Raw genomic sequence first — 72,089 nt, forward strand, 5'->3', positions numbered from 1 at the left:
TAAATAACCTTGAGTCATGGTTTGTACCTGAAATATCCCCAGAAGGCTCACGTATTAACGCCTCTATCCCCAGTTGGTCATGTTATTTTTGGAGTTTGTGGAAATTGTGGGATGTGGGTATAGCTGGAAGTAGGCTGTTGGAAACAGGCCCTTGGAGATGTATTATCTCTGGCAACTTCCTGTCGGTCTCTGCTTCTTAGCTTGCAGTGTAAACAAAAGTTTCTGGGAAGAACCACGCCTTACACTAAACTTTCTATACAGCTGACTGACTGATTTGAACTTTAGTGACTGTGGAGTGGTTGGGAAATTGACGGTCCAAAGGCCAATTATAATTAATCTTGACTGACCTTTAGCCTACCTCAGAGCCATGTCTTGCCTACCTCTGTGCTAAATCGAACAACCTGGTGATTGATTAACAGGTGAACACTTCTAGAAGGTAGTAACAAACCCCTAGTTTCTGCCAACTGAAGGGGTAATAATGTCATCAGATAGCATTTAAGACCAAGAGCAGAGACTCCTCTGCCTTGCTGAAACCTCCTACTCTATGTTTCCACCAAGGTACTGGGAGACTGCTTTAATTTATAACTTCTTCTGTTGTTATAAAAATTTCTCAAAACTGCCACCTTTGGAATGTAGAATTTGGGATGAACTGAGTCTCTATTCCCTGGGCCACGTCACTCAACTCGACTCCAGACAAAGCTCTTACTCCCTTTGGATTGCAAGCTATGCTTTTGCACCAACAACCACTTTGTGACCTCCCCGTTGTCCCACCTTTCCACTGCCATGGGATTCTTCTGACAATGTATGAGGCCAAATAACAAGAGGCTGAACCCTCTGAAACCATCAGCCAAATAGATCTTTCTTCCCTTAAGTTGTTGTTGTATTTGGTCACAGGCATGCAATCACCGATGCCGCTACATGAGATTTTGCGATTAGGATAGGATAGGGGCCAGGGAGATGCTCTGTCAGTGACTCCCTCACTCACTGTGCAAGTACAAGAACCAGAGGTTGGGTCTACAGCCCCCATATAAGTGTCAGTCAGGTATGATGTCTAGCTTGTAATCCCCATGCAAGGTATCCCTGGAGCGAGCTGGGGAAGTGTGCTGAGCAGGTCCACATAGCATAGCCTTCCCCAGTGGTCTCTTCTGCAACCATTTTTATGATGGTCACTCTGGGCTTTTCTTTTCCTGCAGTAGAGAAAAGCTCACCCCAACAGTGGTCCCTTTGGCTGGCTTTGCACAAGGGGCATCGTCAGGAATGGGTGGGCTACAGTATTTTGAGATCATGCTTTCTAACTTGGGAGCTATGATTAACATCCCCCCACCCCCACACACACCAGTAAAAGCCTGTCTGTAATCCCAGTGGAATCCACAGCAACACCACAGGCTCTCTGGCTGCTCTGGGTTGCCCTGGCCTTGCCTTGGGAAAATTGCCACAAGACTGGTTAGGATTCCAAAAGCACTCTATAAGGAGTGGATTCTGCTCTCAGAGTTACCCCCAACACTGTGGCTAAGAACCTTTTTTTGGACTTGCACACCTTCTAAATTAAGTGTATTAATTTTTAGGTTTTGCGCAGATAATACTGATACTGAGCCATGATATTAAACTATGAAAGGCAAAAAATTTAATAACTATAAAGAGACCTATAAATGGACATTATCGTATTTTCTCCCAGCCTTCCAATTTCTTCTTTTAACTCCCAGGGATACGCTCCCACTTTGGAGGTCATGCCCACAGAGACTGGGACAGGAGCTTTAGCCAATGAGGATATGAAGTCGTTGCCCTAAGTTTGTCTCTTCTTCTCCTCATTCTGGTCAGCAATCCCCATTCTCAGAGATACCCCGGCTCTTAGGACCAGAGTATGACCTTGGGGCATCCCCCTTCTTCCCCATAATGCTTGAAGTCATGTTTTATAGGCTAGGGGAACTAGGGTGGGCACAGCTGGCTGCCTCTTGCCTCTCAGGAATGTTCTGTGGGGCAGCCACAGGCACCAGGCTGTATGGGTTGCCTCTTGGCAGGAAAGGGCTTGACTGCTTTTCTTGAAAGTTCTCAGCCCGAGCTAAGGAGCTGTGAATCAACCCATGTTGATTTAATGGTATGAAGTATTGCTGGAGACGGCTTCCTCACCTGTAAAATAAGGTTGGACTGAGCAATTGCTGGGGCCCTTCCTGCTCTGAGAAGCGAGGTTTCCAGAACCCCTGGCCACATGGTACTGTGGGCACAGATGACTGAGCTGGGAAGGAACCAGGGAGAGGAAAAACCCCATCAGAAAGTTAATCTCTCACTGGGTATTTTTACTTGGAAAAGAGCCCTAGGATTGCCCAACACCCCCTAGTCCTTGAATGTCTAACAACTCTGATTCTTCAGTAAGCTTACCAATACTCTTAAGGGGCTAGCCCATTGCCTCTTTTCCTAACCCCAGCTTCTTTTCTCTTTTCAAAAGACAGGGTTGGTCTGCAGAGTTTCTGTGGCGTTCTCTAAGAATAGTCTGAAACATTTTTCTTTTATTCAAAGAACAGGCAGTGTGTAAATTTTGCTTATTCAGTAAGTGGAGACACGCAGGGCTTGGAAGATGGTAACTTTCCTCTAATTTCTCTCTCTAGGGGTGGGTGGGGAAGGAAAGAGTGAAAGAGCAAAAGAAATAGCTTACTTGAAGGTGAATCAAGTAAGAATTGAAAAAAAAAAAAAAAAAAAAAAAAAAGAAACAGAAGTAGGAACAGGGAAGCCATGGGGACTGGCAGTCAGAGAAGGATCCCAGGGAAGGAGGTCAGGCAAGCAGAGAGGTGGCCTCTGGGTAGGAGGCAGGTGGAGAAGGAGGTGAGGGAGATGTCCCTGGGCTCCCTTTCCCTCCTCTCTGCCATAGCATCTTCCTCCAAGCCTTCCAGGATGCACAACAGACCCATGGATGACAAGCTGCAACAGCCTCCCAGGGGAGAAGGCACTGCCCTGGCCCCAGAGTACAGAAGGCTACTCAAGAAGACGCAAAACTCATCAACCAGAGTAGACTATGGTCACAAACACTTAACAGCCATTGTCCATAAGGGACCTTGGTGGCATTTGGAGTCAAAGCAGGCTCAGAATCAGTCACACAGGGATGTGTCCTGGCTCTGCCACGGGCAAACTATGTGACATTAGACTGACTGCTTAACCCATCTGCCCCTTAGCTTAAGATATGAACATAGGTAGATATTCTAATACAAACTGTGTGGGCCTATCCTGGAGATTAATGGTAATAAATGAAAAATGGCTGCCAAGCTGGGGTGCCACTAAAGCTGGGTTTTTAAGTGTTGCTCAGGAATTATTTGCGCAAGATAGGTGGTACTCTGGGGCTGAGGAAAGGCTAAGTCAGTCAGTTTGTGGCCCCCTCACCACCCCATGGTATATGGTAATGGCCCTTTCTTCTTCTCCATCCTTCCCACCCAGCCTTAAGGAGGAGTTACTTTACTCTTCCCATAGGCAATTATTGACGGCATGACTCCCTGAGGAAGCACAGGTCGTCGGTGGAATGTACTAAGACATGAAGTGGCCAGATGAGAGGCCAAGAAAGGGAGCAGAAGCTTGATGAGCCCAGGTCAGGTGGGTGCCTCGTGTGTGTGCGTGTGTGTGTGCGTGTGCGTGCATGCGTGTGCGTGTGGTGTGTGTATGCGTGCGTGCGTGCGTGCGTGCGTGCGTGCGTGTGTGTGTGTGTGTGTGTGTGTGTGTGTGTGTGTTCCCGCATGTGTATGTGCAGTGCTAAGGCTATGGGTGAGTAAGGCCACATCTGACATTTTACATGAGGACTGGAACTTAAACTCATGTCCTCAAGCTTGCTCTTTTCCTCGTCTTTCTATCCTGCCTCAAGTTTGTTTGCATTTATTGATCTTATTATGTAAAATAAGGGTGGTAAGACCATGGCATTGAGACATTATGACATCAGTACCAATACCAAGAGAACCTTAAGTGACTGGCAGGCATGGGGAGTGTATATGTCAGGGACATGCCTGGCAAAGGAATGATCTGAGTCCTGGGTTAGATGAAGCAGACAGCAAATTTCTTGCTACTCAGAACGACATGTGATTTAAAAGCTATGAGATGTTTACATCTGGAACGTTCCATTTCCTTTGTTGAGCACATGATTGATAATCTGAACTGTAGAAGCCAAACGGTTGCAACGGGGCTCCTGGACTTCTCCTAAGCAAACAATAGGGTTCCCTCCATCCTGATAAGTTGAGCCAGACTGCTCAGGTCCTCCCTGATGGGTGAACCATCTCTTACCAGGACTCTCATTGTTTGCACCCAGAGGACAGTTTGAACTAGCTGCTGCTTCCCCAGATGCTGTGTATACCTGAGCTGCTTACAGAGTAGAGAGGCATCTAGCATGCCCTTGCCTTGGGTGTGCATGCAGGCTCTCCCAGTGCCCCTGTGGTGCCACCTCTGTAGAGTCTTATGGTAGGACCACTTGAAGCCTTGGATGTCACTGAAGGCTACCCTGGGCTCTGTTGAAAGACACTAGTGATTCTGCTGCTGCTGGGGTGGGAGAGCCTGCAGAGCTGGAGCCTTCAGCCCTGAGTTCATTTGCATGAAAATCAGGGTTTCTGTCTCTGCAGCCTCACACTCAGGCATGCTGGGAGGAGACTTGTCACTGCCTGTTTTGGTAACACATCAACTGGATCAGGGCAGCAAGCCAGGAGCTCTGCCTTGAAAGGGTCGACAATGAGGGACTCAAGGGTCATTCTCTATGAAGCACAGGGATGGACCCAATGTCAGCAGGGAGAGTTTTCTAGAACTAGCTCTGGCTGGGCTCTTTGCAACTGGGTGGCCTCCAGCTAGCCATTTAGATTTTCTGAGCCTTGGTGTGTTTCATTTAAAATGGACATGGTGGGGCTGGAGAGATGGCTCTGTGGTTAAAAGCACCTGCAGCTTTTCCAGGGGACTGGGCGAGGCACCACTGCCTATAGCTTCAGCTCCAGGAAATCTGATGTTCTTTTCTGGCAACTGCAAACACCAATACACATGTGACCTACTGTGACAGACACATGCATAAAACCTTAAGAGCATCTTCTTCTTCCTCCTCCTCTTCTTCCTCCTCCTCCTCCTCCTTGTCGTCTCCTTCTCCTTCTCCTTCTCCTTCTCCTTCTCCTTCTCCTTCTCCTTCTCCTTCTCCTTCTCCTTCTCCTTCTCCTTCTCCTTCTCCTTCTCCTTCTCCTTCTCCTTTTCTTCTTCTATGAGCAAAGCAGCTGTTGGGATGAAGCTGCCAGCTGTGTGGGCTGCCCCACCTTCTCCCTCTGCACCATGGGCTTCACCTTCAGCCTCATCTTCATGGTCAGCTTGTCATCTCTCATCTTTACTCATTGTCTCTAGGAAACAGTAGTGAGAGGAGCCATACATCTTTTGAACCAAACATGCTGGCACATACTGCAATTCCCACACTTCCGATGATGAGAAAGGAGAATAAGACTTTGAGGATAATCTGGGAAGATAATCTCTCTTTGTGTGTGTGTGTGTGTGTGTGTGTGTGTGTGTGTGTGTGTGTGTTTGTGTTGGTACCTGTAGAGGCCAAAAGAGAGCACTGGATTTCCTGGAGCTGAAGTTATAGTCAGTGTTGCCCCACCCAGTCCTTTGGAGTCATCTCTCTAGCCCCACCATGTCCAATTTTAATGGAACACACCAAGGCACAGAAAATCTAAATGTCTAGCTGGAGGCCACCCAGTTGCAAAGTGCCAAAGCTTGGATGGGAGCCACACTTGAGAGCCAATAACTAACATCCATCAGTTAGCATTACTCCCCCCCCCTTGAATGTATTATTCTGAATGGAATTTTTAATTTATTTGTATTTATTGTACGTGTGTATGTGTGAGGGGATTGTGTATGTGTGAAGGGTTTGTGTATGTGTGTGTATGTGTGAAGGGGTTGTGTATGTGTGAGTGTGGTGTTCTCTGTGACCAGAAGAGATAGTCAGAGCTGGGTACACCTGGAGCGGGAGTTACAGGTAGTGTGAGCCACCCTGCGTGAGTGTAAGTGCTCTTAACCTCTGAGCTGTCTCTCTAGCTCCTCCAAATGGGGTTCAAGGACAGTTATAAACATCTTACACTTCACCAAAATAAATAAAATTGAGTCCATGAGAAATTGAGGGGAAACTATAAATAAGTTGATGTCCAGAATGCCTTCCTCAGAGTTCCACAAAGCTTCTAGAAGCGAATATTATTCTGTGCCAGATGTCTTTGAACACAGAATGGGTTCCAAGATTCACAGGTAATGTAAGTCAGTCACAAACCAATTGAAATGAACCTCACAAATGGAAGGCTGAATGCCAGAAGGAAACAAGAGTGTGTGTGCTTCACCATAGACTTATTTTTATTCACTGGGATGGGTGTTTTGAACGCATATCTGTGTACCATGTGCATGCAGTGCCCTTGGGAGCCAGAAGAGGGCGTTGTATCCCCTAGCACCAGTGTTTCATATGGTTGTGAGCTACCATATGTGTGCTGGGAATAGAATCTGGGTGTTCTGGAAGTGCAACAAGTGCTCTTAACCACCGAGTCTTTTTTCCCCACATCTGCTACACTTTTATTGAGACAATGTTTCATATAGTCCAGGCTAAGCTATATAACCTTATATAGCTATGTAGCTAAATATATAAATATATAGCTATATAGCCCCGATTATCTTCATCATCGTGAGTATGGGGATTGCAGCATGCGCCAGCATGCTTGGCTCAAACAATATTTCATGATAAATATGTGTATGTGTGTATGGAGAGATAGTTTTGGGGGGTTCAAAACAAAGCCAGTTGCTTGGTGGGAGCCCTGGTTTGCAGCACACAGAAGTCTGAGAGTCCTGCTGCTCAGAGCAGCAATGGGTAGTTAATCTTGCTGAGCTCTTTGCATCAGGCACTTGCTGACCAGGGTGTGTTCCCTCCCAGCCATCCAGTCAGGTGGTCAGGTATCCCACTTTGCAGCTGAGCCTCTAGATAGCTTCCTGTCTCCCTAGAGACCCCTAGTGATCTGTGTCAGTCCCCCCTTCAGCCCCTTGCCCATATAGCACAAGATCTGGCTCACAACAGATGCTTGATAGCTGCCTGAGGAAGAGAAGGGTGAGAGGAAGAGCATGCCACTGAACCACTCAGCTTCCCCTGATGCTCTGAAATCATTTGTCTGCTCCTTAATTCCCGGCACACTCAGAGGCAGAGCCAAACAGCACTTAATTGCTTTCCGTTGCTAGGTCTCAAACGTTCTGTCAGTTGGCACGCGCGCCTCTGAGCCCCACAGTTGTTTGGTGCTGTTGAGAAGTAAAGCGAACGAATGCAGAGGGAGAATGGAATTATGGGAGCCTGTGAATGCCTGGCCGCCTGCACTTCACCTGCCTCGACCTCCTTTATTTATTATTTGCACGGGTAATATTTGAATTATTTTATTTCTGAGGTGTGGGGACAACCCCAGCACCTGGGAGATGGAAACAGGAGAATCAGAAGTTCAAGGTCACACTTGGCTACATTTTAGGTTCAAGGCTGTATGAGACCCTGTCAGAAAGGAGGGTGTGGTTAGCATTGATTACTGGGCAAAATGGCGGGTTCCACCAAGACATTTTCATATGTGTCTATAATGAAGTTTGACCATATTCCCCCATATCCTCCTGATTCCCCTTTCCTTAATGGCTCCCTTTTACGTATATGTCACTGTTGTTGTCGTTGTTGTGTCTAGGCTTTATGCAAAATAGATAGCACAATGTATTTGTTTATCTGAGTCTCGTTTCTTTACCTTACATGGTGATCTCCAGATCCATCCTTTCTTTCCAAAACAAAAACAAAAAACAAACAAACAAACGCCCCTTGGCTTCACTCATTTTTCATGGCTGAGTAATACTTCACTGTATACACATACCGCATTCTCTTTGCCCACTTATCCATTGATGGGCACCCAGGCTGAGTTCATGACTGTTGGCCATTGTGATTACTGCCATAATGAATGTGACTGAGTCACTGTCTTTTGAATGAAGGTAAAAGTGAAGGAATTGTTTGGAGTGCACATGCCTGCTTACCCCCCCCCCCCAACACTAGGACCTTGTTTCTGTCCTTGCCCTTGTACTACAGCCCTTCCCCCTTCCTTGGATTCTTCCGGTCAACCAGGCTCCAATTTTACAGCCACTTACCACTAAGTCTAAATTACACTGTCCTTGCCCCAAAGCCAGTTGCTTTTGAAAAGCCTTAGCCAAAGACCTGGAATTCCAAAGCTTCCCACCTTGTCCTGGGTGGTCCCTCCTCTTCTGAATCACACCTCGTCTCCTTGGAATTGCTGCAGATGTGTCTCTCCTGTCCCTTGGGAAGATTGTGTCTCTCTCCACTGCTTGTGTTACACAAAGTCAACATTCAATGAATAATGAATTATGGAAATAATAACCAGGGAGAATTTATGCCCCGGCATTGGCTGAGTCCAAAACAGAGAGTGAGAACTCGTAAATTACACCCTGGGACGTGCAAGTGAATAACACTGGCGCCTTCCCCAGAGACCTCCACACCAGCTCGTTTAAATTAATAAATCCCACTTTCCCCAGTACCCGAGTAACAGTCTTATTTATGTGTCTCAGAATAGGCTGGAATCTCCGAGCAAGGGAGAACATTTAGCCAGCCTGTCTTCCACAGAGAGATTTCCCAGGCGCCTCGAAGCCTATGGACTCTGATTTTGGCTGAATGTAGGAAAAGAAAAATTGAATTCCACCTGACAAATTGATTGCTTCAAAGTCTACAGGCTGCCAAATATCCAAATTGGCTACATTTTTCCCTTCTCTCCTATCGGTCTTACCTTTTCTGGGTACAAGCCTAACACCTTGACACAGGCTAGTCTTTGTAGAAAAATAACTAGCATAGCGTAAACAGAAAGGATGGGGTTCTTCTGATGGAGACCCATCTGGGGTGCTCCAGGCTGACATTTGTGTGTGTGTTTGTGTGTGTGTGTATATGTGTGTGTATGTGTATATGTGTCTGTGTGTCTGTGTGTGTCTGTGTGTGCGTGCGTGTGTGTGCATGTCCATGTGTGTGTGTGCATGTGTGTATTTGTGTGTGTATTTGTGTGTGCATGTGTGTTTGCATATATTTGTGTGTGTATTTGTGTGTGTGTGTGTATGTGTACTGAGAAAAGCCTGGGATGCCACGCCTCAGGAGCAGGTCCACCTTACTTTATTTCCACTATTTTTAATTATGTGTCTGTATCTCAGGGGAGGGGTACATGCATTAGAGTCACACCACCTGGAGCTGGAGTTACAGGAATTTGTAAGCCACCCAACATAGAGGCTGGAAAGCAAACTCAGCTGGGCAGAAGCAGCCTGTGCCCTTCACCACGTGGCATCTCTCCAGCCTCTCCCTTGACTTCTGAAGCAGCCTTTCATCAGTCATAAGCTAGCCAATTCAGCTAGACTGGCTGGCCAGTGAATCCCAGGTATCCTCCTGTCTCAGCTTCCTCAGAGCTGGGGTTATAGGTATTCACCACCGTGCCTGGCAAGCACTTTTAGAGACTGAGCCATCTTGCCACCTCCTGGCATTTTAAATATGTAACAATGTACAAGGATGAATCCAACGTCCCTTGGTCTTAGAGAGGTCAGTGTGGGGCTCAGGAAAAGAACAATACAGGCTGCTGGAATCTCTGTGCAGTGTGTTTTCCAGTGGGGATGACCACAGCAGGCCAGCACACAGACCACTACACAAATCACTCAACAATGGCTCTGTCCATGATGCTCTGAGCAGGTGATGTAGGGACCGGTTCCAATCTGCCTGCCTCTTTGGAAGAGGAGGTGGATGTGGTAGTTTGAATATGCTTGGACCATAGGAAGCAGCACTGTTAGGAGGTGTGGCCTTGTGAGAGGAGGTGTGTCACTTTTGGGGTAGTCTTTGAGGTCCTAAGCTCAAGCTCTGCCCAGTGTGAAAGGGACCCTTTTCCTGGCTGTCTGTGGAAGAGAGTCTTCCTCTGCCTGCCTTCAGATGGAGAGGTAGAATTCTCAGCTCTTTTTCCAGCCAGCACCCTGTCTGCCTAGACGCTGCCATGCTTCCGGTCATGATGATAATGGACTGAACCTCTGAACCTGTAAGCCAGCCCCAATTAAATGTCCTTTCTAGGAGTTGCTGTGGTCATGGTGTCTCTTCACAGCAATGAAAATCCTATGACAGTGAAGGAGTCATTTATAATCCCATCTCTCCAGCCTCATCCTCAGATGATCGCTGATCTGTCAGCCATGCGCATCCCAGATCATCTGGTTTTAGGATGTCTTGTGAGCCAAGTCTTTTCTCCTTTAATCGACACAAACCTCACACTGCCCTCATGTCAGATAGCAGTTCCAAGCTCTGTGGTTCCCCAGGTCACCTCAACTTCTGACCTATTGGCTACAAAGCTGTGGCTTCCTGAGGCCCTAGTTCAAAAAAAAAAAAAAAAAAAAAAAAAAAAAAAAAAAAAAAAAAGACCACGGGGCAGTGAGCATACCACTGCATGGATGATGTGATTGTGTCCTTAGAATGTGTCACCTTCTTGGGTCACCGTGCCTATCTTTAGCCATGACCAAGTATCACAACCTTGGCAGCTAGAGTCTCATTGCAATTCTTTCCCTGGGCATGATGAATGGAAACCCCAACCACATGGTCACTCTCCATCACGTGCTAGGAGGACATCATCACATTGAAGAAGTGCTGCCCTGGAGCGTGGAGATTGCTTACTCAGGGCCTACAGAGAGAATGGATGACCCTGGCGGGATGAGGCTTCTCCATCCAATCTAGGAAACGGACTCCGGGGTGCTGTCTTACATAGGACTTATCTCTGTTCTAGACATCTGTCACTTCTTGCCAGGCCAGGATTTCTCTTCCTGCCTTCCAGTGTGAGAACCCCAGCTGGAGGTAATTAACCCACAGGTAGCAGAAGGTAGCCTTGTGTTTGCTGGCCTCACGTACAAGAGGAGTTCGAGGCATAGAACCTATGTCCAGGAGATGGCTTAGTATGTCAGGACCTGAGTTGAAATCCACAGCAGCCATGCTGGCACATGTCCCTCTGATCCTAGTACTGGCTGCCACTTAATAGCAGGTTCAGCATGAGACCCCATCTCAAAAGAATAATGCCAGCAAAGGCATGGCCTAGACTCAATGGGGACTTAGAAGGCCAGCCCCAGGGATGTGATCACTCCTCTCTCAGGGCTTCTCAGACTAGGCACTGACACTGTGAACTGGGTAATTCTTAATTCTTTGGGGATTTTTGTTGATGTTGATGGTAGATGCTATCTGTCATCTATCTATCTATCATCTCTCTCTCTCTCTCTCTCTCTCTCTCTCTCTCTCTCTCTCTCTCTCTCTCTGTGTGTGTGTGTGTGTGTGTGTGTGTGTGTGACATTTAAATTGAGTTACTTTGATATTGTGGTATCTTCTTCAATCATATACAGCCTCTCACCAAGTCTACAGCTTACCATTTTGGCTAGGCTAGCTGACCAACATATTCTCAGAATCTGTCTCTACCTTCTCCCAGACATGCACTGCAGCATCCATTTTTTTCTTTTATATGAGTCCTGGCCATTGGACTCAGCTTTTGATACTTATACAGGAAACACTTTTCTGACTGAGCCACCTTCCCCAAAACCCCTGTTCTGTTTTTGTTTGTTTGTTTTTATTGTTGTTTTGAGGTGGGATCTCACTAGTTCTGGCTGTCCTGCAACTCCCTATGTAGCCCAACCTGGCTTCAAACTTGCAACAACCCTTCCTCTGCCTCCTGAGGTAGGCATGTACCACCACATCAGGTCTTGACAGAGAATTCTTAGAGATAAAAGCTGTTCTGGGAACCACAGGATGCTCAGCAACATTCTAGCAGAATTGTTGCTTCTCAGATCAGGAAGAAAATCCAGGCTGAGTGTGGTGGCCCACACCTTTAGTCCCAGCATTTAAGAGACAGGGACAGGGCCAGTTCTGTGATTTAAGTTCAAGGCCAGACTGGTCTGCCTAGTGAGACCTGGCCTCAGAAAACCTCAATCACTACCAACAACACCAACAAGAAAAATGGAAAGTGATCAAGGTGATTGATTTCAACCTCTGGCTTACACACACCCAAGCACGCACGCATGCACGCACACATGGTGCAGTGGGGTCAAACAAAATGGCGTAGAACAAGTTTAAGAAGCTGTTTGCAAGGTAGAACTTGATGCATTCTTTAGCACAAGGTTTCAGAGGCCTCATCCAGGGTGGGGTATGGGATGGGAACGAATTCCAAGCAGGGCTCTGCAGTAGGCTTCCTCTTTCCTTCTCTCCTCTCTCCTGAGAAGCAGAAACCAAACCTGAAGCTCTATCCTTCCTACAGTCTGCTGATGTCCCTGGTCCTAAAAGATAATCCCCATGGTTCTACTCCAACACCTGGAGTCCCTGCCCCCCCCACCTTCACCCTCCACCCCTTATCCCTCTTTTCTCTTCCTCTAGGGTAAATGAGAGGAGACCCGCATGGGGCCCAGTGCTTTCTACAGCAGTTCTCACCCCAGATGTCTTCTTTGAGAAGCTCATGTTTTCAATTACCTCCTAACACACCTCCAGGGAGCCCAGCCAAGCGCGAGGATTAGTAGAATAATGAGTTTAAATTATTGAGGGTTTTTCCCCCCTCTGTCTTTATTCTGTGGCAATATTGAATCTAATCCAGGTCCAGATGTACTGGGCGATACATGACAGGTTATGGCTAATAAGCCATCTCACTTTCAAATTAATATGCAAATTCCCCTGGAGCTGGGGAGTGAGAGACTGGAGCTGGGGACCGCAGGGACTGTGCAGGGAAAGCAAGCAAAGGGAACAGGCATCCAACTCCCACTCCCCTGGAGTCTGATCGGAATGTTCCAGGGAGACAGGGAGGAGATGGAGACTAGGGAAAGTCCTCTTTGATGAGCGGAGCCCCCTAGCAGGCGAATGTCTCCCTCTGCAGGGATGTTTCAGGCTCTGGGTGCTGGAGAAGAAGTCAATCCCACCATGGCTCCACAGCATACTAGGAGCAAGATTATGGCTGCAAAACAGAAAGCTAGCAAGACTTGGGAAGATGAGGCTGCTGTCTTCCTGGCAAGTGGAGGGGAAACGAGTCTGTCCATAACATCATTTGTTTATTTGTTATATGTGTGTGTGTGCGTGTGTGTTCAGCTGCATTTGTGAAGGGCAGGGTTCATACACACATGTGCATGTATCACTGTTTGCATGGACGGCACCTTGCGTGTCATCTCTCGGGTCCTATTTGCCTTGTGTTTCATTTGTCTTGGGACGGTGTCTCTCACTGGGACTTGGAACTTGCCAAGTCCCAGGGATCTGCCTGTCTGTTTCTCCCCAGTGCTGCAATTACATTTATTACATTTAAGTGTGTGTGTGTGTGTGTGTGTGTGTGTGCGCGCGCGCGCGCGCGTGCCCACGCGTGCACATGCAAGTGTTTGTGTCTGGGAACAGTTTGCAGGAGGCTGTGCTCTTCCACAACATTGGCCCACAGCGAGTCAACTCAGGTACACAGGCTTAGTAGCAAGTAGCTTCTACCTGCTGAGCCACTGTGAAACCTATAAAGATTTTGTTTGTTTTTGTTTTGTTGTGCGACAAGGTCTCCTGTTGCCTAGGTTGGCCTTGAACTAGTTGCCTCTGTTGCATTGGATTCCTCAATAGTCTATGGCTCAGTACGGACTGAGTATGGACTGAGAGTGCTCATTACCAGTAGCTTTGGGTCTCACAGTTGAATTTATCAGTGAATGACAGGTTCATGACTATGTGGTTCAGGGTGAGCACATGTAATGTGCCACCCTTTGCAATATGCAATCAAATGGGCTGCATCAAGAAGTCCACATGGCTAAAGGGGAAACTGAGTCAATTTCAGGGTGGTGTTGTCATGGAAATTTCATAGGGAGGTGAGTCTTGGGTGCTTCTGTCTCTCTGGTGCTTCTCTCTTCCAGCCCTGTTCAACTGCTTTCAGCAGGGAGGCGGGCTGAATCCCCTGAGCCTTGTTTGAAGAAACTCATGATTGAGTGGCCCTCTGGCAGACTAGCCATAGGGACAGAAGGGGAGGCTAGCAGCAGATGGCCCCAAACTGGTGAGGAAGGGATCCATGAGTCTCCGGCTGGGGGATGGGCCCATGCGCACACCTTGTGGGTCAGACTGATATCCGCTATGGTTCATTAGGCAGGGCTGGCTCAACAGGATTCCTGTTCTGTAGTCACTTAATCTTCACGTTAGGCTTTTTAATGCTATTTACCTTCCTGTCTTTCCCCTTCTCAGAGCTGAAGTCACGGCTGTCTTTATAGCTCTCTCCGATTGTGGGAGGGCAAGCTTGACAGGGGATGGGAGAGAGCTGTGTCTCAGGGGGACAGATGCCCAGAGCAAAGGCAGGGAGGAGGGGTGAATAGATTCTCACCTCTGCAGTGCAATGCAGAAGTGTTCCTGGAATTTCCAACCCTAATAAGCCGGTATAAAAGTCGCACGATCCAGATATTTTAATTGTACGCCATATGCCTAGATCGGGCAGATCTAGAGCTGTACTAACTTCTACCCCAACTACAAGACCCCTTCCTACTTGGAATTTCTCCCAGCCATGTGGTTTTAGTTCATCCTGGCTTCTTCCTCCTCTCCCTCTATCCTCTCTCCTTCCCTCTCTCCCTGCCCCCACTCTCAAGCCTCCAGTCCCACCTTTCCCCTCCACTGCCCAATCACAGGCTCTTGCCTTTTACTGACCGGTTAAAACTGGGGAGAAGGTTCATGTGGCATCACCTGAGTACATGATGGTCTCCTCAATGAGGACAACCCCGGTGGAGGGTGGAGGATTAGCATCTGTATCAGCATCAGAACACAAACATCATCAGGCCAACCCACTACAGGGTAGCAGCAGCAAAGTGTGAGCACTTCAATCCACATTTAGAGTTATTAAGTTGAACGCAATTAAAACCTCAGGTCTTGGTGCTAGAAAGATGCAGTCTGTAATGTACTTACTAAGTAAGCACATGGACCTGAATTTGGATATTTAGCACCCATGTTAAAGCAAGTCATCAAGTGCCAAGAAAACAGAGAAGATTCCCAGGATTACTCTAGTCATCCAGTCTAGCCAGATGTTGAGCTATAGACTCAGTGGGAGAACTTGTCTCAGAAAATTAAGGTGGAAGGCAACCAAGGAGGATAGCAGATGCCCTCTGGCTCCATGCTCATGGACATACATGTGCACACATGCACACACACGTGCACACATACACATGTAACTTCAGTTGCCAGTCACAATAACCTCCATACTAACGAGGAAGCACATGTGGCCTCTTGCTGTGGCTTTAGCAAAGTGAGGTGGCTCCGTTCTCACTGAATGCTATTGGACAGAACCCTTTCTGGGGCTTATGCCTGGTTTAGTCCTGGTCCTCAGCCTCCCAAATCCACCTGAAGCACTCCCCAAAGCTTAGCAAATGGAAGGCCCTTATCTACTAACCTCCTAGCCTATTCTAGCACCTCTTGAGACGATGCACTTGGGGCAGGATTATGGACAACTGTTGGGGACAGAAGGGAGGGAGTTAATGCCATCTCAGATGGCTCTAATGACCCTTCCCATCCCCTTCTGTGAGAAAATGTTAACAGGCACCACCTTGGGAGGGTCTAATGCAGATATTCACAACTTCTCTAATTTCATAATGGCAACTGTCACATCGGGTAAGGAGGACAGGATCCCACAACACCCCAGATGAACTACTTCATAACATGGCCACTACATTTACCCAACTAGAGACCAAACGCTCTATACATGAACCTGTGTGAGGAGACCAGTCCACATCCAAGCTATAACAGGAATCAATGGGATGCACCATGCCCTGACACAGGTGTGTGGAAACCCACATAGAGGTAGAAACCTGCTGACAAACTCTAAGGCTGGGACATGGACAATCTCTTCCCTTCTCTGGACCTCATTCCTCACACCTGGAAAATGCAACAGTTCAGAGACACACCTTCAGCGGTACAATACATCTCTGTCCTTCCCCATGAGCCACACCAACTACCTTGGGGTTGTTCATTCAGGTCACAAGCTCTGAGGATGAGTCCCTCCCTTTGCTGAAGTTTCAGGGACATGAGTTTTTGTCCCTGTCACCCCCCCTCGATTAGTATTGACTAAGTGCCCACAAAAAATTTGCAGAGAGCCCCCTCTGTCAGGTCCTGTCACCAAGAGGAGAGGCAAATTTATGTGGAGCCAAGATTAATCTTTCTTGTCCTTTTCCATCCTGCCCATGTCAGTTCAAGGGATGTGTGAGCTGAATGCAGGCAGGAGGGCGTTGTAGAAAAGACTAGCAACTAGATGGTCAAAGCTTTGTCAGTGATCCAGTGGAAAGCAGAATAGAAAACCCTAAAGGGGGAAAAGTGGGATTTTTAGTTACAATGAAGTAAGTTTAAATCCTGACTGTGTTGCTTCTAAACCTGATCTCCTTGAGCAAACCCTCAGTTTGCTCATGTGATCAATGGGAGCCCAGCATGGGAAGCTGGTTTTTGAGGGTGAGTAAAAGCAGAAGGCAGATGTCTGGTGACTGAACTCGGGACTGCAGACTACAAGAGTCAGAGTGAGTCCTCTCAATTTGAAATCACAAAAATAAAGAATTTTGAAGAATCGCAATCAAAACAAAGTCAAAGGAAATGCTAAACAGCTATGTACAGAAGGGGGAGCAGGAGCTGGGGGGGGGAGCAGGGAGCAAGAGCTGGGGGGGGAGCTGGGAGCAGGATCTGGGGGGAGCGGGGAGCTTGGAGGGGGAGTAGGGAGCAGGGAGCAAGACCACTCAGGGTGGACAAGCAGCAGGAGCACATTGTTTTCAAGTTACTCTTAGAAACACTGCAGCTCCAGAGGCTGGGGAGATGCCTCAACCAGCCAAGTCCTTGCTGTCCATGTATGAGAACCTGAGTTCAACCCCCTAAAAGCCACACAATAAAGAGATGGCACAGATTTGTAATCTCAGCCCTGGGGAGCCAGTAGCAAAAGAATCCCTGGTACTCACTGGACAGGCAGCCTAGCCAAATAGGTGAGCTCCAGGAAAAGTGAGAGACAGTGACCCAGAAAGGAGTGCAAGGTTGAGAGCCAGAGAGGAAGACTGGGCTCCACATACAGAGAGACAGAGAGAAAAAGACAGAGACAGACAGACAGACAGACAGACAGACAGACAGACAGAGACAGACAGGCAGGCAGAGAGACAGAGGAATGAGAGAGGGAGGGAAGGAGGGACAGGAGAAGGAAGACAGCTCCAAAGAGTTCTAGAATCAGCTATGGTCCCAGGAGCCTTGTCCCCTTCTGGGTATCAGAATCTTTACTAACAACCAAGAAGTAGAACGGCGACCTTGGCCCCTGAGCACTACAGGGATGTTCTTGGTGATGGCCAATGGCCAGGTCTCGTCTCTGTATTCACTTATGAAAGGACCCTGAACCCTTAGAGGTGTGGACAATGAAGTTTTCAGCTGCTGTGAGTGAGGATTGGACTGGCTAGAGCAACCTTCTCCTCCCAGCATGCATAGCTTTAACCAGCTAATGGATGATTAATGGGTCTCCCACCCCTACCCCCTATTTATCACCAGCAACGAGAGTCACGGGTTAGACACATACTTGAGATAAACTCGCAATCCATACTCAGTGTTCATTGATTCTTGTGAGCTTCCCTTATATCGACTGCTCATCAAAATACACAATTTGCATCATAGATGCGCCTGCAGGTGCTTTCTATTAGAATAGGAAGAAAGCCGACTCCCACTGATACAGTACCTAACCCTTAAACAGCGCACCATGCTCTACCTACATCAGGTGGTTCCCAACTGCCACTCACACCTTCCAGGAACCCAGTGCCCTCTCCTGGCTTATGTGGGCAACTGCATTCCCGTTCACACACCCACACAAAGATGTCTACAGATACCCATAATCTTAAGATAAAAATAATAATTAAAAAAGAGCGGGAAGGTTTCCAGAAGGAGACGTTTGATTCGATATGTAGCAGGAAGGGAGACTTGGGAACTAAGTGTGTACCTCAGTGGCTTCTGAAGAACAGGAGGGAGACCCTGTCATATGGTAAGATACAAGCTGTCACACGTAACATCTGTGGCAGCTTTGGGTGTGGCATGATCGTAAGTGTGTATACAGACTTAGTCTTGAGATGTCAAGACTGCAATTATGTAAAAAAAACAAACAAACAAAAGGCTGTCACTTAATATCTGAAGCGTAAAGGTATGCCCAGGAGACTCTGTTTAATTCAACTTCTCAAAGACTTTTGTATGGCCTGTCCTTAGACAGCTAAGCTTATGACCATGGATGCATATATAGGCATTAAAAGGCTAAAGTAAAATAATTCAAATCACATTAATATCAAAAAGCGTGATCATGGTAGTGAGTAGTAGTTCATAATTTATAGACCACAATTCTCACTACAGCAAATTGGTGGCTGACAGACCAACCCTCAAAGGCTACCGCTGACTGGTTACTTTTTTAGCAGTGTGTTCAATGAGGTACAGTATCATTGATGGCTTAGACCAAGATGTGTTGTCACTGATGGATCAAACAAGTTTAAAACTGGCTCTGTAAGAAAATCCATCTTCATCTAGAAGTGTGGGGGCTTCATTCTCAGATTTAGTAGGTGGTTCAGAATGGTTTGTGTGTCCATATGGAAAGAGGCAACCAGTGCCTGTTGTGATGGACCAACCAGTGCCTGTTGTGATGGACCAACCGGTACCTGTTGTGATGGACCAGCCAGTGCCTGTTGTGATGCACTTAAATAAGTGGGAGGTAGGATGTATGGCTGTGAACTTTTGTAACTCTATGGACAAGTAGAAATTTTTCAAAAGCTTGCAAAGAGATTATCAGTCATTTAGAAAGTGTCGAGAATAAAATACCTATTGACTCCTCAACAGCAAGTGGAAGCTATAAAGAAACAATCAAAAACTTCTGAAGGAAAATTATTGTCGGAGTAGAATTCTACACCCACCTACCAATCACCTGCCCTGGCGCCCATTACCTATCGGTAAGGGCCAAATATGACCTCTTCGGGTGTGCAGTATCAATCTTATTTTCCTTGAATTGCTTTTCAGTGATGTGCTAGAGGAAATAGTCCACCAGAATAAGAGAATAAGCCAGAAAGAAAATGAAACAAACAGGAAGAATCCCATTGTTGGAGAAGAGAAAGAGAAAATCAAGGAATGTCCCAGGACAGCATCTGCTTAACTGCACCCACAGAGCAGCGCGTCCAGGTGTAGCTCACAGATGAGGTACCCAAGCTGCTCACCTTCTTTTCTGTCCACAGTTGGGAATTCCTGGTCAACCAACTACGGAGAGTCTGTGTCACCTCTGTGCCCTGTTTTCCAAAGCCTTGCTAGCTCGGTCACACATCCAAGAGTGTCCACCTTGCTTTTCCTCCAGCAATGTAGCAACTGCTTTGAAGGATACTACTCAGTGCAGGAATGCTTGCAAAGGCAAGAGAAAGATAAAACTGACGATTAAACAAAATGATAAAGGGCCAGGAGGATGGATGGGTCAGTGGGCAAGGCACTTGCTCCATACATGTGAGGACTGGAGCCAAGACCGCTAGGTCTCATGTAGTTTGTTCACTTGCAATCCTAGTGCCAGGGAGGTACAGGCAGACACAGAGCAAGCTGGCTCGCTAATCTAGTCAAATTGATGAGCACTGGGTTCATCTGCCTTAATGAATAGGGTAGAGAGTGATTGAGGAGGACATCTGATGCTTCCACATGCATGTGCACACATGAACATACATGCACACATGGATGAACTCCGTGCACACATGAAAACAAACTGAAATGATACAGTGATGACCTCTGGGGATGAGGGATGCACACTCCTAGTGACTTGTCCTTCAGTGTCTTTAGGACATTGGTCCCAGGATCCCCTTTGGACCTTGAAATCAACAGATGCTCAAATCCCTTATATACAGGGTATAGAATTTGCAGATAACTCACACCTATCCTCCACTTTAAAATCACCTCTGGATTTATTACAATAACCAGCACAATAATAATGTATTAAATAGCTATAATGCTTATGGTTTGGCTGGGACATGACTCAGTGATTAAAAACACTGGCTGCTCTTGCAAAGGAACTAGGTTTGATTCCCAGCATGCCTATGATGGCTCACGACCACCTGCAACTCCAATGTCAGAGGATCCAGCGCCCTCTTCTGGCCCCCATGGGCACTGCATATACATGCTACAAAGATATACATGCAGGCAAAACATAAAATAACGGACAAAAAATTCTTAAAAGAACAAAGTAAAAAATCTGCACATTTTCAGTACACACACAAGTTTTTTTAAAATTCCTTCCATCTGCCCTTGGTTGACTCTACAGGGGCAAACCCCACAGATACAGAGGCAGGCTGTCTTGGTATTTCTTAATATCAATAAACTCAAAACAATTCTACACAAACTGTGACCATCCCTGTGTCTCATTCTCCTCTGTTGAGATGATCCATGTCCCAATTTAAAGAATTCATATTATCTGGCATAAGTAAACCCACAACGATGCTTGCCATATTTTTAATACCAAAAGGATAGCTCAGAGAAAATTCCACACGTGAAGATGGACAGTCCTCCTGTTATCTCCCTCAGCAGCAGATGGGATTGCTTATTAAAATAGAAAACTGATGTATGAGTGTTCTGAAGCCTGAGCCTGAGACATCCTTCTGAATTCTGTTGATTATCTTCCACATTTATTAATGCTCGGACTAGTGTCCACTCATGCCAGGCTCCCTCCTCTCCTCCCTCCTCCCCTCCCCCCTCCCTCCTCCCTCTACTTCTTCCCTTTCTTCTTTCTCCCTTTCCTTCTCTTCTTTCCCCCTCTTCCTTTATTCTTTCTCCACCTCCTCTTACTCTTTTTCATCTTTTCACTTTAAGCTAAAACTGTCAATAACTGATTGTCTCATATGCAATAAGCCATGCCATTTACTTTTATAAGTCTATTAGAGAAATATTAACTTTACTCTTTTCATGCAGGGAAACTGGAGGCAGTTGGCATGTGTGTCTTTAATCGCTATGTAATTCACAGACAATAGAGAAGTCTATGTCTAGGAATCAACTTTTATACTCCATAGCCTCTGTGCCTGTCCCCTTCAGTCACTATAACATGAAGTGCCTGCGCTTTTCATATGACAGATGCATCACCTGCTCCCAAACACAAAGAACAATGTTTCCTTTTATCCAATTCAAGGGTCTGTTTACTTTTCCTCACAGTTGTGCCCATTTCCCCTTATCTATTTTAGAGTTTTCATGCTGAGAAACAAATTATTACAAATACAACTTATCTTAGATGGCAGGAGGATTCAGAGGAATCAAAGTGGTCAAACGTATACTGAACACATTCATACTGGACTGGAAGAGATGGCGCAGTGAATGACGGCTAAGTTCAACTCTTAGCACCCAAGTTGGGTGGCTTACACTGCTTGTAATTCTGGCTCCAGTGTGTCTATCCAATGCTCTCTCCGGGCCTCCATGGGCACTGCCTTTGTGTGCACATAGCCACATGCATACACATAGTTAAACAATAATAAAAATCTAAAAAATGTATAACCATATCAAAATTTTTTAAAAAAGTCCTCATCATTCCTCAGTATCTGGCTTGTGTGGTTGTGCTGGGCTTTCTGACATCTCTTGTCTCTACCCAGGCTGTATCCCTTTGCCCGAAACAACCATCTCTGGCTCTCGTGATCCAAACCTTCAACATCCAGATTCTGAGTTGTTTATGGTTTTGGTGTTCCATGTATATGGTCATGTAATGGGAGGTGCAGGGGGTGACCCTGGAGATTACCTGAATCCCACATATGCCTACTTGAGTGTTCAATTGGCTTAGTCAGGGTCCTGCACCTTAGCTAACCTTATTCTTTGCTTGTTGATTCACTGGCATGATGATAACTTCATTCTTTGCTTGTTCATCCATTGGCATGAGGAGGTCAGGATGTGACCAGGTCTTGGCTTCCATTTTCTTTTTCCCTTTTTAAAGTCCTGTGTGTGTGTGCTGCACCCACACACACAGACACACACATGTGTGTTGCAGTGGCACCTGAAGAGGCCAGAAGAGGGTGTGGTGCCCTGAAGTTGGAATTAAAGGCTGTTGTGACCCATCTGTGGCAGCAGAAAATGAGAGGGGATTCCAGTGACACTCCTGTAGCTACAGTAGGGTCATTCCTCAATGGTCTGGAGAAAGAGATTGAACTTGGGACCTCTAGATCAGGAAGCATTCATAACAACTTAGCCATTTCTGCAGTCCCCCACCTTGTTTTGAGACAAGGTCTCTCTTCTTGTTTCTGCCTCTTCACTTTGCAGGTTAGCTGGCCCACAAGCTTCTGGGAGATTCTCCTGTGACTACCTCCTACCCCACCCTGTGGAGTGCTGGGATAACAGATGCACACAACTATATGCAACTTTTTACGTGGGTCCCAGGGAGCCAAACTCAAGTCATCAGGATTGCATGACAAGTGCTTCTACCCACAGAGTCATCTCCCCAGACTCTGGTTTCTAACTTCATAGAATCATCAACATAAGTCTCCTGTGGCAGAGGAGACAATTTGGACAATTGAGCCTCAAGGCATGGAGGTGGGAAGCAAAACTTTAACTCATGGCGTTTTTAAGGCTAATAATTTGGGAATACACTATTTCCCCTCTATCTCAGGATCTAAAAGAGTAAAAGTGTATTTGTTATTGACTTAAATAATAACCCTGGAGGGCATGGCCTGAGCTCCCATAGAAGCTGCCAGTAGACAATGGCAGTACTGGATCTTCAAATGACTGTCCTACATGGCTTTTCCTACATGGCTTTCCCAGCATGCTATCCTCATGCCAGATCAGAAGCCAGCGGAAGGAAGATGGAGAGGGGGGGAATTACAGTGTCATAATCACTCCTGAGATTATGATAGGGCCCTTCTTCAATGGCATCTGACCTCTCCTCTCTAAACAGTCAATTTTGTCTATACCAATAGTGATTCAAGAGACAGACACCTATAGAGGCTGGAGAGATGGTTCACTGGTCAGGATCACTTACAGTTCCTCCAGAGGACCGAGTCTCAGTTCCTACATCCATGACAGCACCATACCTGCTCTTTCAGCCTCCGTGAGTACTATACGTACATGGTGCACATAAAAACATGCAAGAGCACAGATAAGACAAATCTTTAAAGAAAAAAGAAATATCTACACAGTAGGGTGGGATTCACAGGACACACGGGAGTCACCTTACCTCCCTGTACACCTGCTATGATATGTGAGTCATAGTGATCATTTGTCTCTCCCGGAGTCAATCTCAGCATAGATTCTGCATTTATGAAGCCCTGAATAGTCTGGTTACTTTCCCACCCATAACATAGCCACATTTGAGGGAGAGATTCCAGTCACACTTCTGTGGTTACAGTAGGATCATTCCTCAATGGCCTGTAGAAAGGGATTATACAAGGGAATCAGGAACACTGATGGCCCAGTGCTGACCACACCAGCAAAGGAAGCTAGCAGATTTGAAAGATAAGAAAGCTCAATGAGCCACAACACGGCTAACTTTTACCCTTCTTGGGGGTAAGTAAGCTTTGCAACTGCCTACTTCTTTTTTACCTCTCAAGTCTTCCACACAGAGAAGGGAATCCTGGGAAATGTAGTCCTACTTAGCTCAATCCATTCATTGTGCACCTACCACAATGTCCCAGTAGAGAGAAATACATATGCGGCATGAGATGAGGGAGGGAGGGAGAGAGGGAGGGAGGGAGGACTTACTGTTTCAGTTATGCTGACTGGGATCCTGTCTCTTGCTCACTAGTGCTGGAGTCACACACACACACACACACACACACACACACACACACACACACAAATTCTTCCTATTGCCACTGAACTGTGTGCTGCATCTAAGCTGTGCAGGTTCCCAGGAAGAACCCCCCAGTGTGAATTATGGGTAAGAAGAAAACCTGTACCAGTTGGAGACCTGATGGGAAAATAGCCCACCCCACCCCCTCAGACAGTTTGTTTGGCTCTGCTCATTAAATGAGTATAATTACACCTTCAGTTGGTTTTTGTGCGCGCCGTCTTTAATTGTCAGTGTGAAGGCCTCTTCTCTGGGTTGATTTATCACCTCAATTTCCATTAGCACCCTCTGAGTATCTCTTTTGATCTCTTAATTTGGAGAATCTGGGCATCTATCTTATATATTTTATCAAGTCTTCATATATTTGGGACAGCAAATATTTCTGATTGTATTTATCAGCTATATTTCCCCTTATCTGTTGCTTTCCTTCTGATGTTTATTTTATTGCTTTTTATTGTGCAGGAGTCCTTGGTTTTATGGATTTCTTCACATCCATCTTGTTTCTGTTGATAGCCTCCATTTTTAATATTCATAAATTTATTTCCTCCCAAGAACTGAGATAAATATTCTGTTCTATTTTCCTGTAGATAATTTTTTATGGATTCGATTTTTATATTTATCTTTGACCCACTGGAGTCTGTAGAGAGCAATATTAAAGAGTCAGCCTCGGGTGTCAAGAAGATATGAGTTCAGGGTGGAGAGATGGCTCACTGTGCAACGCGCTTGTAGCACGAGCGTGAGGGCTCGAGTTTGGTCTCTCAGAACCTCTGTAAAGAGAGGGGGGTCTGTAGTCCCAGTGTGGGGAGGAGGAGATGGGAGAATTCCCAGGGCTTGCTGGCTTAGCTGAATTACTGAGTATCATATTCCATGGGTCGCCCTAGTCCCTGGTGTGTGAGTGTGTGTGTGTGTGTGTGTGTGTGTGTGTGTGTGTGAGAGAGAGAGAGAGAGAGAGAGAGAGAGAGAGAGAGAGAGAAGAGAGAGGGGAGGGGAGGGAGGAGGAAGGAAGCAAAGAAGGAAGGTCAGACAAACAGAAGGAAGAAAGGACAGACAGAAAGAAAGACAGACAAAGGAAGGAAGGAAAGAAAGAAAGAAAGAAAGAAAGAAAGAGAAAGAAAGAAAGAAAGAAAGAAAGAAAGAAAGAAAGAAAGAAAGAAAGAAAAGAAGGAAGGGAAGGTTCCCATGTAGAAGGCTCTGCCTGGCATAGATAGCGGAGACAGGACTTTGGTACGTGAATGGATCATGAGGGTATGAGTCTCCATGGTGGATTCATAATTCGATGGCATGATGGTCAGGTTTTGTAAATGCCAGACAGCAGGACCTAATTTAAGGAACCAGACCACTAGGAGGGATGTCCTTGAGGGATGTCCTTTGTACTGCTTGTAAAGGGAGAGCCCACGATGCAGTGGCTCTGTCTCATGGTCCCTGCCATGATGAAATAACTCACCTTATGTGTCCAGAAGAAACACAGCCAAGCGCACAAGGACTGAAGCCTCTGAACACAGGAGCCAGTGGGCCGGGTATGTGCCGCAGCCGGCTCAGTGCTTGCCAAGAACACACGGAGCATGGTGTTCTCTCTCTAGTACCACATAAACTGGGCATGGTGGCACCTATAGTTCTAGCTTTTGGGAGGTGGAGGCAGAAGGTTCAGGAGCTTAAGACATGGAAAGATAGTTCAATAGTTAAGAGCACATGGTCATAGTCTTCTCGCAAGGACCCAAGTTCTGTGTCTCACACATCAGGTGGGTGATTCACAGTCATTTGTAACCCAAGCCCCAAGGGCCCCAACCATACTTCCCGCACCCAGGCACTGTGCTTATCAGTACATACCTCCTCCCCCACACATATACATACTTAAAAATAAAATTATGGTTTTTATAAAAATAAGTTCAAGGTTGTCCTCAGTTACATAGTGAGCGTGAAGCCAGATTGGGCTATGTGAGAGCCTGACTCAAATAAATAAATAAACAAATACTCCAGACAAAACAAAACAAATAAACAACAAAGGCCCCAGATATTTCCTTACCTGAGCTTGTTGTGAGAGCCACTAGCTGACGTCCACAATTACAGGTATTAAGGAGATGCTACTTCTGTGCCAGGGATGACTCAGAGGACCACGGTGTGCTTGCCCAGAGTCCACAATGCTCCAGCCACCCTTACAAATCAGCCCTCCTTTTACAAAAACCATAGAGCCAGCATCAGTGGGGCTGAAGAAGGGTGAGGACACATGGGTGTTTTCTTAATCCATGGCATTTGCTGTCCCAAGGCATGTGTCTGTGATTAAATATTTATATCGTGATTTGAATACATCTCTGATGGAGTATGTTGCTACTCAAGTGTTCAGTACCGTCAACGCGCCCTTTGTTTTTGTCCTATGTCCAGTGTGCCTCTGGTCTAATAGCACATTGATTTTTAAAACTACGTCTGATATTCTGTAACTCCAGAGAATTTATTTATTACCTCTAACAATATTTTGGTTGGTTTCTTTTGATTATTTGAGGTGACCTAGTAAAAAGGAGTATTTGTATTCTTTTCTTTCATGCATTTATTCTTTTTACAGTCTTTCTCTCCCTAGCAGTGGTCAGGACCTGAGCTGCTGATGTAGTAAGTATGGATCATAAAAAAGGCGTTCAGACGCATTTCTGTTTGCATGCCGCCTTTAAGTAAAAGGCTTTAACATTACTTCAAGTCATAATGGGTCTTGCACTGGACACTCGATCAATGTAAGCTGAAATGTGATGAATAATCTACTTAAAACAATTCACTTAAGGGCTAGAGAAATGGCTCAGTGGTTAAGACAACTTTCCACTCCTTAATTCCCAGAACCTGTAAAGCATCTTACACTCATCTGCACCCCAGTTCTAAGGAATCTGACGCCCTCTTCTGGTCTCCATGGGCAACTGAACATGCATGATACACATATATCCACCCAGGTGTGTGTGTGCACACAGATACACACACACATAATACACCTTAAACCCAGTGAGGTGGCACATCCCTTTAATTTCAGCACTCCAGAGGAGAAGGCAGGAGGATCTCTGAGATTAAGGCCAGCCTTGTCTACAGAGTGAGTTCAAGGACACCCAGGGCTATACAGAGAAACCTTGTCTTAAAACAAAATGAAATAACAATAAAACCTTTAAAAATAAAAAAAGTAAAATAATTTACAAATAAATAAAACAATTTACCTATCTAATTATAAACAATTGTATGCAAAATATAGTTTTGAACATGAAGACATCTTTTATTATTTAATATTAACGTAGTGCCACTATTTTCTAGTGATATGTTCATTTATGTTAGAATTTAGTTGTAGGTCAATTGTAGACTCTGTGATCAAGCTTTAAATGCGTTGATTTGAGTTTAGTGGATGATACTAGTCAGATGAATATTGTTGTTTCCTAAGTTTTACTTGGGTCTTGTAAAACATGTTCTATTTATGTGTGAGTATGTCTATGTCTGTGTCTGAGGTTATGGTCATGTATGTGCATGTGGAGGCCAGCAGAGGGCAGCAGATCCCTTGGAGCTGTTTGATGTGCATTCTGGAATTCAAACTCCAGCCTCGTGGTTGAGCAGCAGGCACTCTCAGTCTCTGAGCCATCTCTGTAGACCCTCAGTTGGAATTTTTGCATCCGTTTTTCCAAAGTGAACTGTTCCACTTCCCTTCACAGCTGGGATCTGTCAGATCTGAGAATCAGCTTGCATTTGTCTTATATATTGCCTAGCATTCAATTTTTGCTCAACTATCCTTAAAAAGCTACATGAAACTTACTATCCTTGTTTTTTTTTAGACTTCTCTTTATTGTTACTTTATGTGTATGTATGTGTGCTTGCCTACATGTATGTCTGTTCTTTGTGTGTGTGTAGTACCCATGGAGGCCAGAAGAGGGCATAGATTCCTGGGACTGGAAACACGCTAACATATGAGTACTGGGATCTGAACTCTGTCCTTCTTTCTGGAAGAACATACAGTGCTCTTTTAGCTAGGGAAAAAACAGGAAGGGAAAGCACATAGAATAGATTCATTGTGTGCGATACATTTTCGATAAAAGCACTTAGTGTTTCCCACTAAGTTACATAGCTTCCCATGTGACTACGTGAGAAACTAGTCCAGCTGTATAGTTGTATTCATTCTCTGAACATCAGTTCTTGGAATTTAAAGTCATGCCTGAGGGAATTTGTATTTCTAGTTAAAGATCAATGTTATTACAGCTTGTTTTAGAGTTTTACTGCTGTGAAGAGACACCATGACCAAGGCAACTCTTTTAAGAACAACCTTTAATTGGGGATGACTGACAGGTTCAGAGGTTCAGTCTATTATCATCAAGGCAGGAGCATGGCAGCATCCAGGCAGACATGGGCCTGGGAGAGATGAGAGTTCTACATCTTCATCTGAACAGGAGAAGACTGTTCCAGACAGCTATGAAGTGGGTCTGAAAGCCCAGCCTGACATGACACACTTCTGCCAACAAGACCACACCTTCTCCAAAAAGGCCACACATCTGATTAGTGCCACTCCCCGGGCCAAGCATATTCAAACCACCACAGTTTCTAATACTGAAAGAATCTCCCCTTTTATTTGTTCAGTTTTTATTGGGATTTGAGAATTTTCATTGTCTACCTCCTTCCCCTAGCTAAATCAGTCAACAACATAACCTAGGCAGGCTTCTTTATTTTTTTTTTTAAAATGATTATTCTGTCTCACACTGTAGATGAAGTCTCCACCCTTACTACCTCACAATGTGAATGATCATGTGACTATGATCATGAAAATTGGGCTGGGATGGCTAAGAAGGACTAGGAGAAGAAAATGTTAAGTGATATGCACATTTGTATTCTGATGTGTGTGTGTGTGTGTGTGTGTGTGTGTGTGCGCGCGCGCGCGCGCGCGCTTTCTTGTCTTAACTAACTCAAATAAATGCATGGTACTTTAAAAAAAACTTAGGTGCAGAAGGAAGCAGGGCAAATAGGAAAAGAAAGAAAGAACATGAAGAATGATGAGATAAAGCCACTGGATCCCTTACATCTGCCAGCCATCAGCTGTGAACGTGGCTGTTCACTTTCTAAGGGTCAATACCAAAGAGATGCCCAGCCTTCAATGGAGTCGCAGAACCTGTAAGATGAAAGGGCTCCAGCTGCTGCCTGCAACTCAGCAAGAATCTTTCCAGATAGAGAAATGTTTCCTGTGGAGCCTCAGAAACGGTCTATGTGCCAAACAAAAGCCTTGACCTCTCACGGGAGAAGGAGGGAGGGCTTTTGTTTCTCCGTGAAATGAGTCCTCTGAGTCGGGGCAGGGGGCGGTGATGATGGAAGTCAGACATAAATCGAAGACTTGGTCTTCTTCCTTTGATGAGGAGCCTCACAGACCAACCTCTGGCCAGGCTGTTTCATAAACAGCTATCTTGTCAAAGAAGAAGTAGATACAGTCCTAGGGAAAATAAAAACACCCCCTCTCCCATTCCCATCCCCACTCTCCCCAAAAACATACCAAAAAACTATCAGGAGGCTTAGCATAGAGAGAGGCAAGCAGTAGCGACCAGGCAAGGTCAGTACTCTGCCTCCTTAGGCAGACTCAGAGTCCAAGTCTCTCAGAATACAGGCCTAGGCAATTCAGTGTCTAGCAGGAAAGAGGACTGGTAGGAAGTTTCAGTAATGTAGAAATCTTTCTGGGGTGTCTGTTACAGGGTTATTAGAAGGACTGGGGGAGTTGATGAAGTAGAGAAAGCTGTTTGGGGGCAAACAAACATAGCAGGCGATTTAGCTTGTGGTCCCCATTGGGGTTCGAGTTATGCAAGCACATACCCCTTTATAATAATGCACTGGACAACATAGCTTCTTTACCCCCAGCTATTATGTATACACTTTGCAAACGGTGCACCTAGCATGCTAGAACCCCTTTGATAACAATAGTATATAAACAATTATAAATAACAGTATAAGCCTCTCCAGCCCAGGGAACAGTACAATTTAGACAGTTTCTATTCAAGTGAGTTCCCAATGGACCTGGGTATGAATAATAGAAGGGCCAATCCAGCCTGAGCTGGTTTGGATGCATGTGCAAGGAGTCAAAACTTTTGTCTTCTAGTAACTTTTTAGGGAGATTTTTCCTATTCACCACCTTATGCCTATGCCCGAGTGTAAATATGATTACAATCAAATGCATTATGGGAAGGGGTGTGCGAAGTAGAGAAAAGATTGTGTGATGACCTGATGTATATCAATCAAAATAGAGAGGCACCCAACTACCTGTTAGCAGCCAGGCATTTCCACCGGCCTGACCTTGGGGACCAGCAGCAGCTGGTGTCATCACCTGCCACCACCAGATTGCAGAGGCGAATTCTCTATCCCGTTTCCTCTCTGTCTCTCTCGTTTTGTTTTCTTTCTCCCCCTCTTCTCTCCCTCCTTTCCCCTCTCCTCTCTCCCCCTTTCTCCCCCCTCCCTACCTGCCTGTCTCTTTCTCTCCCTCATGTCCCCACTGCAAAAGGGCCTTTAGCCCTCCCCTCCTCTAATAAACTCTTACACTAGATCTGTTGCTTGGCGTGATTTCATAGCACCTTACCCTGGCACGGACCCTGCAAAGGCACCCTCCACCCTTGCCGCATTTTTCCCATCACTACCCCCTTCGTAACCAGCTCTTCTTCCTCCTGAACTCCATAAAGGGAAGCCTTGGAAAATATACAGCACCCTTGAGTACCCCGTCACGTGACTGCTATCAATTTTGACAGTGTGTCTCTCTATAACCAGCACTACCGCTTTGCTCTGAATAAAGTGTGTTTATTTGCTTCTTTTTTTTGAATCTCTGTGAACTCCGACTTTTAATTCTTTTGGCAAGAGGCCAAGAGCCTGGAAACTCTGTGACAGCTTCTGGGCTGAGTGACATATCTGAGTTCACATTGCAGCCACAATGCATGATGCTCCCAAAGGCATCTGGATAGCCTGACCATCAGTGTCCTTTTGCAGGGTTTGCATTTCAGTGTGCTGCTGGTGCCTGGCCATATCCTGCACTATGAGGCCACTGATGAACAGCTCCATTGCCACTGGCCAGCAGTAAGGAAGGGCAGGAGGAAGTAGAAGGGTCAAGTGTCCCATAATCAGTAGGTAATGAAAGGAGGGAGCTTCACTCTGTGTGACAGTTCCCAGATGTGTTCCTCACAGCATCTCAGATGCTTCCCCAAAGGGCTTAAGTGCCACTCACTATCCATTGAGGTAACCAGCTCATCACTAAGCTTCTTGTTGGCTTCTCTAGCTCCTGTGGTAGTTTGAATATGCTTAGCCCGGGGAATGGCATGATTAGGAGGTGTGGCCTTGTTGGAATAGTTGTGGTCTTGTCGAAGGAAGTGTGTCACTGTCAGATGGGCAATGAGACCCTCCTCCTAACCATGTAGGAGTCAGTCTGCTCCTAGCTGCCTTTGGAACAAGAAGTAGAACTCTCAGCTCCTCCTGCACCATGCCTGCCTGGATACTGCCATGTTTCCTGTCATGATGATAATGGTCTGAACCTCTGAACTTGTAAGCAAGCCCCAATTAAATGTTGTCCTTCATAAGAGTTGTTGTGGTTGCCGGGCAGTGGTGGCACACGCCTTTAATCCCAGCACTTGGGAGGCAGAGGCAGGTGGATTGCTGAGTTCGAGGCCAGCCTGGTCTACAGAGTTAGTTCCAGGACAGCCAGGGCTACACAGAGAAACCCTGTCTCGAAAAGCCAAAAAAAAAAAAAAAAAAAAAAAAAAAAAGAGTTGTTGTGGTCATAATGTCTCTTCACAGAAACCCTAACTAAGAGGTGCGCTCGCGCACACACACACACACACACACACACATTCTCTCATTTCCCCTCTCCTTCACACTACTGGACAACTCACCAATACTCACATCTGTCTAAGGGGTGGACATCATGTCAGTTTTAAAATTTTCATGCTCTAGTCAGTGTCCTTCAGGTCAAGTGTGAATAGCAGACCTGGCATGGGCAGCCTTGGTCTGGTGACTTATCAGGGGCAGAGCCTCAAGAGAGGAATAGGGGTGGGGGAGGGGTGCAGGAGAGCACAAAGGTCAGGACTGGCTATGGCCTACACCTCAGTCTAACCCCATGCAGTGCAAACTTCGAGGCAAAGTTGAAGCTGGAAGCTCTGTAAGGGCAGCAGGTTAGCCTCTTGCCTTTCCTGTCAGCTGGTCACTTGCTGAGATCTGAGGAAGTGGGTAAGAAAGACAGCCTCCTCCAGCCAAGGTCAACCCCCCTGTTCAGCCTCCAGGTCAACTTAGGCCTGGGAGCTATTTTCCTGAGAATGGGGCAGAGTTGCTGCAAGCCCCCAACCCCTGTAGCATCTGACAGGTAGGTAGGGAGAAGTGACTCCTCTGCGGGTCCTCTGGAGAATGACAATCTCAGAACGGTTACTTTCCTGCAGCCCCACGTTGCTTGTCCATTTAGTTCGGGGGAGAAGGAGCTATCAGGACTTGAACCCGGAACCTGAGTAGCTTACGGTCCAGGAAGGGGGGCAGACAGGAAAACCAGAAATGCACACCATACACAGACAAAAGCAAAGACAGAGAGAACCAACAAAAGCGGCAAGGAGAGGAGATCCAGTTGGGGAATTAAGCAGCTAATAAGACTTTCCAGGAAAGCAGGTTTCCGGCTGACATCTCACCTGTGTTCAAAGGTCCCTTAGACTGCTTGGTGGCACTCAGATGCTTTACCTTTGGCATCACCAGGAGCAGGTATGGTCTCAGCTTCCCTCACATGCACCAGGCTGGGAAATTAGGCATTTCACTAGAGTGCTGCTGTCTGTTTGGTCTGCTCGATTTTTTTTTCTGTTTGAAATAATGGGATAGTTTTCTGGAGCTTGGTCTTATCTTCCCATGATTTTGTTCAGCTGGCTACTCTTTAGCTGTCTCCTATCTATCTATCTATCTATCTATCTATCTATCTATCTATCTATCTACATATCTATCTATCATCTATCTACCTACATATCTATCCTACATCTATCTGTCATCTATCTATCTACATATCTATCCTATCTGTCATCTATCTACATATCTATCCTACATCTATCTACATATCTATCACCTATCTGTCATCTATCTATCTATCTTCTATCTATCATCTATCTATCTTCTATCTATCCGTCATCTGTCATCTATCTATCTATCTATCATCTATCTGTCATTTATCTATCTTCTATCTATCTATCTATCTATCTATCTATCTTCTATCTATCTTTTATTTATCTTCTATCTATCTATCTATCTATCTTCTATCTATCTATCTATCTATCTATCATCTATCTGTCATCTATCAATCATCTATCTATCTTCTTTCTATCTATCTATCTATCTTCTATCTATCTATCTATCTATCTATCTATCTATCTTCTATCTATCTATCTATCTATCTATCCCTAAACACATACTTGTTGCTCCCTTCATCTTCATAACCAGGATCAAGAATCTTCTAGGTTATGGGCAGGAAGAGATGTAGTGACACTATCATTCAGAGCTTCCTATAGAAGGAAGAACAAAAACATTTTTGGATTTTGGTAAATATTTTATAACTACTTACTGTCTTATATTTATTGTACATAGTAGTGAGGTTTGTATCCTTATCATTATGATGTTCTTTCTGTAGCACTATGATGATGAAGGCCTATATTATTTATGTCGGATAATATCATAGTCTTTGACCATGTTCACTCTATTACCCTTTACCGTCCCCTTAGACTCTCCTCCCCGTACGCTGTCCCTGCCTCAGTTCTGTGTGGTCTGAAACGGCAGTTCTCCTGAGCAACAATGGTTTTCTGTTGTCATATCCTTTCAGTTTCCCAACTGGCGAGAAGCCATCCCCAGTCTTCCTTAATCAGTAGTGGATCCAGCTTGAGGCCTGGGCCATGGAGCTGCAGCCGTTGGGGAGTCAATTTAAAGAAAGAGAATCCTTCATTAATTATCTCTTTTCGATGTGGGTATATGACCCTATTCCCAGCCTGGTGGTCCAGCCTGAAGAGAGTATGCATTTGAGAAAAGCAACCCTCCTGGAGCTTAGAGTTCAGAAAGGATCCCAGGGGGCTGGAGGCATGGATTCAATCTCCAAGCTCTTCTTGTGTTATTTTATCTCTCAAGATTTTATCAAGCAGACAGCCTGTGCCTGACCAGCTCCAGAGATGGCTGGGAAGTCAGGGCTCCTCTCTGTTTCCTCTTGACTGGGTTACTCATTACACACGGCCTAGCTTCTGCCTCTGATGACTGCCTTACCATGCTCCGCTGCTCCGAGTCTCCCACGGCACGCCATCTTCTTCCCCAAAGTCCCTACACCAGCTCTGAGCTTACTAACTGTGCCAGTGTCCATTAGGCTGTAATGTAATTTCAGTACCAATAGGCTGGTAATGAAAAAAAAATGGCAGAATCCAAGAAGCTAGTTGGTGTTGGAAGGAGGGAGATGGGCCTCCTGTAGTTGTGGCAGGCTAGAGTAAAGAGGGAAGGAATCTTGAATTTTCCTCATGCCTAGCATGACATAGAAATTTTATACATGTGGGGTCATTTCATCCTCTCTGTTCTTTTGGTTCAGTTTCTTTTTCCCCAAGGAGGAAACTGAATTTGACAGGAGTTGCCCAGGGCCACACAGCCAGTAAGTGCTGGCACAAGATCAAAGACAATCCAAGCCTGTGCACTTGCTACATTACCACTGGAGTGGAGGATTAGAGAATCCCAATGAGAATGTCTATGGGGTTGATTCTCCCACTGATGGATGTAAGAGTCCAGGACACCTCAGAGGAGGAGGGGGTGATGCTCTCAAGAGCTTGCCTGGAAAGACAGTCCAAAGATGACCCCCCCCCCCAGGATGCTAAGCTCTGCTGCCTTAGTGGAGGCAATATGAGTCCTTATGCCACTATTCTTCCTCCTGATGTCTCCAAAGGTAGGTACCAGGATAAAGAGATGTAGCACCTCTTACTCACATTATACTGGCATCAAACTGGAGCTGCATCCAGGCCAGCTGCAGACAGAGGGACTTCCTAGTGTGGCATCATGTGAGAATTTATGCCACACTTGTCCTCACAGAGGACACTGGATTTAAGTCTCACCTCACCTGTGTAAGTTTTTAGGCTTTCTCTGTGTCAGTGTGATGCTCTCCCAGGTCCCCTCAATGTTCATCTCCCCACCTGCTGCATCCTTGAAGGACTGCTTTGATAGAATGCTCCCCTCCCACAGGGACCCCTTCACAGAGCAGCTCACCTCCACTCACCAGTGACTGCAGGGACAGGTTGATGCCAACGGTCCCATCTTTGTAAAGCCCCTAAAAGGATGGCTGGGTTTCCATCAGAAATTCATCCCAGCTTGCTTCTCCTTCTGCCCAGTCTATCCCTGCTCCTCCTGTTTCCCAAGTGTTGTCCCCAGAACACCCCAGCCAACTCCCCCAGAAGTTGCTTCCCAGGAGAGCTGTCTGGAAATAGAAGCTGTATCAGGAGTCCCACTGCTCTGGGATCAGCCGTCCCATCCCTCAAAGCTGGGCACTTCACTTACCCAGAAAGCTAAGCAACAACTTGCCCTGTAGATCAGAGAACACCCAGGAGTGGAGAAAAGATGAAATGATACCAGGACCAAAGGCAAAGCATGAAAAAAAAAAATCCCCCTTCATCTCTGCCTTCTTGTTCAGAGAAGCGGTTCAAAATGTAATGTCTAGGGGCTGGTACGAAGGTTCAACAGATAGGGTGCTGGCTGCCAATCTTAACAATCTGATTTAATCCTCAGAGCACACCTGGTGGGAGGGGGGACTGGATTTCCACAAATGGTCCTTTGACCTCCCATGGGTGCCATAGAGCATTCTGTCACGCCCTGCCTGAAAATGAATGAATGAACGAGCGAGTGAATGGATAGATGGATAAATGAATGAAATATCATCGCCTCTGTCAAAGCCATTCCTCTTTTAGACACAGAGAAAGTTCTAGTTACAAAGATAGTTCTCTAAGGGTCTGCTCTTCCATGAATATTCTGAGTATTTACCAGGCACCATTACAGGGGTTATGTGGATGGGTAGGCCCATGCTGCGACCCATGTTTGGAAATCAGAGGACAACTTACAAGAGTCGGTCCTTTCCGTCTGCTATGTGGGTCCCAGAGACTGATCTTACGCAGCCAGTCCTAACGGTGAGTACCTTTACCCACTGAGCCACGGAGGCAGCCCCTCCACAGCTCTCTGTGCCTTTGCCCTCAGCTCATATTGCTGCTGTTTCTCCCCGAGCCTGGCCTGCAGCATCCAGGTATACATTGCTGTATCAATTGCTTCATCTCTCTCCATTTCTTCCCCTGCACCGGAGTCAGAAGACCCCAGTAGACAAATGGATATGTCTTGCCAAATCCTAGTACACTGGCCTGGCCCCTGGACACCCATTTCTAATCCCATCTCCAAGCCTTTAGCAAGATAGCAGCGATAAAAACGTGAAGGAAGAGAATTCATTTCTCCTGAGCTGAGTTTCCATTTTTCTAAGGTTTCCACACAATCATCTTTTATGAGCTGTAGTAAAATCACATGTTTATACAGTCTCCCTCCCCAAGTCCCAAACATTTTAGCAACATTATCTAATGGAACACCTGGGGTTTTCGAAACAGTGTCTCCGCAGCAGCCAGCACACGCTTATGCAAACACTTCTGAATTTTCCAGATGTATCTATTTCCCCTTCACCACCGTAGCAAAAATCTCACTGGGAAGGTGTCGCCTTCCCCACCTTGCCTGACACTGCCAAAACCTATCCTCATAATATGTACCTGTTAAAAGGAACATCTCCTTTGAATTTGCAGGAACGTTGGAGTCATTTTCAGATTTGTTTCTGCCTCTCCTGACGGATGTCTTTCTTTACCTGAGTGTCTGCAAGAGGAACCGGTGCTGCCTAAGCTTAACTCACAAGGTTGCTGTTATTCTCCCTCCTACCCAGGCCTGGGTCTGGGATCTGGTTTTCCTTCCTGTCTCTTGAGTCTGCTAGGCTGCCAGGCCCCTTTCCACACACAAACAGGCTTCATGTCTCTTTTCAGTTCTTATAGCTGCCAACCTCCTCCGATCACTCAAGCTTGTACGTTCACGGGCGGCTTGTTTTCTTCTGGTTCCCAGCAAGTCCTCCATTTCAGTCCATCTTGCACATTATAGCCTCATAAATCCTGCCCCAAACACTTGCCTTGGCCGGATATTCCTCAGGGCTGTCTGCTGTCGGTGGCAAGGGTAGACAAAATACAAGGCAGCCCAGGGGTCAATCCAGCCTGCAGGCTATATTTGCAAATAAAGTTTTACTGAAACACAACCACACCCCATTTCTTTATGCAACCACACCCCATTTCTTTATGCAGTGTCTGCAGCTATTTTTCAGGGATCTAACATGACAGACTTCAAAGCCCCCATTCACCATCTGGTCTTTCATAGATGGAATTTGCCAACTCTGGTATACATAATGTACCCTTAGCTTCCCTTAGCCTGGCATGTAGTCTGTAAGGCCTGCTCTTCCTGCCTGCTCTCTCCAGTGCCATCTGGCACTTGTGGATGGCTGCCTACCTGCTTGTCGAACCAGCCTACGCCCACTGGAAAGACACAAGCCTTCAGGTAACAGTTTCTTCCGCTTGGAGGTCTGTCCGTTATATGCTAGCTCCTGGCCAACACCCACCAATCACTTGAAAATCTCAGAAGACAAGACCTGTAGTACCATTCTTCATGACCAAGAACCAGCTGTCTCCTTCTTCAGTGCCCACAGATTCAAATGCTCTCCTGAAGCCTCGTGTCTCACAACTTCTGCTGTCTAGACGTGCCAAGCAGCTGAGTTCAGATAGCATTGAAGGGTGGTGGTGCTAGCAGCAGCAAAGGAATAGATGGACACACATCACCAAGAAGTAAAGACAGGCTGGCTGCACCGCTTTCCTCTCAGGCATCTTCATGCCTGTGCTTCCTCTAGAGCAGTGGTTCTCAACCTTCCTAATGCTGTGACCCTTTAATGCAGTTCTGTAGATCCCTGTCCCAGAGGGTGTCCCACGAGGGTCTCCAGTCCGGCTGGGGACAGGGTGTGAGCAGGGAGGGTCCGCGCTACTGCTGCTGCCTCTGCCTCTGCCCATGTCTCCGCTGTCCGTAGGTTTCGGGTCTGACCCAGTGCGGGAGGTTCGGGCCAAGTTGCCTCTGACCGAATCTTCATCTCCGCTGTAGCCGCCCGGTTGCTCCCAGGTGCTGCACTCATCTCTCCGTTCCAAGCTGGTCCTGGCAGCAGGGAGGGGAGAATCCCGAAGGGAGAGCAGAACTCTTCCAAAGTGTCACAGCTCTAGTGTTACAGTTTTTGCAACAGAAACTCCCGGACTATGGGACGATTCTTGCACACCTTTACTTCTCTGTTAGCTCAATATATACAGTTTTGGGGTGAGTTAAAGTCTGGCAGCTTGGTCTGAGAGCTTGGGGATGCCTCATCTACATGTGGGAGAGCTTGAGGCACTATTTCTACGTGACCATGGCCATTGACCTCTCTGTGGGAGGGGCTATGGGGGGCTGAGACTGAGTGAAAAGAGCCAGGCGCCAGGAGCAACCCGAACACCTTCGGTCCCATGAAGGTCCGGGTTCAAAGCTTATGCTCGAACAGGCGACCAGCTGCTTCTCACAGCCAACCGCCCCACACAGTTCCTCATGTTGGGGTGACTGCCAACCATTAAATTACTTTCATTGCCACTTCATAACTGTAATTTTGCTACTGTTATGAATCATAACGTAGATATGTGTGTCTCCAGATGGTCTTAGTCAACCCCTATGAAAGGCTCATTTGACCCCCAAAAGGGGTCACGACACAGGTTGAGAACCAGTGATCTAGAGGGTGGTGTCCACTCCAGAGGAAGGTATTTCTCATTCAGTGAGTCCTTCTTGGAAGTGTCCTCACAGATCTACCACAGAAATCCAGATCCAGTCTATTGACAGATTAACACCGTGACGCTTTGAGGTTTGTTTTGTTTGTTTGACAGAGTTTCATGAAGGCCAGGTTGGCCTCAAATTAGTTGTACAGCTGAGGCTAGCCACGAATTCCAAGTCTTCCTGACCCCACCTCCCAGGTAGTGGGACCATGAGCATGCATTTTCATACCAAGGTTCATGCAGCATCGGTGACTGGATACAGACCTCATACCTGCTAGTCAAGCATGCCAGCAACTGAGCTACATCTCCAGCTGCCTCCATGGAACAAGGATGATTTCTGAGGTGTTTTTGAAGCAGTAGCTATAAGAGAAACTGAAAATGGTATGGGTGTTATCCTTGCAGTAGATGAGTTTACAATTGGAAAGAACATTTCTGCTTGTAAGAGTATTTTCTGATACATAATAAAAGAGCAGTAGTGAGTCCAGAGAGAAGTCAGATGTATTATTCCCTTCTAGGCATGCCTCTCTTTAGAAGAAAATACCCAAAGGCTAGCCTCAAGGCGGAAGGGACAGTATTACAGAAACAATACCAAATGTATAATTATATATGTAGCTGGTGTTATTAAAAAGAACGTGCAGCAGGCTTCCCGGCTCTGCTGCCAACCAAGTTCCCGTGCTATGCCCACCACCAGCAGGCCACCTCAGTCCCTATGCCTGGTGAGCCAAGCGCTGGCACTGGCGTGCAAAGGCGTACCTGTTTTATCTCTTGAAAAGACTCCGACTCAGAGCTCCAAAATCTCTCCACCCAGCTCTCTAGGATTCCCACTGACGGGTTGCTACCACACCATCCCCGTGCTTCAAAACCCCCACGGCCTTTGTGGGGCACATCAGGAAAACCCGCCCTTTGCCGCCATACCTTTCTCTCTTGAACCCAGTCGAATTGCTGCAAGAAGAAAAACACCACACAAACTTAGCTCAGAAACAATGGTAACTCAATCTCTGGGCGCAACAACTAAAACCTAATCTTGTAAGCCTTATTAAATCTGATTCTGGAATGATACCAGGAAACTCTTTTTTTTTTTTTTTTTTTAAAGATTTCTTTCTTTTCCGAGACAGGGTTTTTTCTGTGTAGCCCTGGCTGTCCTGGAACTCACTCTTTAGACCAGGCTGGCCTTGAACTCAGAAGTCTGCCTGCTTCTGCATCCCAAATGCTGGTATTAAAGGTGTGCGCCACCACTGCCTGGCCGATAACAGGAAACTCTTAACAGCTACATCTGCCCATGCACTATCCCTGATCCAGGAGCCTCTAACTCGCTCCTCCTATCCTCCTCCTCTGTCCAACCCGGAAGTCCCGCCTCCTACTCACCCAGTGATTGGCTCCTTTATTCATTAGGGGATGGTTCACAAGAAGTCCTTGAGTATGTGACTCACTTCTTGTCCGAAGCTCCTCCCAGGAGAGCGGTACTAGCATTAGAATACAAACAGCACCAGATTCATTCACAACATATATATACTTATATAGTGATAGTATATAGTATGTATATTGTATAGTATATAAGTATATTATGTATAATCTATAATATGGTATATGTAGTGTACTATATATACTTATACATAATTGTGTATATATTTATACTTTAAAAATATATAATATATATTGTATTACAATATATGTTTAGTACTTATACACACATATATAGTATATATGGGTATATGTAATATATAGATATAAAACACATGTATAGTATATATTTTATATATTATATATAATACTATTATGTTATACTATATATGTGTAATATATATGAAATACTATTATATATATTTGTTTTATATATATATATATATATATATATATATATATATATGGAGATCTAAATATGAGGCCTTAAAGGAGAGGAGAGGATTACCTTTCACACCTAGAGAAGAGCATTGTTAAGAGAAAAAATGAGAGAGATGGGAGAATGGAGAGCCACCATGAGAGGCATGATGGACAGAGGAACCTCTCCGTCAAGAGTCCCTACAGCAATCCCCTGAGCAGATAACCTAGAACAAATGAAAAGCCAACTTCTGTAAGCTTTAGAGGCCGGCAGGAAGTTTAATTCCACGTGCTTTAGCTCAGCCTATGTGACAAAAAACATAGCGGAGCCTGTTTCCATACAAGAGCTGTTGAGTTGGCACAAGGTGCTTCCTAAGACTATCCCAGAGAGCTCTACAGTTTGTCAGGCAGTGAAGACAAGGCAGCAGGGCCTTGAGGCGGCTGGCTACACTCTGTTGGAAGCCAGGAAGAAGAGAGTGATGAATACAGGAACTCAGCAAGCTTTTTCCTTTGTGTGCTATCCAGGACCCAGGAGTAGGAAGGATGCTGCCATCCTTTAGCTCGGGTCTTCCTTCCTCTGTTAACCTACTGATCTCTCATGGGCATAGCCAGGCTTGTCTTCTTGAACTTGTCAAGTCCGTAGTATTTACTGTCACACAAAAAGCCTTCCTTCCTTCCAGTCCTAGATGCTTTCCACAGTTTTACTTTCAACTTCCTCCTCTGTTTCAGTGAACAATTGCCACCTTCTTCCTCTTTCTCTTCCTCCTCCTGCTCTTCCTGCTCTTCCTCCTCTTCCTCCTCTTCCTCTTCTTCCACCGCCTCTTCTTCCTCCTCTTCTTCCTCCTTCTCCTCCTCCTCCTCTTTAAACCTTTACTTCATGTGTGTGAGTGTTTTGCCTGATGTATGTATCTAAGCCTGGTGCCTACAGAGGCCAAGAAGAGGGCATCGGATCCCCTGGAACCAGAGTAAGTGTGAGCTGCCAGGTGGGTGCTAGTATTCAAACCCGGGTCCTCTGAAGAGCAGTCAGTGCTCCTAACCTCTGAGCCATCTCTCCAGCTCCAAACAATGGCCTTTAAGTCAGAAGTCTTAGCTCTCGCTTCTTAAAACTGTAGGTTGTGATCTCATATCTGAGTAACCGACTATGGGGATGTACGAAATTCAGAAATGGTAAAAAGGTTTCTGAATGTGCAGTGATCAAAAATTAATTCAGAAGCTAAAGAGATGGCTCAGCTCTTGAGATATTTTCTGCTCCTGTAGAGGACCTGGGCTGGGTTCTCAGAACCTGTGTCCCACTGTTAACAACTGCCGGTAACTCCAGCACCATGAGATCAGACAACTGCTCATATGTGTCTCACATGGGCACATATGTATACATAAAACAAAATAAATCTTAAAATTCATTCAAAAACCAAACACATAATGAATCCAAGGCATTTCTGACAGCACTCAGCCATGCTGTTCCTCACATTGTAACTGAAACCTTGAATCTGAACACATACCATGCGTGCTGTCACATCATACAGTACCAACAGACAGTGACCCCAACACCCAAGCTCAGGCTCAGGGCTACCTTAAAATATGAATTGCAGTATATAAAATATATATATTTTATTTTACATATATGAATGTCATTACCTTCTATGTGTATCTGCATCACATGCATGCAATACCTGCAGAGGCCAGAAGGGGGCACTAGATTCCCCCCCCCCAGGAACAGGAATAGCAGACAGCTTTGTGCTGGGACTTTTAATACTATCCCACCAACATTTTTCAGCATGTACCTATCAGATGTCTTTGGTCTGTATGGTGTGTGAATGCTTCCTTTTAAAAATTGCCATTTGGGTTGCTGACATGCATTTCATTAAAAGAACTTGTTACATGAATTTTTGGCTTCAGATTAGAACAGAATTTCCAATGACTTCTAAGATGGCTTGAGGCACACTTCTGCCATTTTGTGCTGTGCGTTTCTGTGAAGTGGCACTGCCAGCACTGATGACTATAAAAATCAAAATATTGATCAACTCCGTAAAAACATTGACGATCGGTCCTGCGCTGCTGAACATCCAGCCAAGATTTCATTCTGTGTGCGCAAGAAGGGAGAAGCTCCATGTCGTTAGTATGCAGACTCGCTTTTGCCTTTAATAAATGATATAATGACACGTGCAGAAGAGAATTGTTCTGAAATACATTCCTCGTGAATTATTATCAGTAAATGCTTCATTTGTACACCTACTTATTTATCCGTATCCTTTGATGGTGTAAAAAAAATTCTCAGGCATAAGGGGTTTTAAGTGGAAAGGGTGTTGGACGCCCTGTTTGAAGCCATTTATTTGAGGCCGATTCATTTCTCTGGGACCAGTCCACATATGCGCCTTATATGCTAATGAATTTCAATTCCAATTTCTTTCTTTCTTTCTTTTTTCTTTCTTTCTTTCTTTCTTTCTTTCTTTCTTTCTTTCCTTCTTTCTTTCTTCCTGTGCTATTGTGTCTTTGTTATAGGAAACTCCACTGGGAACTCAGTTAGGCTAAAGAACATTATTTTCTCTCTGGCAATTCCTACTCAGTGCACATGAAGTAAACTAACGAGAACTAATGTCTTACCCCCTGATTCCTTCCTCTTTTTCTCTTGCATTTGTTTGAGTTTACCAACCATAACCCTCTTCAGTGAGTCCAGCACCAATCTCCTCCTTGCTGTCTCTCTCTCTGGGCTTCAGGCCCTTTTCTTTCAGCATCACCTCCTCCGGCTCCCACCTTCATCTTCTGCTTCTAGACTCCAGCAGCCCAGGTCTGTACCTTCCCGGATCTACTGAGAAGCTGAACTGGGCCCTGAGGGCACTTCCTGCTTGCCTAGTGTTAACCTAAGTCTCCTTAGACCGAGAACCTCTGAAATACAAGGGCTTATTTAGCCTTTACTGGTGTTAGCTATAAAAGTGCCAGGGTCTGAACCAATTTGACCAAGAGTATCTTTGTAACAAAGAAGGAGGAGGAGGAGGAGGAGGAGGAGGAGGAGGAGGAGGAGGAGGAGGAGGAAGAAGAAGAGGAGGAAGAAGAGGAGGAGGAAGAAGAAGAGGAGGAGGAGGAAGAAGAAGAAGAGGAGGAGGAGGAGGAAGAAGAAGAGGAGGAGGAGGAGGAGGAAGAGGAGGAAGAGGGTATTTATTTACAGTAAATCTAAACTGGCTAAAAATAAAAGGATAGCATAAAACCTGGAGCCCTGAAGGACTGTTTGGTGCTTCTGGACAGGTAGGGATTGATAGTCATACACAGAACTCTCCATTTGTCTGTCAGTTTAAGTCAGTGTTTTCCATGCAAAAGGGAATATGGCTGTTTTGACTCAATTTGCTTGTAGCTATTAACAGATCAGGTTCCCTTATCTCTCCTCCCTCCATTGCCTTGTCCTTGTAATCGCCTTTAGGCCAACTGGGGAACTTCCCTTTGTCACTTGCAAACAGGCTATGGCAGAGGACTCCACAGCAGAGTTTTATTGTATCCTTGGGAAATCAAAAGATCCATAAACCCCTTTATCTCACAGAACCGGAAGGCCCACCTCTCCTCCAGGGCCCCGTTGTACTGTATGTGGTACATATGCTAACTTCTCACAGTTTGTTATACTCAGGTTATTCTCACTCAAGAGAAGGAGACCAGGGCACACTCTTTATGAATTTTCAGCTCTTATTGAGCCGCACAGACCTGGCCAGGGAAATGCACTCTTGTGACTTCAAGTCTAGGGGTTGCCCCAAGTAGAGTGAGCAGGGTGGTTATAAAGGTAAAAACCACAAGCTTCTTACATCCTATTGACATAGCCATGGTAGCTGTTAGCAGGCATGACAGGATATGTCATGTCATGATGCAACTTTTAATAAGAACAGGGCACAGTGTGTCACCACGGTTCTTCTGATGGTCAGGGAGGAGAGCAGAGCGCCTTGTGGTTACAGAAGCCGAACAACAGCAGGTGAGTTATGGCTCCTGTAAAGTGCTATTCATACCTAAGGAGCAGGCTCGCCTCAGTTTTGACCCGAGGTCGGGTCAGGAATTAGCAAATATGGTTTTCTCACTTCAGATTCAGAACTGAATCTTTTTCTCCCATCTTGACTTCTGCCACACTATTCATGGAAGCTATTCCATCTTGAGTCCACCATGCTATCCATGGAGGCCATCCCTTCCAGCGCTCTCCCTCTTCAGGGCTTCATCATGACTGCCTACGTCTGTAAGCCTCTAGCTCTCCTAACTCATCATGAGTGCCTATGGCTGTAAGCATGCTGCCCTCCTAGTTAAGGACCACGGAAGGATAAGATTGTCTCAGCTTCCTAACTAAAAGTATGTTTCATTTCATGTGTGATAACACCTTCAACCTGGGAGGCCGACAGATGCATGCTTATCCAAGCTTTCAACAACCGTGGCTTTTAATTATTCACTATAAAAATTCCACTCCCTCAGATCGTTGTCTTCCCAGAACTCACTTCTCCTGGAGAGACAGACAATACACACAGAGTGTGAACGGTGCTTAGAGACCTCATTCGCTGAGTGTGCCTTTCACCCATTGTTCTATCCACAGGGCCAGACTCACCCTCCTCCTTCCTTCTCCCAAATAGCGCTTGTGTTTGAGGTCCAATTCTAGCCTCTTCAGTCCTCCAGGACAAGAAAAAAGCTACACAGATGAATCAATAGGATATGACCAATGGAAGCAGCTCCACAGAGTGAGAACCAGACAGACCCAAGGTCCAATCCCAGCCATGTGACCCTGGATAAAGTATCTGCCAATCTTCTGATGCATAATATTAAAGGAAAAATTAAGGCTAAAATCATAATTTGCATATCAACACAAAATGATCACAATTTAGATTTAACTCATTCCTTACTAAGGGAACCAGTAAGATATGACAACAGTTGCAGAAGGAGTTAAAAGACAAGTAGATACAGGCTCTGAGTAGCTGCTTCCTCCCACCTGAAGCAGTAGTATCTAGAGAAGCAGAGCCATTTAAGCCCTTGAAACAGAAGCCCCAGATGTATGGATCAACAGGATCTAGTGTTTGCTCTGTGGGGTTTTGATCTTGCTTTGATCCAATCTTTTCTCCTCATGGCCCATTCCTCCTTCTTGATATGGTACTGTGCCACTCTATGCTGGAAACATATGGCTAAAAAAATTACAAGCTGTCATAATTCTCTCTCTCTCTCTCTCTCTCTCTCTCTCTCTCTCTCTCTCTGTGTGTGTGTGTGTGTGTGTGTGTGTGTGTATACCATTTTATTCAGAAACTTCAAGGGATAGAGAGTATCAAGGGATCAACCCAATTTGATTTCCTTGGCAGGGCAGATCTTAAAGCTAGACGACTTTGGCACTATTAAAGACCACGAGGACTTCTGAAGTTAGACTAAGTGCATTTTGTGGAATGAGATGAGTCTAGGGAAGCCAGGGGTGGAATGCTGTTGGGTGAATGTGAAATGTCTCTCATAGGCTCATGTGTTTGAACACTTGGTTCCCAGTGGTGATAATGTTTGAAAAGGTTGTAAACTTTAAGGAGGTGGAGCCTCGTGGGTGGAGGGCAACTAAGGAAATATATTTGTATGGCTGGGGTTGCCCTGCAATAAACCTGAGGGAGAGAAGACTTCTCATTGAAACTGCCTTCAACTTGTGCAGGGAGCTCCTGAGAAGCATCTTGCATAGATCTTCACTCATGCTGGGATGTGCTTTCTGCAGATAGAGCTGCCTCTGAGGCACCCATGGTCTTGCAAGGTACTCCAATAAATTCATTGGTTCACCAAGCTAGACTAGAGTATAATTACATCTTTTTGGTCTGTTGTAGGTGTCCATATAGAATGAACCTACTTCCCCCCCCCCCCCCCCCCATTTCTCTAGAAAGTAACACAAGAACAGGAGATCAAGAACACAGGAATAAATTCAGGGATATCTGCACAGGCACTCACTAACTCCTGGGTAATATTTCATTGTACCTTCATTTGCATTTTGAGAAACAAAAGTCATTTGCATTTCTATCAGTTTTCTCTGAGACTAAGAGAGTTGTAAAATAGCCCAAAGACAGTGTGGGGCACAATCCCAGCAGAACCGGGGAGCCTGGCAGGCTGTGCAGGATGAGCGCTCAGCAATGGTGCTTTCGTTTCAAAGTCTTTTACAAAAAATTATGATCGAAACATTGTCCTCTTTGCATCTGAGAAAATGCTCAGTTCTCGGCTTCTCCTGGGCACACATTTTTAGGACATGCTTGGCTTGGTCTTTCAGTATGATCAAGTCATAGGAAAACACTGTCTTCTCCACAGATGCTGCTGAAACGGTAGGGAGAGAAGGGCTCTGTATCCAGAGGTGACCATGTCCACATCTGATGAGGAGGGTCCTCTCAGTGAAAGGGATCTCCCCACTTCCGATCCTTAGAGTGAATCTTTAGGTCACGGGTATCACAGCACAAGTCTGTCATTTGATAGCTTCTGGTCATGGCCACTCTAGGATCAGGATGACACACCACACACACACACACGTACGTGTGTGTGTGTGTGTGTGTGTGTGTATCCACATGAATGCAGTGCCTGCAGAGGTCGGAAGAGGGCACTGGAGATCCTGCAGCTACAGTAACAGGTGACTGTGAGCTGGAGATGGTGCTGGGTACCGAACTCGGGTCCTCTATAAGAGCAATGTGTGTTCTCATCTGAGGATCCATCTCTCCAGCTCCTGTTTGTTTGTGTGTTTGTTTGTTTATTTATTTATTTTTAATTATGTATACACAAGTGTTTCTGTGAGTCTCAAGGTCTTCCTCCTCCAGGCACCCATGTGTTCTTTCCTTCTCTACTAGAGCAGAATAACTCTAATGGACAGACTACCAAGGCTAGCCCTCACCTCTTCATGTTGGATTTGGTTGCTAATGGGTGAGTCAGTTCACATTGCTTTTCTGCCCAGGAAAGTTCACTGGTTTTCCAGTCGTACATAGAATTTTCCAGAGCAGGAGGACATGTGTTAGGGAGTGCCTTTGTGATCACTGTCATTGGAGGAAAATGGAATATAACTTTTTTTTCAAACCTTATTTCTAATGATGGTTCTTAAATGCTTTAACCTCACTCCCCTCCCCACTCTACCCCAGGTAGTAGAAAAGAAAGAATACGGGGAAGTGGACCTGTTTAGAGAGGTTCTTTGGAGCAACTCCCGTCTATGTTGTCAGTTCACAGGTCAGCAGCGGCAGCTCGAGCCACTCACAAACACTTCACAGATACGCCAGCAGTCCAGTTCAATAAAGTCAGGATAACAAACATAAATCAGCACTGGTGGCACACCTAGCAGAGACAGCCAGGCCTCAGCCTCAGCACAAGTGAGCAGGAGAGACCTGGAGGGATGCCAGGACAAGTTCTCAGTTTTGCCTCTCGCAGTGAAGCAAAGATCATCAAAGATGTGAGACCAAGCTCCGCTCAGCCTCCATCATTGTCTGTCAAGTCCTATTTACATCCTCCAAATGTCACCTGTCCTCCATGGGTCTTGCCTCAGCACGTGCATCTGTCTCAGCTGACCTGACTCTGCCAATCAGACTGAGTCCCTAGAAATAGCAAGAAATTATAGTATACCACCAGAAGTTTGTTGGTACGTTTCTTTCTATGGAGTCCCGACAAATACAGTTCAACTACGCAGTGTAAGGCAGACCAATACGTGTGTGTTGTTAGCAAAGATTCCTTCATCACAGTCCTTTCACGTGCTCGCTCTAGCAGAGCATCCTCCCCTGTGTCTGCTTCAGCTACATGTTCTTTCATGAATCTGCCTTAGCCTTTCACACCTGTGTCCACCTCAGGAAAGCATTCCTTAACATGTTTGTCCCTGCAAAACACCTTCCAATCAACTTTCCAAAGAACCCTTAAGTCTCCACTTCAATGGAGGGAAGGTGAAGTTGAACCATGGTGTAGCTCCAAGCAACAGCACAGCCATCTCCAGAAGTATGCTGGACCACATCCTTCAGGGAAATCCCCCCACTTAGAAGTCTTTTCCAGCCATGTCCACCCCACCATCACAGACATGAAGGTCCTCTCCTGATACCCTCCTCATCACTGTTAAAGCCATGTCACACCAGTAGACAATACAATGTGGCTGTTGTCTTAACAAGTCTGGTTTCCCATCTTTGCATCAATTAAATATTTCCACCTTCCCATCTACCAGCTTGATGAACAATATTAGTTCAATGTATTAAGGGGAATGTAATTAAATATTTGTTCTGGGGTAATTGTATATAAATTGCATGACAATTGAGTTGGTGGTGTAATTAGTGAATCTTAATTGGAGGCTCTTTTACAATCAATGTTTAATTTACTAACAACTGTTTTGGCTTAAATGTGAATTAAATGCCTGTCATTGGCCACCCACGTCCATGGCTTTCAGAACCAGCCCTCTCCCTGAATGGCTGCCTTGGAAACTTCTCTGCTGTCAGTCAGTGTGGGGACCTCCAGTGAGTGCTAACCCCCCTGGGGAACTTAAGTCTTGCAAAATAGGAGCCCTGGGCAGGATGGTGATGCCTAGTGTCTATTGAGAATCTACTGTGGTCAGGACTCTGTACCTGGGAAACTCATTTAGACCTAACCCTGCAGCCATCTTCATCATTTTCATTTTATAATGGAGAAAACTAAAGTCCCAAGGGAAGGGGGCTCAGTTTCATAGTCCATTGGGTCAACCAGTAAGGCCTTTCTACTCTCACCCTCTCATTGCAATTTCCAGCCCCAGCTCCTTAGCTATTCAAATCCTTCCATGAGTTTTCCTATTTGGTCCAATACCCTCTTTAGAGTTGGCTTCCTCGCTCTAACCTTTTCTGATTTGTCCCACTTCAGGACACAGATATATCAGTCAGTATGGGTTATACTATATTGTTGTAACAAACAGTCCTGACATGTAGATGGTTTCCATGTAGAGGTTTGTTTCCCCATAATGTTCTATGTCCAGTGGGCAGTTATAGCAGCTGTAAATAGATATTATGTCCTGTTTTCTGGACCTCCCAACTATGTACTTGAGCCTCTGCTCTAGGCTGTCTTCATTCGATGAGCCAGGTTGGCAGAGGAAGCTAGCTGTATCAGATTCAGGGTCTCTACAAGGAGAGCTGGCTCTGAAAACTTTTGCCTGGAAGCAGTGGAGTTTCTCTGGCTCACATTTGGTGACTGAAAGCAAGTATTGCATTAAAGGGACACAGCATTAGGAAGTTTGAGAACCACTGGCTTAGAGAGAAGCATCTGTCTGGTCCACAGATGTCTGTTGATCTCAGGACAAAACGAATCTTCCCAAGGTAATAGCAGTATCACTTTCACCTGGACCTACATGTGCACCTGGATCTGAACCTGGACCTGCACCTGGACCTGCACCTGCACCTGCACCTGCACCTGCACCTGCACCTGCACCTGCACCTGCACCTGCACCTGCATCTGCTCACCAGGATGAGTGTGAGGAAGAACATACAGAAAGTGGACAGAGGGCATCTGAGATTCAGGCCACTTGTTTGTAACTTTTCCCCAACTTTCACTCTAACCAGGACAGTAATTCTTACTAGTGTCTCCCTCATTTATTCACTATTTCAATTCCCTTCTACAAACCACCCATTCCCCTACTTTCTTTTTTAAATCTTCTTCATAACTGCTCTTCGATCACTTCTGTCTTTCCTTTCTGTCTTCCTATCTTATCTCTCCTTATTAAAAATATTCTGAAAGGCACACAGTAGGCACTCAATCATTGTTCCTTAAATCAGTGAGTCTAAACAAGAGAATGAACTCTCCTCAAAAAGCTCAAGTTCTGCATATAGATTCTATGAAGTTTCCACTTCCAGACTGTTCTGGGTACTGATAGGGTAGAGACATGAACTCAAATGGCAGTAGTTGTGCGAGTGATTTTCTACCTAATTGACAAACTAAATGTAGATAAATCACCAGGAGCAGATGGCATTCACCAGAGGGAAGTAGAGGAACTCAAGGGTGAAATTGGGGGATTGTTGGCCAAATATGTAAGTGTTCGTTACAAAGGGATGTGATAGCCCAGCCAACTAGAGAGGCAGGCTAAGCCTCCCAAGGGGCCTTAGGGGCACTGCTGACCAGAAGCTGGGCCAGCTGACCAAGTTTAGAATAAAGAGGACTGCCCCACACAAAAACATTATTTGGCAAGGAAAGCTTCTTGGATGCATAGGGAAAACATTCCTGCTTCAATAGTCTAGAGTTCTCTATGTGGGAATATGTAGACAGAGGCACAGAGGAGCCAGGGAAGACATGAGTCTAAACTCTCAGACTTATCTACCAAAAGAAATGCATCTACACACACACACACACAGAGAGAGAGAGAGAGAGAGAGAGAGAGAGAGAGAGAGAGAGGCACAGAGAGAGAGACACAGAGAGAGACAGAGAGAGAGAGATAGAGAGAGATAGACAGAGACAGAGAGAGACAGAGAGAGACAGAGACAGAGCGAGACAGAGAGTCAGAGAGACAGAGAGACAGAGAGAGAAACCAAATCAAATCATCCCAGACTGGCTGTCTTTGAAGAAACTCTTATTTAAGATAGGCAAGAGTATATAGCTAATAGTAATTTATAACCACAAAGATTGCTTTCTCAAGGACACTTCAAGCACTTTTGTGCTAGATAGCCATGCAGTCCGACTGCTCTCAAGGTGTGTTTCATCTTTGCTCACAGAAAATTTATTTTACTGAGTGTGTGTGTGTGTGTTTGTTTGTTTGTTCCCATGGAGGACAGCAGAGAGGGCACCAGGCTCCTCCAGAGCTCGAGTTACAGGCAGTCGTGAGCTAACTGATACAGGTGCTAGGAATCAAAGCATGATCCTCTGTGAAAACAGCTACCGAAATCCCACTTCCTCATCTCCCTAGAGCTTATATTGAGAAGGTGAAAATCAATACAGAATCTCCTAACTGGTCAGCGTGCTTAGAAGTATCCAGTGAGTGTTCCTCCTAACTGGTCAGCATGCTGAGAAGTATCCAGTGAGTGTTCCTCCTAACTGGTCAGCATGCTGAGAAGTATCCAGTGAGTGTTCTAACCTAAACAAGGCACCCACAACCCCATTACAAAACCCTCACAAACATCACAGGAGTGGCAACAGAAAGATTGTAAGAGCCTACTTACTTGGCAGGGAAGATACCATAATCATGAAGGCGGCTATCCTAGGGTAAGACTTATACATTGCCCACCAGATGTGCTGACCCCTGCAATTTCTACAGACTCCGCAAAATTGCAGTCATAATTTGAGGTAGAGGAGAGCTGTTTTCATGCTCTCCCCTACTCCAAAGAAAAGCCTATAGGAGCCAGAGGGAAGACTGTGAAACACTGTGTTCTGGGTATGATATGGCACCTGCAATCACAAACACACAGCATCTGTGGCTAGTTGTATAAGATGTACATGTATAGAGTCATCACTCACCTCAGAGCTACAAAATAATGCAAAATAAATAAATCTTTAAAAAATACTTTTAGGCTTTATTTCAACCTCCAACCCCAGCAGGCATCCCTTGCCAACCCAAAAGCCACTCGTGCCAGAGAAGCAGGTAGACTGCCTGCAGATCTTCACCTCCTCTGCTCCTCCAGATTCAACCCCCCACTCTCCTCCCCAGCTCTGTAACTGAAAACCTTCTGCAGTCTCTCTTTCTTCTCTGACCCCAAAGATCTCTTCCAACCTTCTCCCCCCCCCATCATGCCAGTAACCCAGCCTCTAAAACCAGCAGGCATTCCCTGGGAACACACCAGCTGAGCAGTCCAGGGAAACAGAGCCACAGAAAACTTCATATCAGGCAACACACAGACATTACACTCTCTGAACAATCCAGACAGGAAACAGAAACCAAGGAAGAAAACACCCACATGACAAAGCCAAAGCCAGGTACCAGCACCTAGACCTATAATCATTCAAATCCCAGATGCCTAGACACTAGAGTAAAAACCACAATAACAACCAGGTTGATATGTCTCGACTAGAGCCCAGAAATCCCACCACAGCAAGCCCTAAATATTTCAACAGAGCTGAAGCACAAGAAAAAGACCTTAGAATAGCCTGTATAAAGATGATAAAGGTTCTTGAAGAGGATATGAATGAATCCCTTACAGACATCCAGGAAAATACAAGCAGATAGTAAGAGTAAATGAATAAATCACTCGAAGAAATGCAGAAAAACACAGACAGTGGAAGGAAATGAATAAAACTGTTCAAGACCTGAAAATGAAAACAGAATCAATAAAGCAAACCCAAATTGAGGGAATTCTGGAAGTAAAAAAAAAAAAATAGGAATTTGAATAGGAACTAGGGAGGCAAGCTTTACCAATAGAATACAAGAGATGGAAAAGCAAATCTCAGGTATTGAAGATAAGGCAAAGAAATGGATACACTGGTCAAGAATGTGTTGGATCTAAAAACAAAACAAAACAAAACAAAACTCCTGGCACAAAACACCCAGGAAATCTGGGACACTATGAAAAGACCAAAGCTAAGAATAATAGACATAGAGAAAGGAGGAAAAAAACCAGTTCAAAGTTCCAGAAAATATTTTCAACAAAATCATAGAAGAAAATTTTCAAGAAGGAGCTGCATATACATGTAGAAGAAGAAACAAAACACCAAACAGATTGAGCAAGAACAGAAAGTCCCCTTACTATAGAACAAATGTGCAGAACAACCAAAAAAAAAAAAAAAAAAAAAAAAACAATGTTAAAAGCCACAAGGGGAAAGGGCCAAGTAACATATAAAGATAACCTATCTGAATCACTTGACTTCTCAGTGAAGACTCTAAAAACAAGAAGGACCTGGACAGATCAGCTGCAGACTCTAAGAGACCACAGATGCAAGCCCAGACTACTATATTCAGCAAAATGTTCAGTTGTCATAGACAGAGAAAACAAGATGTTCCATGATAAAGCCAAATTTAAGAAATATTTATTCCAGCCCTATCAAAGGTGGTAGAAGGAAAACTCCTACCTAAGAATGTTAACTTCAACTATGAAAAGACAGGGAATAAATAAGCTCAAACAAGAAAATTCAAAAGAAGGGACACACACACACACACACACACACACACACAGTATCACCACCACCACCACCAACAACAACAAAATAACAGGAATCATCAATAATTGGTCATTGATATCTCTCAATATCAATGGTCTCAGTTCCCCCAATGAAAAGAAACAGACTAACAGAACAGATAGGAAGACAGGAGCCATTCTTTTGCTGCATCCCCAAAACACACCTCAACATCAAAGACAGACATCACCTCAGGGTAAAGGACTGGAAAAAGATATTCCAAGCAAATGGGTCTAAGAGACAAGCTGGTGTGGCTGTCTAACAAAATAGACTTTAAACCAAAACTAGTCAGAAGAGATAGGGAGAGATACTACTACATACTCAAACAAAAGATCCACCAGGAGGACATTTTAATTCTCAACACCTATGCCCCAAACACAAGAGCATCTAAACAAATACTACTATACTTTAAGTCACACTGACCTTCACACACTGGCAGTGGGAGACTGTAATACCCCATTCTCACCAATAGACCAGATCTAGACATTGCCTTGCCTGAGTAGAGAAAAGCTGGAGCTAACAGGGGTTATGAACCAAATGGATTTAACATATATCTATAGAACATTTCACCCAAACTCAAGAGAATATATCTTCTTCTCTATACCCCATAGAACTTTCTCCAAAACTGACCATACTCTCAGATACAAAGCAAGGGGCAAAAATATAAGAAAATTGAAATGACCCCTGTGTCCTATCTAATCACCAGTGATTAAAGCTGAATATCATCAACAAAAGAATCAACAGAAAGCTTAAAGACTCATCGTTCTATAATGAAAACCAATAAATATAAACAAACTGAAGAAAAAAAACCCACATGATCCATTCTGTTAGATGCAGAAAAAGCCTATGACAAAATCCAACACTCCTTCGTGATAAAAATCCTGGAGAGATTTGGAATACAAGGGAGATACCTAAATATAATAAAGAGAGTTTACAGCAAATCCACTAAAATCAAGAACAAGACAAGGTTGGCTACTCTCTATATACCTATTCAAAATAGTACTCAAAATCTTAGCTAGAGCAATAAGACAACTAAAAGAGATCAAGGAGATAAAAATTGGAAAGGAAGCTTGGTGGAGGCGCACGCCTTTAATCCCAGCACTTGGGAGGCAGAGGCGGATTTCTTAGTTCAAGGCCAGCCTGGTCTACAGAGTGAGTTCCAGGACAGCCAGGGCTACACAGAGAAACCCTGTCTCGAAAAACAAAACAAAACAAAAATTGGAAAGGAAGAAGTCAAAGTATCTTTATTTGCAGATAATAGCATACATAAGTGACCCCAAAATTCAACCAGGGAACTTCTACAGTTCCTAAATACTTTCAGCAAAGTAGCTGGAATATAAAATTAACTAACAAAAGTCAAATGAGAGGGAAACAACACCTTTTAAAATAGCACCAAATAGTATTAAATATCATACAAGCTTGATAAAATTTCAAGTCTTTGCAGAAAAATGTTGAAGAAGATATCAGAAGCTGGAAAGATCTTCCGTGCTCATGAATTGGTAGGTATAACATAATAAAAATAACAATCCTACCTAAATTAATCTATAGATAATTCAATTAATTAATTAATTAAATGCAATCCCCATCAAAATTCCAACACAGTTCTTCACAGATCTTGAAAGGACAATTCTCAGCTTCATATGAAAACAAAAAACTCTAGGATAGCTTATACAATCCTGAATAATAACATAACAAGAACAGTAATAATAATAATAATAATAATAATAATAATAATAATAATAATAATCTGCTGGAGGTCTCACTATTCCCGATTTCCAGTTGCAATACAGAGCTACTGCAAAAACATCTGGTATTGGCATGAAAACAGACATGTTGATCAGTGGAATTGAATTGAAGATCAAGACACACCTATGGACACCTAATTTTTTCTTTCAAACCAGAAATACTAACTGCAAAAAAAGCCAGCATCTTCAACAAATGGTGCTTGTCAAACTGGACAGCTGCATGTAGACAAAACGAAATAGACTCATACTTATCACCTTACACAAAACCCAACTCCAGATGAACCAAAGAACTCAATATAAAACCAGATACACTGAACTTGATAGAAAAGAAAGTTAAGGAAGGAAGGAAGGAAGGAAGGAAGGAAGGAAGGAAGGAAGGAAGGAAGGGAAGGAAGAAAAGCCTTGAACTCATCAGTACAGGAAAAGACTTTCTGAACAGAACATTGTCAACACAGGCACTAAGATCAACAATTAATAAATTGAACCTCATGAAACTGAAAAGCTTTTGTAAGGCAAAGGATGCTGTCATTTGGATAAAGCAGCAGCTGACATAATGGAAAAAGACTTTCACAAAAATCAACATCTGATAAAGACTACTATACAAAATATATAAAGAGCCGGGCGGTGGTGGCACACGCCTTTAATCCCAGCACTTGGGAGGCAGAGGCAGGTGGATTTCTGAGTTCGAGGCCAGCCTGGTCTACAGAGTGAGCTCCAGGACAGCCAGGGAGGGCTACACAGAGAAACCCTGTCTCGAAAAAACAAAAAAGCAAACAAACAAACAAACAAAAAACCCCAAAATATATAAAGAACTCAAACAACTAGATATCAAAACCCAAATAATCCAGTTTTAAAAGTGGGTTACAGATATAAACAGGGAATTTTCAATAGAGAAAGTTCAAATGTTTGAGAAACATTTAAAGAGATGTTTAACACTCATAGGCATCAAGGTAATACAAATCAAAACTACTCTTGAGATGCTATCTTACCCCTGTCAGTAGGCTAATATCAATAACACTAGTGACAGCTCAAGCTGGCAAGGATGGAGATAGAACATTTCTCCATTGCTGGTGAGAGTGCAAACTTTTACAGCCACTATGGAAATCAATATGGTGGTTCCTCAGAAAACTGGAAATAGTTCAACCTCAAGACTCAGCTGTACTACTCTTGGGCATATTCCCATAGGACACACCACCATTCTACCACAAGGGCACTTGCTCTCCATGGTCACTGCTGCTTTATTCATAGTAGCCAGACACGCGGGAAACAACCTTGATGTCCCTCAACAGAAGAACGGATAAAGAAAGCATAGCACACTTACACAATGGAATATTACTCAACAGTTGGATAATGACATCATGAGACTTGAAGGCAAAAGTATATAAGTAGACAAAAAATCATCCTGAATGAGGTAACCCAGACTCAGAAAGATAAATATGGAATGTATCCACTCATATGTGGATATATAAGCCTTTAAATAAATGCTAGTAATCCAGAGGCTCAGAGAGGTTAGGTATAGAGGAAGGGGATACATGGCTCTCCCTGGGAGATGGAAATAGAATAGATTTTATGAGTAGACTCAGAGTGGGGAAGGGGTTGAAAACAGAGGATTAGATGGGGGAGGGGCAGCGGAAATAGTGTTGAAGGGAGAAATTCAAGGAGAGACAGATAGACTTAAGGGGCATTTGCGGTGTTATATAGAAACCTAGTACAGTGGAAACTTCTTAAAATATAAGAAGATCATCCCAGTGAAGTCTCCAAATAATGAGGGCCATTTCCTATCACCAAATGAAGTTCCCGGTACCAACTGAAGTGTTGGCCAAACGAGTTTCATGGAAATCCCAAACAGCCCAGCCTAACAGCAGGACAAAAGGTTGCCCTCCACAAACTGATGGCAAGGCCCCATGGCTGAAGACATGGAGATATAATGACATGAAGACATGTCATTAGACACGGAGATATAGGATATGGGATATGTCCATCAAATCCCTCTGCCCAGAGCTCAGGAACCCCACAGGGCCGACTGAAGGAGTGTGGGAACCAGAGGGGACAGAGGGCACAAGGAGATCAAGACCCTCCAAAATCAACTGAGCAAATCTCATATGAATTCACAGGGCCTGAAACCGCAAGCACCGGGCCTGCACAGGTCTGCACCAGGTCCTCTGTGTACATAATATGGCTTTCAATTTAGTATTTTTACGAGACTTCTGAGTGTGTGAATGAGTGGACCTGATTCTTATGCCCTCACTTGGGGCTTTTCTCCTTCCGTTGGTTTGCCTTGTCCAACTTTGATGTGATGGTTTTTGTTTTAACTAATTGTATTTGTTGTTTAAAAAAAATGTTCAATATCCTTAGCCATTAGGGAAATGCAAATTAAAATTAGTTTGATGTCCCATCTTATCCCAACCACAATGGCTATTATCAAGAAAAAAAAATAAAGATGCATGCTGGCATTAAAATAATAAATGTTTAAGCAACCCTAAGCGACTGGCTGAAGTTACATTTGAAGACATGTTTGCAGCCGGTGCAGTGGCTAACCCCAACAAGGGAGGATAGTGGAGGAGGCATTTGAAGAAGCTGCAGTGTGTGGTGGTCACCTCAGTCCTGCCAAGGGACCCCGATTTTCCAAGCCAGTGTCATTCTTTTGCAACCCCCTATCCTTTGCAAGTACTGCTCCCTCTCTTGCAATGCCCCCTCCTTCTAAAATTGAAGCCTGGCTTAATCCAGTTCATCCTCAAGGAAGTGCCACTTAGGAAAGTGGTAACGAGATAGGCATTTTCTTCCTGCTTGGGCTGCTTCAAATAGTAACTAAGATAAAGGGGATTTTAGTTTTTAAAATTAGCATTCTGCATCCTAGGGATGGCGAACAAATTGCTGAAGGAACCTAAATGCCATCTGAAGCATAGCACCAGTATTTGCTAGTGCAGTGCCTACAGCGTCCAGAAGAGGGCACTATACTGACAGTATAACCTGTTACAAGGGTATGTAGATGAAATGATCAGGTAAGCAAGGAGGACTTCGGTTCAATCCCCAGGACCATGTAGAACAGTCACGTTGTGCTGTTGTGCGTGCTTGTTCCAGCACTGAAGAAGTAGACAGGTGGGTCCCTGGGTCTTGCTGGCTAGCCAGTCCGTCTACTGAATGAGGAAGCTCCAGGCCTGTGAGAAACCGGGTCAATAAAACAAGGATGCTATCTGAGACTCCACAGCCAAGGTGGTCCACTGGATTCCACATAGAGGAACACATGCATGCACTAAACACACATGCACATGCACGCACATGCACACACACACAGGCACATGTGCACACAGACACGTGCACACACACAAACACACAAGCACACGTACACAGACACACAAACACACACACATACACACATATGTACACTGGAGAAGGTGCAGACATGGTGACTGGGCTTCTTATCATTTATACCCTGTGGGTGTGAACAGGACAGAGGAGACTGGCGGGATGGTAAAGCAGTTTTAGGAAACCACCATGCCCCCTTTTAACTGGCCCACGTGGGACTCCCTACACCTCAGAAAGGAGCAAATAGATGCAGAGCCACATACATTGAATGTAATTACATTGTTACTTATAGGTTCAATTAAATACTCTGGACGTTTTTATAATGTAATTTCAGGTGGGATGCATTGCAGCGATGGCATTAACCTTTAATCACAGTTCGTTCCCTTTGAAACGCAGTAATGACCCCATTAATTAGTAACAGACTGGCTAAACAGGAGTAGAAGAAATCAGGTGATGAGCCCCCTCCCTGCATCCCCCCCTCCCACACTTAAATCTGCCCTTTTGACTTTCTTTCCCAAAGAAAACACATCTCAGGATGTGGCATGTGTATGTCAAGAATGGGGAGGGGGCTGCAACTCCGTTTCCCCCTTAAGGGTCCAGGCATAAAACCTAGGCAGAGTGAGCATCTAGTGACCTGGAAGCTGCAGGGTGTGATCTGAGGATATCTGTTTATGCCTCAGGGTTTGATAATTATCCCTTTGGGGACTAACTATCATGTGGCTGCCTCAGTTACTTTTATAACTCTTTTTATTTTGGCTCACAGTTTGAAGGAATCCTGTTGGAGATTCATCATGGTGGAGAAGGTATGGCAAGAGGAGCATGAGACTGCTTGCTCACATCTCAGTGGATCACCAAGCAGAGAGAACCAGAGTCAGAAGCAGGGCTCAGCTACTAATACCCCTGTATTAGTTATGTTTCTATTGCTATCAATGCCCATGACCAAGAAGAGTTTATTGAGGCTTATAGTTCCAGAGTGATAGAGTATCGACCACCATCATGCCAGGGAGGCATAGCAGCAGGCAGGCACCACCATCAGGCTGGGGAGACATACCAATAGGCAGGCATGGAGCTTGGAGCAGGAGGCTGAGAGCTCACATCCTGAACCACAGGCACAGAACTGCCAACATCATAAGTCAATTAAACTCTCAAAGCCAGCCTCCAGTGACATATTTCCTCCAACAAAGCCACACCTCCTTAAACATCCCCAAACAGCATCCCCAACTAGCATCCCCAACTAAGGACCAAGTGTTCAAATACACGAGTTTATGAGAGACATTCTCCCTCAAACTTCCAGAAACTTCGAAGCTCACAGTGAATCAGTTCCTTCAAAGAGGTCTCAACTCTAAAATGTCCCACAACCTCCTAAAACAAAACAGCGCCACCAAGCACTGAAACACGTGAGCCTATAGGAAGTATTTTACAGCTGAACCATGCCAATTGGGATACTGAATGGTACTAATGTCAATCTTAAAAGCACCAGGACCTTGCTAAAGTCAGCTGAGCCTTCAGTGCCTGCTCCCTGCTTCTGAAGGCTCCCAGGATCTCAGCAGCGTGGAGGTAATTCAGCGACCCCACTCCCTGTCATATTTAGGACTGCATGCTGTGCTCCCTCAACGTGTTAGCACCCATCCTTCTCCCCTGCTGGGATGGGGATCTAATATGTGCCAGGGCTCATGAGAAGAGCTGCAGGAATGAAGACAGATATGGCTGCCTTTATCAAACACTGTTCCATCAGCTACACAGTGTGAGCAATAATGAGTTGATTATCGCTACACTGAGAGAGCATGGTGGAGGGGATGCCTAGAGGTGGAAGATACACCTGGGTGTACATGGCAGGTACCATGGAGGCCTTCCTGGAGGGGTGACAGACAAGTTGTCTTTCAAGCTAAGTGATGTTGGGTACTTATGATGTTGGCAGGGCATGGAATTTGATATGTCATGGGAAGGGAACTGCCTCTCACTGTTGCTCAAGTTCTTTGATTGGCACAGACTGCCATCACCACCTGGCTCACCTGTAACCATAAAGCATATCCCAGGGTTTGTTTGCATGACTTCTCACCCGAGTTCTCTACTTTAGCTCCTATGTTCTATCCTCAGACCTGATGTCTCTGGACAGGACCACACAGTGGTCCTCAGTGACTCCCCCCAAAGTTCTCTTCCCCAGGTCCCGTGTTCTCTGTCTCTTCACATACCTAGCTTCCATCCAGCCACTAGCTTGGGTCTAAGTGAATCTTTCCAGTGTAAATCGACAGCTCAGGCCACACCCCAGTGCCTTTAAACATGCAGACACACAGCCCTGACTCAATCCAGGACAAGGCCTCCCACGTGAGCATTATCCTTGTGTCAAGAGTCAGCGTGACATTTCCACGGGGCATATGCCTCCCTAATTTCAGAATTCATCAGATAAACAGAGAAAGCTTCTGGTTCCAGTTAAAATACAAATCCAGATTTTTTTTTTCTTTTTAACTGAAAGACTGAATACTAATGGCTCAGGAAACACAGGAATCTATTTCTCTCTCATCTAGCATTCTCAATGGGTATGGCAGGTGGCTCCATGACCACCTAGACTCCTTTTATCTCTGTGTTCTGCCAGCCTCCACATGATCCAAATGATCCAAATGGTGATTCTAAATCCTATCATGTTTAAGAATGAAGATGAACCTTCACAAGATACAAAAGGGCTGTGGAGGGAAATTCCTAGAAAAGTTGAAGTGGATGGGTTTATTTTGTCTTATGGCTGTGACAGATGTTTGACCCTGAAGGGAAGTGATGGGGGGGGGGGAGGATAGGGGATGGAGCAGGAACAAAGGGAAGCAAGGAGTCAGAAGGAATAAGGACTAGAGAGGGGCTAGGAGGCTAGGGAGGTTGGTAAAGAACCACAAAAGACAGAGAGAGATGGGGGAAGGAGGGAGGGAAGGAGGAGAGGGAGGGAGAAGAAGAGAGAGAAGAGAGGGGAGGGGAAGGGGGTAGGAGAAGAGGGAGGAGGGAGGGGAGGGGAGAAGGGGAGGGGGAGGGGAGAAGGGGAAGGGGAGGGGAGGGGAGGGGAGGGGAGGGGAGGGGAGGGGAGGGGAGGGGAGGGGAGGGGAGGGGAGGGGAGGGGAGGAAAGGGGAGGGGAGGGGAGGGGAGGGGAGGGGGAAGGGGAAATAACCCTGTTGGATGTCATTGGCTAGGAGCAGCCTGGCGTGGCAAGTAGTCAGGGTGAACCTCAAACAGGTCAGAGTCAAAGAACAGTCAAACAGTCAAACAGCTGTCCTCCAGTTAGATGTGTGCTCCTGGGTGCATGAGGCCATACCTGTTTCAAACTTTTATGCTTAACATTTATCTGACAAATTAAGGAACAAGATCAAACAGGTTTAGAGATGATCCCAAATCAACACAGCCCAAAAAGGGTGGATTCGGGAATAGAAGCCAGGTGTATTGGGTGGTAACAACATTCTTCCAACTCTCCTGCTAGCTCCAGAAATGTTCCACTCCAAGACGGTACACCTCTCCACAGGTGCCCAATCTTCATCTTGTTTATTGACCTATTTTCTGTTCATCTTTGAAAAATTGCTTGGCTCACTGTAGGACGCAATGGGCCTACTCCTCTGTCCTTGGTTCCCTTCTATCTCTCTTCTTGCTTTTCATTGGTTTGCTTCTAACCAGCCCCTCTCCATGTCTCATTATCTGGCTCCATCCCTCCTCTCCAAACCTCTCATTGGCTGGTTTCCCTCTCGCCCTCCTCCCCATGCCTCTCATTGGCTAGCATTCCTCTCTCCCTCCTGCTCATGCCTCTCCATTGGCTGGCTTCCCTCTCTCCCTCTTCAAGTCTTTCACTTGGCTGGCTTCCCTTTCTCTGTTCTTCCCCCCCCCCATCCCTATCTCTCCCTTTTTTTCCTATCCATCTTTTCAGAAAACCTTCCCTCCTTACCCCCTCATCCCACCCGTTTACTCCCTCCCTCCCTCCCTCCCTCCCTCCCTCTCCCTTGGGGCCTCCCCCTCACTGGCCATGCTCTTCAGACATCTCATTAAAGTAATTGTTGACCTGAATTCCGATTCCAGTGCAGCTATAATTATGCTCCACGGGAAACCTCAGGGGATTCAAAACAGAGTCTTAAGCTATTCCACAGGAATCAAAAACAACTCCCAGGGAAGAAGCTTAATAGTCACGATTAGTTGAAGGCTGCTCGGCCATCCTTGGGAGATGTCACCATAGCCCATCACTGGCCATCTCTCTGCCATCCATACTCAGAGGCATCAATCGGCCTCTCCAACACCACTGAGACTTTAGGGCACTATGTCTTCTTCTGTTTTTTTTGTTTTTTGTTTTTAATTAACTAGATGCTAAGGCAGCTGGTGAGCTTTGACAAGACAGGTCTCTTGTCATCTCTTACTGGCCTCCGGGCAGTATGATGATGCCTGTGCCCTGGACTACTCGCCACTGCCTGACCCTGCCTGTCCTTGGGGGTTAGAGGTGAGGTGGTGCAGAGTCAACGACATAGACTCTGTGAGCAGGTGAGAAACGTTGCAGCAAGCTCATCTGAACGCTGCTGGAAGCTCCTTTAATACCCTCCACCCATGCCCCATTGGTCCCCCCAAAAGCATTTCTTCTAAACCGCAGTTCCTGATTGGCTGGCATTGTCTGTACCAGCAATCTTTGGTCTCTCAGGCAGTCCTCAATTAGGTCCTCCTGCAGGAGATGTTTTTGTAGCTATATGCCCGCCCCCCCCCCCCCCACATTTACATAGAGGTGGCCCCTGCCATTCCTGTTAAAATATACAACAGACCTTGGAACCTCCACTTACCTCAGCTGCCAGATCAGAGGTCACAGAGGACAGAGGGCAGCTCTGGTCAGTAGCACAAATCAGGTCTGTTTGTGTAAGTCACACATCAGAAAATCTCTAGAACCAGAGTGGGTAGGTTAGTAGCCATTCCATAGAGGTTTCTAAGAAATGCCGGGGTACCAGCTGCCCTATGAGTACAGAAATTTCCCCAGGGCCTACCACCAAGAGGACAACATTGAACTCTGGGACTGGTTTCTGCTCCTAGATTCTAAATTCTCTAAACGCTTCTTGCCCTTCCTCTTCACGGGACTAGTTGCTTGAAGTAGAGCAAGCACGGAAGGCACCCAGGGTGCTCGACAGGACCTGGGAGCCTACATTTATAGATGTTCTCTGGTACAATTGATGCTCTTCATCAAGGTTTGACATTGCTCTTCAAGGTCCGCCCAACATAGCAGCAGCATGGGGACCAGCTGGAAATGCAGATCCCCAGCCCCCACCTGGACCTTCTGAGTCAGAAGCCACAACCTGACCACTCCTACTATAAAACTTTCTGGTAAGTATGAATGGGACAAGCTGAGAGGAACCTGCAGAGACATGAACGGGAGCCAGTGATCGGAAAACAGCCTCAAACCAATCCATTATTTTCCCTCTTCACACACATCACAGGCACCATGGGCACCCCATTTTCTCTTCTAGTAAGATGCAGCCTGGGACAGATGGTCCCCAGGAGATGTTGTAGATGGGAAGACCCTACATCCCTGCTGCTTCACAATTCTGTTTCCTTTAAGATACTCACCTGCTGCACAGCTCCAACTTCAGTTACTCATTCATCTCTCCTCAGAGAAGGCTGCCACCTGGTCCCCTCCTCGGCTCCTAGAACTGATCCTAGGACCCATTAGAGAACAAGAGGACAGTTTTGTCTGTCATTATGCAATAGCTGCCATCACCAGGTCAACTCATTCTGTATTATACACTAATCATTTATAGCTATGCTATTTCTCTGCAAAAGAGAAGCCATTCCCTCCATTCTAAAGAACACAAATCACTCAGATTCTGTACCAGGGCTACACAAAACCTCCCCTCATCTTTGAGAATCTGCCCGTTAATAGAAGCATATGGGCGGGTTAAGAGTCCCTCACAATTCCCCTGACATTCCCAGCAATTCCTAGTCAGCTGGTGGTGCACACTTAGGGCTTAGTGCACAACTTAAGTTAGTTAGGTTTCTATTGCTGTGATAAAGACCATGACCAAAAGCAACATGGGAGGAAAGTGATCACTTCATCTTACAGCTGCATGTAACAGTTTATCACTGAGGCAGTCAGGATAGGAGCTCAAGGCCAAAGAAACCCAGAGTCAGAAACTGGTACAGAGGCCATGGAGGAATTGTATTTACTGACTTGCTTCTCCATGACTTGCTCAGCCTGCTTCCTTATAGAACCCAGGACCATCAGCCCATGGGTGGCACCACATACAGTGAACTGTGCCTTCCCACATCAGCCATTAGTCAAGGAAATACATACAGACTTGCCTGCTGGCCAATCTGATAGAAACACTTCCTCAGTTGAGCTTCCCTCTTCCAAAACAACCATAACTTATGTCAAGTTGACATAAAATTAACCAGGATAGTGCATGTTAGCAGTTAACCCTTAGTGACTGCATGTTGTGTAGCCAAGAAAACTCTATGGCAACAACTTAAGACTTACTATACTATTACTGTTCCTGTATTTTTTATGTGCTAATTCATTGTCTTAGGGTTTCCATTGCTGAGAAGAGACACTATGACCAAGGCAATTCTTATAAGGGACAACATTTAATCAGGGGTGACTTATAGTTTCAGACATTTAGTTCATTATCATCGTGGTGGGAAGCATGGCAGCATTCAGGCAGGCAAGGTTCTGGAGGAGCCAAGAGTTCTACATCTTGATCTGAAGGCACTCAGAAAACTACTGTCTTCCAGGCAGCTAGGAGGAGGGTCTGAAAGCCCATCCCCACAATGACACACTTCCTACAACAAAGCCACACCTCCTAATAGTTCCATTCTCTGGGCCAAGCATATTCAAACCACCACACTCATTGAAAGGTTGTGAGTATGTAATCAATACTTGTAGAGACATCAAAGCTCATTGAAATCACATGACATTCCCAAGGCCATTGTGTCATGTGACTAGTGACATAGGCAATGCCCATTCAGGTACTGCACTCCTAAGACCTCAGAGTTGACTCATGAGCTTAACACAGGGAAGAACATGCCTAGTTCTTGTCTCAGATCTCTTTACTCTAACCCTTCAGCAACTGGCTCTTCCCGACCTCATAAACCAGCTGTATGAAGCTGAGCTGTTTCTAGGGCTTAAAGAATTCCATAACTTATTCCAGTGTCATCACCACAATCAAAGATTGAAGGAGGGAAAAAAAAATTTTTTTTGGTTTTTCGAGACAGGGTTTCTCTGTGTAGCCCTGGCTGTCCTGGAACTCACTCTGTAGACCAGGCTGGCCTCGAACTCAGAAATCCGCCTGCCTCTGCTTCCCGAATGCTAGGATTAAAGGCGTGTGCCACCACCACCCAGCTGAAGGAGGAAAAATTTTAGTTAAAAAAAAACTGTATTAGTTAGGATTCTCTAGAGGAACAGAATTTACAGAATGAATCTATATACACACAAAAAGGGGATTTATTAGGATAACTTACAGAATGTAGTTCAGTTAGCCCAATAATGACTGCTTTGCAGTGGCTTGGTCTGATGCTGCTTGTATTCTAATGGTGATACTGGTTCCTAAAGATCTGGTTGCCCCAGAGACAAGAGAGTCCACACAAGACACAAGTGACACTATGTGACCTTACCTCCAAGTCATTTCTGATTTGTCAAGGAAGATGCCGACAGCCAATAGCTAGGCAAAAGAGAGATAGGCAGGTTTTAGCATTCCTGGGCCTGGGGGATTGGAAGAGAACCAAAAGGGAGAGAAGGTGATAGAGAAGGGAGAGAGGCCATGGGTTAGGAGTCAAGAAAATATGGCCCTGAGGGCTGGCCAGTTGGGGCTAAGAGCAGCCCAGATGAAACATAGTAAGTAATAACTCAGGGTTATTGACAGCAAATTAGAGGGTAGATATCTGCTCTTGTGCTGTTTAAGCCTTATTGTAAATAATAAAAATTGTGCATCTTTTACCCAGGAACTGAATGATCAAAGGTGGGGTATAAACCCCAGGTTGAAATTAAATCCTTTCTACAACACTGCTTACCAATGGAAGGTCCAGCAATGCACTAGTTGATCAGTCCACGAAGCTGAATGTCTCGTCTGATCTTCAGTGCACGCCAGCATCCTAAAGAAGCAGGCTCTAATGTCAGTGAGGGAATGGACTTGCTATCGAGTGTGAGAGTAAGCTGACAAAGAGAGCAAGCATCCTTGTTCCAGTTCCTTTATATAGGCTGCTATACAGCAGGTGTGGTCCAGACTAAAAGACTTTTCCACCTCAAGACATCTGGATTAAAGGTGAATCTTCTGACTTCAAAGAACCTGATTAGAAATGGGTCTTTGTACTTCATATATTTTAATTAACAACAACAACAACAAAAATCCCTCACAGGTATGCTGAGCCATTTGGGATTTACTTAATTCTAGATGTAGTCAAGTTGGCAGCCAAGAGTTGGTGCCACAATATCTGTTCCTCTTCTGCCTTTCATCTGTTTGTTCAGAAAGCACACATTGAACTCAATACATGGCTCAAGAGTTAAGAGTACTGGATGCTGTTCCAGGTTTGATTTCCAACACACACATGGTAGCTCACAATCATCTAAGGCTCTAGTTCCAGAGCATCTGATGTCCTCTTCCAACTTCTTCAGGCTCCAGGAACACACATGGTGCACAGACATATATGCAGACAAAACACCTATACACATTGAAAAATTAAAAAATAAATTAAAAATTAAAAAGAAACATCACCCTTACACCATGCCCTTGCATTAGAGGTGAGGTCATTGTATCCTTCTAGAAACTTAAAATGAAATGACATGAACAAACACAACAGCAGCCAAATAGAGCAAGTGCCAGTGGTGACTGGCATGCACGGAGCAGAGCCAAGAACAAGATACTGATGATGCAGCAAGAATCAGAGTGTGGCCTTTTCAAGGTCCCCCATCACTCTCACTTCTGAAAGTGCTTGACAGATGCTTGCTGAACATGTGGAATCGGGCCATTGTCCTCAATGTTTTCCACACCTCAGCCATGGAGGATGGCTTTGGTACTATTTGAGGAGATGAATAGCATCTTTGGTTGCAGGCAGCAGGAGTTCAGGAGTCAGGAAAATGAAGAAAGCTCAAGGAGACAGTTAGCAAAGTCACAGACCCAACTGTCAAATTACTACCGGGGGGGGGGGGGGGGGACTGAAAAATCACTACCTGGTGCCTAAGGCTCAACAGATTTTTGTCCTTGGAGCATCTGGTCTTAGGGAAGGAGGCTTTAGTCAAGTTCACCTGCCACTAGTCACAGTGTGCTGAGGTCACCCTTCATTTTCAAAGACCTTTGGCGCTGTGGCCTGCCCTCCCAATTCTGACACTCCTGGGAAAAGCTATCCCACACTCTGTCAAGTCCTCAGGGCTTGAGAGCATAGGGGAGCCTAAGTTCCTAAACTAGTACAGGTGAGAGCATTAACAGTCAACGTATGCTTCCTGCGACTCTTGCGTCTCTGAGGAGGTGGGGAAGAGGGATCTGAGATGGAGTAGTAGGCAATCATTTTAAACTCCATCCCCCCTTTCATGAAACAGTGTTTATTTGGGGCCAGAGAGAAACTCCACCCACAGAAAACAAACAGGAAATCTTGGGCTCACAGAGGAGCAAGTTCTTAGAAGATAACACATTTTCTTAGATGACACAATTCTTGGAGCTGCTTAAATTCCATACTGTGGTACCCTTTCCCGAGGCCTGACACATAAAACAAAGAAATGGAGGGAAACTGATAAAATGGGCTTATGGGCACACCAGGGGATAGCTAACAGCACAGAAGCCGAAGGGCAAGAGCACAGGTTGGCCTGTCTTTCAATTATGGGATGGCAATTTGCGCAAAGCATCGGTTTGTGTGGTGAGAGGATTGGCAGATCCAGCCATCCAGTCTGGTTGTAAAATTCCGAGCTTCCTTTACTGCGGTTGGTGACTTGCCAGGATAGGGGCGGGATCTGGCTACTGATTGAGGGATAGAAAGAAAGCTGTACCTGTGAGAAACCAGAGGTCTGGCTGCTCACCCAGAATGCTTTGGGAGCAGAGGTAGGCTTGAGTCTCCACGGGCTATAACACCTTTCTGCTCTGTTCCAGAAACTTGGTATGGGGGTGGGAAACAGCAGCTAGAAAGCTGACTTCCATTATCTTTCTGGGTGATTTTAAAAATGCGGGCCAGGGTTTTAAGTATTGTCCATGCCTCATTTCTAGCTAATGGTGTCGGCCTGCCTAGTGCTGACTCTTACTGGTTCTTAGTGTTTTCTGGAACTCTTGTTTCTAATTTCCTGCGCCGTCCTATCCTGACTTGGTTTCAGTCTGAATAGTGCTTTCTTTGTGGAAAAAATTCTTACAACTGGGAAGGGAATACCTTCAATTCTTAATTAAGTAGCTAAAACAAAGCTCTCCTCTATCCTACTTGGGAATCCTATCCTCCTCCAAAGGATGGTCTTTGTCTAAGACTGAGGATTCATCAAGGCCTGCCTGCTGGAAGTGGAGGGAGAGGCAATCTATTTAAATTCACAGACGCTTTGAGCTTTCCTAATTAAGGAAAACCAACAGCAGTAACAACAACAAAACTAGCTTAAACAGACTTAAACTGGTGGTGGACCTGGACAGGTAGCTTGGTGTCAATTCCCCAAGAAGCCACATAGCCCAAACTCCTGTGTTGGTAGGAAGCTTTTCTACCAACTGGGCGAGTTCCCTCTACTTTGTAAAAAGAGTGGTCTGGATTCAGATGACAGGTGTTTTGGGAGAAAAGCTTTCTCCTCCCTTTCTGAGGCTTCCTGGCGTTCTGTTTGCTTTAGGGTGCTGAAGAGTTCCTTCCCAGAAACGGGACCAGCTGGGCTGCTAGGGAAGCCAACGAGGTGGTGAGCTGGAAGCTGTCTTCTGCACTCTCAGCTGAAGAGAAAGAGGGTGTGCTGGGTGGGGGCATCGGGGACGAGTTATTTAGGGGACTGACTCTTCTCCTGGAGTCATGGCTAAGCAGTTTCTGAGAGTCCCATGTCTGAGACGGTTGTCCACCTCTGTTCACTTGAGGGAAAAAGGGTAGGGGGAGGTTTCATGAGGACCCAGCACAGCCTCTAGGATGCTTGCATCTATCTGTCTCACAGGCTTAAGTTGCTCTTGAATGTTTCCTAAAAGCCAGTGTTCTTCTGGACAAATGGAGGAACTGATTCCTGAGTGTAGGTTCGATACAGAGTAGCGAACAAAGTGAAGCCAGGTGGAGTCCACAGACCAAAGAGCTGTGTGGTCTAGAAGGCCCAGGTATCAGGGTGAACAAGAGGAGGGTCTCCTGGGTGACTTCTTTTCTGTGGGAAGACATAGTCTAAAGAGCTTCCATTTACCTCAGATCTGTATGGGCAAGGTGAATCCTGGTAAAGACAAAACCAAAAAAATCCATACTCCAGACAAATGCCCATATCAGGCAAGAGAGGGATTCAGGAAGCTCATGAAGTCTGAGTAAGCCAAGCATGGAGAGCCTGGGGAGGGAAGAGGTCAAGGCACTACGGATGGGTCTGATCCGAGCGTGAGCGCCTGAGGCGTGCTCAGCCTGCTAGTAGACTTTGAACCATAGAGTAAAGTATTATCCTTGGGAAAGCAGGCAAGTCACACCAGCATCAGTTCACACCAGTATCAGTTCAGCCCAGGTGCGAGCCAGAGAGCCTCGGGATGAGAAAGCTTAGATGAACTCCCAGTTTAAGTGCCTCGAGGACTTGGGAATGTCAGTTCAAATTGGAGGTGAAGGGATCAAGGTCTGGGTGGTGAAAAAGTGCTACCTCTCTTAGTGGGCGTACTGCTGACTACAGCATCAGTTATGAGAGGTTTCCGTGGAAATAAATGTAGCTGCAGCTCGTGAGGTGGTGTAGCTTATGGATGAGAGCTCTCTGCTCGGACTCCGGGTGTGTCTCTAGATCTGAACTTGGGTTAGCTCCTTATCACTAAACATGGCTTGATCTCAGATTCAGCGTCCCTTGGGGCTGGAAGAGTGCAGAGCCCTGCACACAAGCGTGTGCTCTGTGAAGTTGGCGAAAGGGAATTTTGTTGGGTCTTAATGGTGAGACTGAAGCCATGTGGGGTTTTGCTTTCCTGGGGTTTCTACCATTGTGATAAAACACCATGGTCAAAAGCAGCTTGGGGAGGAAAGGGTCTATTTGTCTTACACCTTTCAGGTTACAGCCCATTGAGGGGAGCCGGAGCCAAGGCTGCAAGTGAAGCAGCCACCTCACTGGGAACTCTGCTTACAGGTTTGCCTCCCTATTCTTTCTCAGCCTACTTTACATGGCCCAGGACCACCTGCCCAAGGCTGGTGCAATCCACTCAATCTTTCATCAAGAAAATGCCCTGCAGACTTGCCTACAGGCAATCTGATAGAGGTAGTTTTTCAATTGAGTTTCTTCCAGCCAGGTACCCTATCTTGAGACAAGCTGCAAAAAAAAAAAAAAAAAAAAAAAAAAAAAAAAAAAGACATTTTTCAAAACCCAACTTCCCACCACAATCCAAATATTTGTTGCAATCAGACTGTTCTAGCATACTATGGGCAGTTGTCTTAGTTAGGGTTACTGTTGCTGTCATGAAACAGGGTGACCAAAAGCAAGTTGAGGAGGAAAGAGTTTGCCTGGCTTACACCTCCTCATAGGATAGGAACTCAAACAGAGCAGGAACCTGGAGGCAGAATCTGATGCAGAGGCCATGGAGGGCGGTGCTGCTTGCTACTTTGATCACGATCACGACTGGCTCACCCTGTTTTGTTGTAGAACCTAGGACCACCTGCCCATGGATGGCACCACCCACAATGGTCCGGGCCTTCCCCCATCAGTCACTAATTAAGAAAATGCCCTACAGCCAGACCTTATGAAGGCATTTTCTTAATTGAAGTTGTCTCTTAGATAACTCTAGAGTATGTCAGGTTGACATAAAACTACCCAGCACAACAGTTCAGTTTCGGTTTTGTTTTAGTTTCTAGCTTGCTAAAGGAGGCTTCAGGAAATATCCTGGTACCAACCTCAAAGGCATCTGTGGGGATTCGGTGCCTGTGTGGGACCAGGCTGCCTTTTCCTCTCTAGCACAAGGATACCACCAGTGCTTACCTAGTGTTTACTGGAAAGATCCCTGTCTGTGCCTCCTGGTGTTAGAATTCATTGTTCTCAGGATGAGTCCAGCACTCCTGTTGCTTCTGGGCTTCAATGCACTGCACATAATCTTTGATAAAAACAGGCTGTTCCTTAGTTTTCCAAGGGCAAGCAAGGTAGCTGGGTGGATGGAAAGGCAAGCCAAAAAGATCAGGGCTTGGCTTCTTATGACCAAAGCTCTCTGCATCTGGAGCTTTCTGCTCTCTGCTCTCCTTTGGGAAAGCCCGAAGGGACTGACTCTGCCTCAGTCTGTAAAGTACACGGATGCCATTTGGGGCAGAAGGAGATACCCACAGAGTCTAGCAGGAACTGGTGACTTCCTCTCTTTGAACATGTCCAAACCTAAGAAAGACTAGGTTAGGAAGCTCAGAAGGCAGTGTCCTGCCTGGAGACTAATACAGTTTGCCAGATCTTGGTGTAGACAGACACTGAAAACACATGGCACTTTAACTCCCTTCTCTGGCAGCTTACTGTGGT

The sequence above is a fragment of the Arvicanthis niloticus genome, chromosome 17 (assembly GCF_011762505.2).
Source record: "Arvicanthis niloticus isolate mArvNil1 chromosome 17, mArvNil1.pat.X, whole genome shotgun sequence".
Lineage (NCBI taxonomy): Eukaryota > Metazoa > Chordata > Mammalia > Rodentia > Muridae > Arvicanthis > Arvicanthis niloticus.